At 41.3% G+C, this 72089-nt stretch overlaps 2 protein-coding genes across 2 annotated transcripts; both read right to left on the reverse strand.

Moving 5' to 3' along the window:
• Nucleotides 1–11470: 11470 nt before the first annotated feature.
• On the reverse strand, nucleotides 11471–37513 carry LOC134482649 (sperm motility kinase X-like). Its single transcript, XM_063276853.1, has 3 exons — nucleotides 37166–37513; nucleotides 12881–13994; nucleotides 11471–11496 (listed from the first exon to the last, which is right to left on the reverse strand). Exons 1-3 carry the CDS (start codon nucleotides 37511–37513, stop codon nucleotides 11471–11473), a joined length of 1488 nt encoding a protein of 495 aa, XP_063132923.1.
• A 10520-nt stretch (nucleotides 37514–48033) lies between these two features.
• LOC689258 (similar to Serine/threonine-protein kinase MARK1 (MAP/microtubule affinity-regulating kinase 1)) lies at nucleotides 48034–57932 on the reverse strand. Its single transcript, XM_063276833.1, has 5 exons — nucleotides 57751–57932; nucleotides 54654–54745; nucleotides 51905–53649; nucleotides 51401–51571; nucleotides 48034–48529 (listed from the first exon to the last, which is right to left on the reverse strand). Exons 3-4 carry the CDS (start codon nucleotides 53614–53616, stop codon nucleotides 51535–51537), a joined length of 1749 nt encoding a protein of 582 aa, XP_063132903.1. The 5' UTR covers nucleotides 53617–53649; nucleotides 54654–54745; nucleotides 57751–57932; the 3' UTR covers nucleotides 48034–48529; nucleotides 51401–51534.
• Between the last annotated feature and the right edge of the window lie 14157 nt (nucleotides 57933–72089).

The following is a 72089-nucleotide window of genomic DNA, read 5'->3' on the forward strand; positions in this document are numbered from 1 at the left end:
AGCTGAGAATTCTTTGTTTAGCTCTGTACCCCATTTTTTTCATAGGGTTATCTGACTCACTGGAGTCTAACTTCTTGCGTTCTTTGTATATTTTGGATATTAGCCCTCTATCAGATGTAGGATTGTTAAAGATCTTTTCCCACTCTGTTGGTTAAAGTCACACCATGGCATTATATATTATTTGGGACTAATATGAAGGGTATCATTTCCCTAATTTCTTTCTCAGCCTGTTTATCCTTTGAATAGAGGATGGCTACTGATTTGTTTGAGTTAATTTTATATCGAGCCACTTTGCTCTTTGTCAGGCTTCGTAGTTCTCTGGTTCAACTTCTGTGGTCACTTAAGTATTCTATCATATCATCTGCGAATAGTGATATTTTGACTTCTTCCTTTCCACTTTGTATCTCTTTGACCTTCATTTGTTGTCTGATTACTCTGGCTAAGACTTCAAGAACTATATTCAATAAGCAGCAAGAAATTGGGCAACTTTGTCTACTCCCTGATTTTAATGGGACTGTTTCATTTTTCTATCCATGTAGTTTGATGTTGGCTACTGTTTGCTGTATATTGCTTTTACTATGTTTAGGTACCGACCTTTATACCAGGACTTTTATTATGAAGGGGTGTTGAATTTTGTCCATTGCTTTCTCAGCATCTAATGAAATGATCATGTGGTTTTTATCTTTGAGGTTTTTTTTTTATAAAGTGAATTCTGTTAATGGACTTCCATATATTGAACCATCCCTCTCTTCCTGGGGTGAAGTCTACTTGATCATGACGGTTGTTCATTTTTATGTATTCTTTGATTCTGTTGCGAAAATTTTATTGAGTATTTTTGCATTGATATTCAAAAGGGAATTTGGTCTGTAGTTCTCTTTATTTGTTCGGTCTTTCTGTGGTTTCAGTAAAGTAATTGTGACTTCATAGAAGGCATTTGGTAGTGCTTTCTCCATTTCTATTTTGTAGAATGGTTTGGAGAGCATTGGTATGAGGTCTTCTATTAAGGTCTGATAGAATTCTGCATTAAACCCATCTTGTGGTGGGCTATTTTTGATTCGCAGACTTTTAATAACTGGTTCTAATGCTTTAGGAGTTATGAGGCAATTTCAGTGGTTTATCTGTTCCTTGTTTATCTTTGGTACTTGGTATTTGTCTAGAAAACTGTCCATTTCCTCCAGATTTTTAAGTTTTGTTAAATTTGGCCTTTCTTAATAGGACCTGATGATTTTTTTCATTTCCTCAGATTCTGTTGTTATGTCTCCTCTTTTATTTCTGATTTTGTTTATTTGGACACACTCTCTGTGCCCTCAGGTTAGTGTGTCTAAGGGTTTATCTATCTTATTGATTTTCTCAGAGAACCAGCTCCTGGTTTTGTTGGTTCTTTGTATAGACATTTTTGTTTCTACTTGGTTGATTTCAGCCCTGAGAATGATTATATCCTACCTTCTACTGCTCTTGTTTGCAGTTGCCTTGTTTTGATCTGGAGATTTTAGGTTTGCTGTCAAGCTGCTGATTTGCGCTCTCTCCTGTTGTTTGCTTTTTTCAGGCAGTCACACCGATGAGATTTCCTCTTCACACAGCTTCCATTGTGTCCCATCAGTTTGGGAATGTTGTAACATCATTTTCATTAAACTCTAAGGAGTGTTCTAATTTCTTTCTTTATTCCTTCCTTGACTAAGGTATATGTGTGTAGAACATTGTTCAACTTCCATGTATATGTGGGTGTTCTTTCATTATTGTTGTTATTGAAGATCAGCCTTAGTCTGTGGAATATGATGGATTGCATGCGATTATTTCTATCTTCCTGTATCTGTTGAGGTGTGTTTTATGACCCGTCATATGGTCAGTTTTTGAGAAGATACCATGAGGTGCTGAAAAGAAGGTGACTCCGGAGTCTGACTCCTTGGTCCCTGGTTTCCAACAGGGCTCCTGTCAGGACTGTGGCCCTGTCTGTAGCAGACCTCCTGTGAGGGCCTTCCAACTGGAGGATATTCAAAGGGGCAGAGAAGCTGCTGATATGTTGCCCAGGCTGCAGTAGATCTCCTGGGAGGCCTTCAGACTGTGGCGTCTTCACAGGAACATTCAAACTGTGTCCTGTGTGAAGCTGTTCTGGGGACACAGATAAAGGGGGGTGACAATGGACTGTGGTTTCTCTTTTTTTGAGGGCAGCCACAGAACAGGGAGGCCTTTTATTGATTTTGGCAACTGCCCTGCATGTCACAGAGACCCTGGGAGGCCTCCAGATTGTGGTGTCAATTTCCAAGTTGCCCTGTATAAAGAGGACCTCTTGGAATGCCCTCAACTGTGGTGTCCTGTGTGCATTACATCTCCTGGGATTTCTCAAATTGTGTTGTCAGATGCCCTGGGTGTAGCAGATTTCCTTGGATGCCTCAGCATGCGGTATCAAATGTTCTGAGTGCAGTAATTCTTCTGATACACTTCAGGATATTACGCCTAATGTTCAGAGTGCAGTGGATCCTCTGTTAAGCCTCAAGATATAGTATCTTCCAGGAAGCAGACTAGCTAGCAGTCTGTCCCTGCAGAAAGGTAGAGGCAGAAAGTCTGTCTGACATTTTCTTCAGTGAAAGTCACTGCTGGTTTATCACACTCTGTAGGACTAAATTCCTCATGTGAAAAAGGCTTTATTACAAGGGTGAGGTTACCACTTCCACTGGTGTGGTCAAACCGTGAGAATCTGAAGATTCAAAATTCTCATCTTCAACAGGGTCCTTCCACACACCCCATTTCAAGTGATAGGATCCCATTCTTTGTCAGTTAATGTCTTTACTGTAACTGCTGAAGCTTGAATTTTCACTCTAATTCAGCCAAACTAAAGAGGGCTGAAGTTTGATGTTCTGCAACTCAAGATCTATGACTGCTAGAGAAAACTTCTCTCCAAGGACACACTTAGTAAATTTTACACTGTTTACTTGCATCTGGAGCCATTTAATTTTATCATACAGCTCATTCATTTCCTTCATCCATTTGTCCAGATGTACTAAGAGCATCAAGCCAACAAAATCATTTTCTGATTTTTCCCCCAACTTGTAGAAAATTTTGTATACCTAATCACCAAAGTCATGAAGATAATCAAAGGCATTGGCTTCTTTAAGTTTGAAAGACAGTATCAACCACAGATCTTCAATATTTTCCGACCCCCAGAAGACAGAGTATGTGTGGAGGTTTCAGTAGTTGAAGGAGCTGGTGAATTGTTAAACCAACTCCACATTCTTAAAAGTCTCATATTTACACATCTGCTCCTCTAGAACCATTCCAGGTACCCACTATGTATTGGTTACAGTTCTCTAGACTCACAGAATTTATAGGTAGTCTCTGTATAGTAAGGGAACTTGTTGATGACATACAGTCTGTAGTCCAACTCCCTAACCATGGTCAGCAGCAGCTGTGAATGGTGTCCAAGGATATAGCAGTGTCTTAGTCCCACAAGACAGGCAGGCTAAGAAGAGAGAACCTTTCTTATTCCAAAGTCTTTATGTAGGTCTCCAGCAGAAGGTGTCTGGAACTTGCTTTGTCCCAGATGACCTTGAACTCTGAGATCGCCAAGCCTTAGTCTCCTGGAATTCATAGGCACTATGCCCCAAGATCTCCATGCCAAGATACAGGTCAAATACTTCTATCTCCCAGCCTTAAGATCAGTATCAAAGGTGAACCTTTCAATTCTGAATTGTAGTTCGTTCCGGATATAGTCAAGTTGACAACTAGGAATAGCCACAATAGATATGTATGCACTTATTTGTGTGGATGTGTGCATGTTGTGTGTCCATATAGAGACAAATATTTTGTTGGGCTTCACATTTTTAAGAGTATTAAAAGTTTTGGGGGTTGGGGATTTAGCTCAGTGGTAGAGCGCTTGCCTAGGAAGCGCAAGGCCCTGGGTTCGGTCCCCAGCTCCGGAAAAAAAAAAAAAAAAAAAAAAGAAGAACAAAAAAAAAAGTAGAAAAAAAAGAATGGCTCTTCCCACCTCAATCCAACTCCCTCACGGGCACGCCCGGGGTGGGTGTGTATCTTGGGTTGGGGATTTAGCTCAGTGGTAGAGCGCTTGCCTAGCAAGCGCAAGGCCCTGGGTTCGGTCCCCAGCTCCGGAAAAAAGAAAAGGGGAAATAAAAAAAAAAAAAGAATTTCTTTGGGGTTGGGGATTTAGCTCAGTGGTAGAGCGCTTGCCTAGGAAGCACAAGGCCCTGGGTTCGGTCCCCAGCTCCGAAAAAAAGAACCAAAAAAAAAAAAAAGTTTTGACTGTCCACTTTCATCATATTGAATTTCATTGTCTTCATTGTAATGTGTTGTAGTGTTCCCTGGTCATACTTGCACCTCATCTTGTAAAGCTCTTCAGGGTCTCTCCAATGAGACTCATGGAAACAGTGATCTATGCAGTAGCAAGAGTAATTTAATCTGGCATGCCTGGGTCTTCCCAGTTCAAAGGAGATGACCCTGAGCAGTCTCTGATACGGAGTTATATACCTTGAAAACTATTGGACACAATTCAAACATTGGTAACTAGGCAGGGTATTAATGATGGGGTGAAGTGACATTCAAGCTGACTCGTGATCAGTGGACCATTGTGGACTTTCCAGCGGGCACAGTGGGGAGTCAAGGAGAGGTCTGTGGAGTTACAGGTGGGTTTGTCTGACAGTCTGGCTTATAGATGCTCAGGAAACTAACTACTCCTTGGAAGGGAGGGGTCTGTGTGCATGGAGGTTTGTGGGGAAACTTTCCCACTGGCCTTGGATCGACCCAACTATGACTCTTCATTCCCCCATTGTCTGTTAGTACAGCTTCCTTCTTGAAGCTTACAGTCCTCCAGCTTGTATTTTGCCTCCCTATTTGCAGCTACACCTAGTGTGTCTTAAGATCATTAACTGGACTATATTCACTTAGCAAGGGTCCAGCTAGAGGACCTTCATTACGGGAAATTAAGACACACAGTCCATACAGACATATACTTAGCAGGGACAATAGACTCAGGACTGAGACTGAGTCAACATTGACTTGAGGGGGTTGGTGTACGTTTGAACCTCTATTTTCCTACAGCTAGAGCCAGGTAGTCTTCCTCAGTGGAGGAGCAGATCTGGCATGGTTGTAGTGCACCCATGTGGTGACTGTGTTCAACAGATGATGAAATGTCCTTTTCACCTTGGTTTAGGCTCAGCTTGGTGAAATCTTAACTTGTGAGGTTCTGGAACCAGGCCTGCTTCATAGAGGGTACATTATTTAGGCCAAACATATTCATGAGCCTATTGGGGAGCTCTGACCTTAAATATTAAATTATCATTTTTCAGATCTGTAATAGCTGTCAACTGTAGGCTGGCTACAATGGGGGCTGGAATGCCATCTATATCTAATATAGGGCAGAGGGAAGGAGCATCATGCAGTCCCCACCAGTCTCCAAGGCTAATATAATTAAGGTCTCTTTTAGAATTTTATTAATCTTTTCTAACTTTTCTGAACTCCGGAGACAATATACACAGTGGAGTTTCAAACTAGTCCCAAAGACCTTAGCAAGTCCCTGACTTACCTGAAATACAAAGGCAGTCCCCATTATCTGATCCTATTACCTTAAGTGCTCTAAACCTGGGTCACCTGGCAAGCATTCAAGTTTGTCATGTCCGTGACTCTGGATCTTTCTGGGAACAGTTCTTGTTAAAGAGGTGGGTACTATTACCTTACCTTTAGTCGATCGTCATGAGCCCATTTAATTTCTTTTTCTACATATATCAGCTGTTCTGGGCAGTTTTGCTAGGACAGTGGCCAATCAAGAGATGACTCTGTACTTTAAGGTTGCATCCTAAGCAGCCTTATCAACCCGGCTGTTATCTCTAGCCATTGGATCTTTTGGCAAAGGATTCCATGCACATGAGCCGTTGTAAATGCCTATCTGGCTGTCCCTGAAGATGTTAACAACCAGTCCTCTTCCCATGATGAGGGCCTGTTTTAATGTTCTTAGTTTGACCATTTGAAATGAAGTGCTTGGAGGAAGACACTGAGTCCAGATTCCCTGCATTTGTATTGTCACCACTGCCCCTGCCCTCCTCTCACCCCCATGGATGAAGCTGCTTCTGTCCATAACCCAGGTCTGTTCTGTTTCTGACAAAGGTGTGTTCCTCAAGTCAGGTCAGGTACTGAACACCTGTGCCACAACCTCGTCACATTGATGGAGTGGACAGTCCCAAGTCAGGGTCAGGTGGGAGAGTTGCAAGGTTTAGGAAAACTGGTGGCTAGCAAACATTTCAGCCAGGGAAAACTCTGATAATATAGCATGTAGGCATTACTGAATCATCAGTCAGAATTGTAGGGGTAGTCATGAGCGTCAAAGTAAATTTATTGAAGCTTGGAATTTCTTTTGTCCTAAATCGGGTGGTGTGTTGGCTGGAAGTGGTCTAATTAATTATTTCTGTCGTGATATGTACTCTTCTACAATCTCCCTGCAACTTAACTTTTCTCTAACATTTGGTACGAACTTAATTGATGAAAGTCAGGGCTATCATATGAGAATTTTCTCTTTGCTCTTATTTAATATCATATGTGAGCCTGGGAAAAATTATTATTGAGATATGCTTATAGAGCCTGGTGGCAAATCTGGAGACACTCCCTACCCCTTACTGAATTGAAGCCCTAATCTGGGTGGGTTCCTTTTGGGGCCAGGAGCCATTTGTAAGCTCTGTTGAAAGATACTTTTGCCCACATGGAGCCTCTCAGGGATGCTGGATGCCAGTTTGCACTGTGTCAGCAATGAGCAGAAGAGCAGGGAAAAAGGGGTTAAATCCTTGTGACCTTGTGAGCCATGAAACTCTGAACCTATCCTGAAGAAAAAGAGGATTCAACAAGTGTCTGCTGGCCATTAAACTCAGGAGCTCTGGAAGAGCGCTCAGTTCTCTTCACCTCTGTGCCATGTCTCCAGCCCTAAGGCTGAATCTGTCAATAAGGAAGGAGCTGGCTGCTGGGCTGAAGTAGGCTTTTGTTGTTTCTAGTGAAGAAGAAGTGTTTAGAAGGTAGGGGTTGGGGAGGAGGGGAAATGTCTGAAACATTTTATCCTCTATTGCTGACACCTTGGAGAGTTAAAAGGTCTCTCTCCTGGTGGCCATTTAACATCAAAAGCAGGCCACTCCAAGTTTCATTAAGTGGTCCTTAGTCCTAAATTCTTGAAAATTACTCAGAATAAGATTAAGGTGAGAAAACAATTGGTCCCCTGTCTAAAATTTTCATCAGTTCAAGTCCAAAACATGAAAACAAGAATGCAAAAAAAGAACAACTAACACACAAACCAAGTGTCCCTTTTCAAGGGCAAAGTACACAGACCAACCCCATCCCTGCGTGGATGGGATAACTCAGGCTATCTGCTCCTGCCAGAAGTGAGATGCACACAGGTTCTGGTGACTTCGCTGGCCTCACCCTGGATCAAAGTTCTCTGACATTGCTGGCCTCTGGACAGGTCAAATCCCTGTTACCTAGCCTCTGTGAGCCCTCCTGATGCTTGCAAGAAAGAAAGGAGCAAAAAGCAGAACACAATGAAGCTAGATAGAGAGAGCACAGAGAAGTCAACCTCAGTACCTAGCTGTAACGGCCACTCCTCCCTTTCACCACTCTCCCATGGGTCCCACAGAAGAAGCAAGTTTCCAGTTGAATACACCAATGTGAGGTCCAAACTGAACCGATTCCAGGACCTCTTGATTGAGATTCATGGAGACAGTCATCTATACAATAGCAAGAGGAGTTCATTCTGCCTTAATGAGGCCTTCCCGCTTAAAGGGAGGTGACCCTGAATAGACTCTGACAGGGAGTTATATACCTTGCTAAGAACTGGGGCAGAATTCAAGCAGTTGGTAACTAGGCAGGGTATTATTGATGGGGCAAAGTGACCTCCTACTGACTAGTGATCAGTGAACCATTCCTGCTTTTCCAGAGGGGAAGAGAGGTGAGTTGGAAATCATAGGTAGCTTTGTTTAACAGTTTGGCTTGCAGTTCTCTGGGAACTGACTATTCCCTGGATGGGATGGGTCATTGTGCTTGAAGGTCGGCAGTGGAACTTTCCCATTGGTCTTCAATTGACCCACACCTCTGGCTCTTTCAAGAGTGATTCCTTCCCACAGGCAGTGGTCTTTGCTGTAGTAGAATCAAATATGGGGAGAGTATAGAAAGGAGGCAAAAGAAGGAAATAAATAATTTAGGTTAAATAAAAATCGCAAGAAACCATTAGCCAGAAAAAGAATTTTAAGATGGGGAAGAGAAAATATTAAAAGGTAAAAATACAAAGTACCATGTTGTCAAATACAGAGTAGTCAGTCTGAACAAATATATACACAAGCAACAAATATAGGCTCTGCAGGTATATTTATATTTATTTCTGGATACACAAGATAAGTAAAAATATATAACAAATTTAATCACGTAAAGAAGTCCATCAACTTAAGAGTGAAGGCATGAGAAAAGTTTGATATAGGATAGCTGGGAGAGTTTGGAGAGGAGGTACAAAAGAGGGAGGTGATGTCACTGTTTCAATTAAAACATTAAAATATTAGATAAATACATATGTATGAACAAAATTATATACAAATAAAAGGAATAAAAAGCAAACCTTACAATCTTCAAAAGAAAACACACAGAAAAAAAAATAAGCCCCAAGAAATCTATATCTCGGAGCATCTTCCTTTCACCTGCCCTCCTAGTGGAAGGAGCAGGATGTTGGAGACCCTTTTGTTATACATGGATTTTAGTCCAGGTGAGTCCCAAATGGTCCAACGGTCCACTCATCAGGCCACTCATTGTGTCCAGTCCGTTGTCCAGCAGGATCAAAAGTCCTTGGCTGCCTGGACTGCATAAAGAAAACTGGAGTTAAACAAGAGAAAGAAAATATATTCATCACTAGAAAACCCGAGTAGGATTTTTGCCACGGGACATAGGTTTATGTTCACTGGCCAAGAAATAGACAGACATGACTATAAAATTTAGACAGTCCATAGTTGGAAAAGTCTAGATAGATCTATAAAGAGTTAATGTGTGCATGATACATACATTACCTCAGAGTTACCCCTCTCTCTCTCTCTCTCTCTCTCCCTTTCTCTCTCTGTCTCTCTGTCTCTCTGTCTCTGTCTCTCTCTCCCTTTCTCTCTCTCTCTCTCTCTCTCCCTCCGTTTCTCTCCCTTTCTCTTTCTGTCTCTCTCTGTCTCTCTCTGTCTCTCTCTCTCTCTCTCTCTCTCTCTCTCTCTCTCTCTCTCTCTCTCTCTGTGTGTGTGTGTGTGTGTGTTTGTGTGTTGGTGTCTGTCTGTTTGTCCTCATACCTGAAGGCCAGGAATAATCATCAAATGCTTTTTTACCTCAATATTGAGACAGAGTAATATGTCAGTAATCTCAGCTCATCAATCTGCCACACCTGCCTCTGTTAAGCTCAAGGCCTAAGATGACACCATGATTCTTCCTTGTCTGATTTCCAGAGTCCTTTTGTTGCACTGTGACACTTTACCCAACATCCATCTCCCCAGCTGCAGAGACCAGATCTGCCAGGTAAAAATATTTAGAATGTCCTTTTTCTGACAGGATTGCACTCAGCCTGGTACTTCCTCTTGCCTATACTGGCCTTGAAGTTGTGTTACTTGACAGGGTAGAGTGGCTCAGAACTGAAACTTCTACATTGCAGAATTAGAGACAGGAAGAAGAGGATCGTGCTCAAGGTAATCTTTAGCTACAAGGTGGCCTGTTGGGATTTAAGAGACCTTGATGAAAACAGAAATGTTCGCAGCATAGCATTACACTAAAGGAGGAACAGAGGCAGCAAGATCAAGAGGAAGACAAATGTAGCCTGGGCTTTCATTCTATCCCGAGTGGTATTCTCTCTGAATTTTAGGTTTGACTGTGTGAACACTAAAACCAGCATAGCAACACTATTCCAAAATAGGAAAAAAAACAAAACAAATGTAAGAAGAAAAAAAAATGAAAGTATGCTTAATTTACATAAACATATCAGAAAATAAGAACCAATTTCTTCTGTCTATTGTACATGGAATATGTTCCCTTAGCATACACCTGTGAGTCTGTTAGAATTAAGAGTGATATATTAAGGATTTTTATTGGAGTGGTTAGTGTTTTTCATCTGTTGGTTTTTAATTTTGTGAATCTATTTCCATCAATTGGGATTTTATACTTGATGTTTCTATTTTGTGTTTTCCACTTAAGGCCATCCTGAGGGGTACATGGCTCTCTAGGAGTCCAGTATAAGAAACATCCATTGAGACCCACCTGCATGGAAGTAGTTCATGTAAAAGTAAAGACAGACACACTGACAGAGATATAGACTCACCAGGGCTTCTACATATCAGGGTATGGATGACAAGGAATCATCAGGGTGTGAGGCCAACTCTTAAAACCTAGGCTGGCCAGTGTCTGTGAGAGGCTTTCCTTGGTTTTGTCTGAGTAGCTAACCTGGTTCAGTGCTAGAGGCCAGCAAAGAACCCCTTTAATGAACTTTCCCAAACTTGTGCATTGTGGGTTCAGATACACGAGTTCATATAGTGCTCTTCTTGCTCCAGAGTGGAATATGATATGCTTTCCCACTCAAATTAGAGAGGAAACGATTGTCTGTCGTAAGAGAATTTCCTGTAGCTCAGGGGATAAAGCACATGAGAAATATGTATGTGATCACAATGGTGGAGTAGTATAGGGACATGCTGTTAAACTCAGCACATATCACTGCAGGATTACTATGCCAGGATCCTTGATGTCCTTTGAAGAAATTAAGAGAGACACTGGGTCAGAGGGACCCTCCACGTCAGTCATATGGTATTCTGTACACCTCATGCTGTGGAAGATGTTGATACAGTCTAGTTAAAAAGAACACAGGAGATGATATCTTAACAAATGTAACAGTAGGAGGGATAGGGAAAGCTTCCCAGAAGCTCTCACAAAGGAATTGCAAGGCTGTTTAACTGGGCATAAAAAAGCAGTGTGCAAATTCTCAGGTTAATGGAAGCAGCCTGGGTAGATTTATCCAGTGGAATGCATACTCCAGTGGAGGCCGGAAGCTGTCATGAGCTAGGGCCACACCAATTTGCTGCTCCATCATTAAGTTATTCTTTTGACTCTGCTCATAACACCTGTCCCTCCTCCTTCGAGGAGGCTGTGACACAGGTAGGAATCCAGTTAGACATTTGAAAGTTGGCCTTGAGGGAGCAAACATAGAGAGGTGAGTAATTACAGGGCAGAACTGGTGAGAGAGAGGGCACAGCTGCCTTGGGAGTCACTCCACAGTATGGGTTTTGTAAGCTTTACCCTGAGTTGGGTCTGAGGACTTAAGCAATATAATCTGTGATATCATTTGCAGGGCAGTGGGGATGGGTGAGGGTCTGGTCAAAGTTTGACAGGAGAATTCCCTTCAGAGGAGACATAGAGGTCTCATATTCAACCTGGGAACCCATTTTAGCTCAGGTCTGATGGGCTGACTAGGGAGACTTTTCTGAGAAGTCTACTTCATGATGAAGACCATGTTCTCTGCAAGAAACAGGAAGCAAAGAACAGTACAGTCCCACAGAACAATCTATGATGTTTACCTCTGCTAGAAGAGAGGGCAGAGGGCTACTGATCTACTGACACTTTTAGGGCACTGTTCTACTTCATCCCTCCCTTCTGAGCAAGACACAGTGAAAAGGCAGGCCTTCCTGCCTGGGGCTTTACCTGGAGAGACCTTGCTGTGGTGTGGACAGCTCTTCCTCTGGAGAAGGGGCCTGCAAGCACACAGGCACCTGGACGTCTGGCCTGGCTCCTCTGAGACTGTATAATTTTCAGCCAGGCCAACCCCCACCACTGGCTTAAAAGCCAGGGAGCTGAGGCTGCTGTTCTTCAGGACTTGAAAAGAAAAAGACAGAAAAGAGGCTCTTGGTGTCTGAAAAACAGAGAACTTCCTGTGCTTTCCATAAAGAGTCATAGCACCCCACTGGTTGTCTTAGGACTCTCTGCCCCATTTGGGCATGCCCCCACCTCCCTCTCGTCCTGCTTTAATCAGTGTCTCTGATTCCCCTTATGACTCACAAAGCATCAGATCACCCTTCAGGGGTTTCTATGGACTTAATCTTTCTGAAGTTACAGTTTGTCAAGTTTCTGTGTGCCTCAAGGACCATCCTCATTTGTCACAAAAGACAGGAGGGATTATGGATGAAATGAATGAGGACATGCACCCACCTGGTTCTGTGGGTGACACAATGTTCTCCTCTCTTCCTGAGAGCCAAGTTATTGCAGGAGACTTGATTTTCTGATGGTGGTGGCAGACAGCAGCACAGGTTTCGAAGGCTTCTACTAATTGTCTTTTTAAACCCCTTCCAGTGGTGACGCCATCCCCGACGGGAAGCTGGGCAAGGCACTTGTGGCTGGCCACTAGTGACGGTATCTTCATGAACCATGGCCTCTTCCTTGATGAAGGTGTTTTTGTCCACGAGTGTCTCTCTCTGCCAGGTATCTCCAGAGCAGCCTGCAAGGCTTATCCCCTTAGGTGTCTGCAGTGATGCACAGAAATCATGTGGCGATATGAAGGAGGACACATTCCTGTCTGCTGTAGTGGAATAGGTGTATTGAAGTCGAGGTGACTGGATATGTTCAGTTAGACTACAAGACAACACAGTCTTGGAGTCTGAGAATGTCTTCCTGATTTGCAGCCTGTTATCCCTGAATTCTTCAGCTATAGGACAGTCCAGGAGATCGAGATGGACGGTGTTGGTCCTTGTTTGCTGGTAGCCTACAGCATGCCTTCTGACAACCTTCCTGGAATTCTTCCTATCCTCCTTCTCCCGAATATTGGATGAATGTGAGGACAAGGTGAAGGAGGAGAGAAGAGGTCCCTTTCTCTTAAGAAAACGAGGGAAGGAATGAAGATCTTCTAGACCTGGCTCCACTTGGTGGTGTGTGCAGACTTTCCTGAGTGGCTTGTGCTGTTGAATCAAGTATGTTGCCAGCACCTCGTTGATATTTGGGTCTATCAGAGACTCAGTGCTTTTCTCAGGTGTATGCCTCATGACTCTCATGGCTTTGATGGTGCTAGGGCTTGGTGTTCCTGTGAACGTCTGTATGGATGTCGGTGGTGAGTAGGCCTGGCTGTCTTTGATCATGGGGCGCATCATAATTTGCTGGATGCTGGGCCTCCTGCTGGGATTTATCATCAGCATTTCCACTATAACATTGAAAATATCGTTGGCAACGTGAGGCGGAATGCTGAAATTGGCTGAACTGATTTGTCTCCTCACCTCTGCAAATGACTTGCCTAGGAAAGGCAAGTGCCCAGTCACCATGAAGAAGAGGAGGACACCTACACTCCATACGTCAAATGGGCGGCCCTCATATTCCTCAGCTTCAAAGAATTCTGGCGCACAGTATGGCAGCGTGCCACAGAAATCAATCAGCTTCTGCCCAGGAAGTGTTTTAGCAGCTAGGCCAAAATCACAGAGCTTGGCATTCCACCTTCCGTCTATCAAAATGTTGTTGGCCTTTATGTCTCGGTGGACAATATTATTGTCATGGCAGAATTGTACTGCCTCTAATATCTGTCTAAACATTCTTCGGGCCTCCCACGATTTTAAATATCCACATTCCCGGATTCGGTCCAGTAGGTCTCCCTGAGAGGCATGCTCCATGACCAGGTGGGTGGCCTCTCTTGTCTGGACCACTTCGACCACCTTGATGATATGAGGATGGCCCAGGGACTTTAGAATGTCAACTTCCCTGCTCATCACTGAGGAGCACTTCTTGGTGTTCTTGAGAACTTTTATAGCTACACAGGTGAGGGTTGGGACGTGGTAGGCCATTTTTACGACTGAAAATCGTCCCCTTCCCAGGGTTCTTATGATCTTATAGTCAGTGGTAAAGTTCTTGATAGAGTCTCGGCTCTCTGGGTCCTGCTCCATGATCAGGCCCTCCTTTATATGGCTAGAAGCAAACTTGCAATGAGAAATAAAACAGACATTTAAAAACAGGCCCCAGAACATGTTGATACGCTCAAATTCCTACATTAAAGAGATGAGAAAAAAAGCTCAGAAAAACATCAGACAATCTAGACATGTACTTTACATATTGGGAAGGGAAGGACAAGGACCTACTGCAAAGGAGCAGATGCAAAATATGACATAGAGGCGGTTGTCAGGGACCAACTGCAAACTGAGAGAATCCTAGACACTAAAAGCCACTAAATTGGAAAAGCTCACCACCCTCTCTCCTGATCTCAGCATTCTCTTTGAGTAGAGGCATCTAGAATATCAGCTTCAAGAGAAGGTGTAAAGAGAACAGATCCCCGAAAACCTATACTGTGCAGGATGGCGATCTGCGTCTGGAGTTCCCAAATTTGGCTACTCAGGCAGAGGACCTGTAGGTGGTTCTCAGAACACAGGTGCCCACAGCTACCCTAACTCCAGCTCCAGGGGTTACTACACCTCTAGACTCTAATCACACCTATACAGCACACTCACAGGTGGTATACACCACTTAAAATAGTGATACAAGTCTTTCTATATAATTTTATTAGTATGAGCTGTCAGGTTAGCAAAGGAATCAGATTTCGGGGAAGTGGAACTATAGACAGGAATAGAGAGATTTTATTTTCTTATACAACTGAGTTATGCTATGTGAATATGTTATTGTATCAATCTTAGGGATGTTGTGAGAGACTCACAACCCCTGTAACTCCAGACCCAGAAAACCTGACTCCCTCTTCTGACCTCCACAGAATGCATCTGGGATATGGTACTCAAGGCATATGAGGATGCAAATCTGTCATACATATGAAGTGAAAAAATAGAATACTCTAACATAGCAAACATAATTTAATAAAACGTGAAATAGAAGATAATAAAAAACATGGAAAAGTAAATGCATAACTCAAGCCAGCAAATACAGAAACCAAAGTCAAAAAGAGCAAGTTGAAGTGTCCAAAGTTGGAGAAACTCACTATGTCAGGGTCCAACAGCTCCTGAATGTCCAAGTATAATTTCTGTGTCCTCAAACTCTAATTTCTTTCCAGCCAAGCAACAGCTTCTGTACCTGTAAGGACAGAATGCAGCCTCAATCAGAGCTGTAAGTAGACAGGTGTCTATCCATTGTCACAGGGTTCCTTGGGAGGTTAGAGCAAAGATCAGCCAACACTGTGGCTAGGCACGGTCCATTCCTTCTCCTCTGCTTCTGTCTCCATGGACAGGAAGGCTAGTCTTGGTCATTAGAGCACTAGAGGGCAGGTTTGACTCAAGAGTCTGTCCCCAGTGTTACCCAGTGACCCATTTCTTCCTACTTGTACCCCTGCCCAAGGACCATAATTAACCTCAAATTGCACCACCTAATGGGAACAATGTTCAAACACTTAACACTCCATCTTTAACAAGGACACTTTTGTCATTAATAATCAAACAAGGAATCCTGAGAATGACAATGACGCCAGAGCTTTGGCACTCCATTTTTTAATGGATTCTGATATTCAATGGCAAGTTGATGGACATTGTCTTGCTTTTCACATGGACCCCAGACTTCATAAGTTTGTAATAATTCATGTCCATATTCAATGTATTCTATTTACTTTTTGAACTCCGACAAGTGGTTGCTAAAGGATTGTAAGTCCTGACTACCGTGATTGTTGTGACAAAATGCTATTGCTCATTGCACCCCTGGGCATGAGACTACCATTTTGGGGGCTGAGAGGAATATGACACCATTAATCCCATATTGCCTGCCCTCAGGCTTGAGACTTCTGACCAAAGCTCAAGATCTAGAAACAGTGAGCTGATATGTTCCAAATGATCAAGTAAACACCCCTAAGCCAGGAACCTATAAACAACTGATGTAGTAGATGGTGCCTTGTTCTGGAACTCTGGGTCCTTCTGCTCTCAAACAAAATGCCTTCTGTTTGACCTTCAAAACAACAGAAGTTGATTACTTGTGCATCAGGATGTTAGCAAGGCAAGGACAAGTACCCAACAAATTAATTATGTACCAAGGCTGCTTTCTAATTCTAACTGGCCCTGTGTATGTATTCCCAGAGGGTCAAGAAAAAGTATGAGATCAGTGTATCTTTGGTGAAGGTGACATGTTGTGCCCTGTAGCAGTTTCCTGTGTATCCACATCTTACTGCTGTTGAATTGGGGTTGAAATTTGAAGTAGGAATTGGCACAGAACAGTCCAATAAGAAAAATCTAGACTTGGGTAAGCTACCTGGACCCAGAGTGATGAGAGTTCCTCAGGGTCCTCTGACAGACATAGGACAAAATTAAAGTCAGGATAGTCTCATAGAGATGAGCCCATGTAAATTATAAAATTTGTGAAAGTAGAGGAGGAAGATCATCACTTCAAGTAATCTTTGGCTACTCGGAAATGATGATTCCAGCCTGTGCTCCAGGAGCGTCTGTCTCATGGAACAAAAACAAACATGCGAAATGAAAGAAAGAAGTGGCTGCTATGTATTTTTTGCTTGATCTATGTTCCCAAAGCTATAGAAAGTAACTTTAGACCCATTGGGCTTACACATGAGATTATGACATTAATGACAGAGGTGCAAGGGCTTTTGTGAGCCATTTGCATGTGTTTGAATGTATGCTGCTATCCCCTCTCACCACAACTCATCAGTTTTACACATTAAAGGAATCTGACAGGACTCACTAAGAACCAACTCCATGACAGATGCCAAAGGAAATGGACTGCAGTTTAGCAGAGGTCAAGGAAGGACATTCCCTCTTGAAATGTTCATAGTCATATAGAAACACCACATGTGTACACATTGCACACAAAGCATTTCCTAGCAATGCTAACAAGCTAAACCTTCAAACAATGAAACAGAGGTACAGGTATGGTCCAGCCATGGGCTTCAAAGTCCTACTTGTTAGGTCTCTAATCAGATGTTAGATTTTTGAATGTCCCAGGGAATACAACCCTCCTTCCTCAGCAATGTCATGGAAAGCAAAAAGGATCCTGAAAGGCTCTTTGTTGCTTGACTATGAAGGTTCTGTTCTGCACTCCCATTCCACTAGCAGATAAAAACTATAGGAATGGTGGAAGTAGTTTATTCAAGCCTAGGTTTGGAAATTTGGAGAGACACATTGTCAATATAAAATTCCCTCTCTTTCTCTAAATGTTGTTGGAGTGAGTCCAGTGGAATGCTGGGCAGACCATTCCAGCACTAGGCACTTTTTTTCCTGGACGTGTACTTTAAGCTGTTTTGCCAGCAAGACTCAAAGGCCCATGCTTGTTCCTTTGCTTCAAGTTCATTATTGGCCCGACCTCCTGTGCCTGGTACCACACTAGCTTCAGAGTCACATTTGTTCTCCTGAAGATAGAAGATAGCAATTCAATGGAATGACAGCTGCCAACAGAATGACCCAGGTAAATGAAGGGTCATAGTATCATATCTCCCACTTTGGAAAGTTCTTCTTTGCAGTATAAAACTGGATCTTCTTAGACTTATATCTATTCTGTCCTTGAATTCTATTCATCTACCTACTTTCATAGTTATCGTCAAAAAATTAGGATCTAAGCATCGCCTTGTAGCTTGCATAGGGTCATGAGTTTGCACTGCAAGGAAGATCCCAAGTTAACCCGCTAGGGGGAGTCTTCCTGCTAAATCACAGAGACCTGTTGGTGCCTTTTCTTAATAGACCACCCAATGTAGCCTACCAGTCCTCTGAATAGGAGAACTTGAACAATTGGGCCAGTACTTGGAAAGAAAGGGAACAAACTAAAAGGGAAAAACTGAGGAACCTGAAAGGGACAAACCAGGGAAAGTGTGATCATGGGAATATGGTCAAAGTTCTTTATGTACATGTCTGGAAATGCCATTAGGAGATTGTTCATGCTGTTTTGTTATCATAAACTATTGTTCAAAATTAGTTCATGGAATAAATACATGTAAAATATGACAATGCAAAATCGGGTGATAAATCAAATCAACAAAGAAAAATTCTCCTATTCAATATTCAAACAAAAATATACAGGAACAGAGACTTAGTTTAAATACAGAAAACAAACAAGTCTAAAGTGAGACATAGGAATATAGAGGAAAACTCACTGTGTTCAGATTCAACAATTCATGAATATCCAAGTTCAGTGGCTAACTGAATAAATGCAATTGCTCTCCAACCAACCAACCAACCAACCAACCATCCAATCAACCAGCCAACCAAACCAACCAAACCAACCAACTAACCCAGCCACCAACCAACAGCTAATGCCCTGTACAGACAGGATGTGTTTTCAGTAACTAAGGAAGTAAATGACCTCACAATGGTTCCTTTTGAGGTCAGAGCTGAAATGGACCAATGAGGGTTGGGCACAGTCCACTAGTTTTCTTTATTTTCTGTCCTCCAGACAGGAAAGAATTAAGGTCAGTGAGGCAGTAGAGACTTGAGGAAGATGGTTACACCCAGTTAGCAGTCCCTATATCTCCTATGACCTACTTCTTTCTGCTAGGTTATGTTTTTCAGATTTTCTACAACCTCAGAAAACAGGGTCACATGCCAGAGACCAATGTTCAAGCACAGGATCCTCTCTTGATAGTAGATATCCAAACCCCAATAAAGCCTCTTTCTACTTTAAAAATAATGAGTGGTATCATATGAATTATAATAAGCGATTCACACCTGATATCCAACACTGGTTTATGGACAGTGTATTAGTTTGCTTTATTGTTTGTAATATTATACAGTTACGTACTTATGTGGAGCCATGACCTTATACCCAATGTCATCAATCAATTAAAAGGTTCCATGACCTTACCTAAACTCAATTCAGTTTTTTCTCAAATTACTCCAGCTTGCATTTAATATGACACAAGCTAAAGGGCACACAGAAACATTCATATATTAGTCAATGGATAACATGGTTCATTTTTCACTTAGACCCTAACATTCTGTAACAACTGTTGGTTTGTGGAAGCTATCCCATCTGCACTTGAGAAAAGTAGATCATTTTCTTGGACTCACATAAGAACAAAATGTTAACTTCTCACTGACCCTGGCATACTTTGACCAAACTGCAGTGTGACTACCATCCCTAGGGGTGAGACTTTCCCATGTTTTTCCCATAGAGTCTTCATCCAGTTTCTCACCAGACAGAAAGCTAGGATTGATAGTTTCTAAATGATAGAGAAAATAACTGATCAATAGTCATCTTAGAATCCTCAACCCCGAAGGCAGAGGCACACATGGTTTGTTAAACAGAACAAGATTTTCTTCGCCAAGATTTGATAAATAGAGCAAAAGTTCTCAACCAAACACCAACCAAAACTGTGAAGACATAAATGAAGATTTAGTGAACATTTCCAGGCTAAAGCAACTGCTCATGTCTTCCCTGAGCAGGTTTGGGCCAGTGGAGCTCCCTTGACCCCTTTTGTGATCTTAGCTCTGTATTGTGTTTTGAACACTTCTGGATTTAAAATCCTGGTACAGTTTGTGTCTACCTCATTCCAAGTTCTTACTGGAAATGACAATGGAGATGTTAGTGTATTTGCTTGTATCAAACAAATGAGGAAGGACATTTTCCCTTGTCTTAATGCCTTTAATATTTGAACAAAATATATTATTTTTAAAAATGTTAATATTATCATCATTATTTTAAATAACATGTACATGTCTGTGCTTGTAGTTGTATACAGACATGACTAGAGTTGGTGGTGGAAGCCACAGGTTTTACGTGTTTGTAGATCTGGAGTTAGAGTTGGTTGTGAGACACACAGCATGGCTTCTGGCCACTGAACTCAACTCCTGTGCACAAGCAGTGCCTTCTGTCAACCTGAGCTGTGTTCCAGTCTTAATTTCAATTTTTATGATTGCAGTCATGGTATTCATTGTATATTAATGTTCCCCTTCTTGTCTACCACATATTTCTTTTGTAGAAAATTATTTTATTTCTAATAGCTGGTAAATTTTATGAATAGGAGAAATAAACATCTTTCTGTTTTATTTTACAAATTTAATATTCATCAGAAAGTATATTATATTTTTGTAGGTCTTCAAAGAAAACTTCCAATGAAAAGGACAAAGTATGAAAAAATTTATTCAATCATATTTAATAAGATAGAGTATAAAAGTTAAAGTAATATTGTGATTTTGAAATATAGTAGAAAACAAAAATTAAGAATCTTTTGTTACATTCAAATATTTCTTTTCAAAACATTTTCAAAATTCACCAATATCCTGCTAAGACTGAACCCACAGTGAACGTGATTGTTGGGGGGAGGCGGCAAAGGGGGGAGGATGGGGAGGGGAACAACCATAAAGAAGGGGAGGAGGAAGAGGGGTTAGGGGATTGTTGGCCTGGAAACTGGGAAAGGGAATAACACTCGAAATGTAAATAAGAAATACTCAAGTTAATAAACACAAAAATTGAAAAAAAATGTCACCAATAGTAAAGGTGTCCTTACTTAAAAGTCAGGCTTTTCAGAAGCATCTGCATTGTTATTTATGTAAAACGTGGGGATTTGTCTCTTCTGTATACTTTTGGTTTGGGGTACATATTATAAAGACATCTGATATAACTATAATTCATTTTATTGGTAAAAGAACAAGGAAATCATATGTTTGAGCTTACCAAACTCACATCATCATCTGAGGGAAACTCAGAGGATTGTGAGATGTTCAGTCATAACACTATTTTGCAACTTATTGAACAGCTCAGGAGGTCAACCTAACGTAGGAGTTTTGCATGCAGCCTCTGTGTGTGCTATAGACGAGCATGAATTAGAGTATCACTCATGAAATATCAAAGAACAGAAAACTAGTCTCAGCAGGAGCTGCCAGCAAGCCTGAGCTTCAGTGAGAGAGCCTGACAGTGTGGCTTTGGGGTTGTTGCATGAGACTCATGGGTTACAACAAAATGCCACAGGCCAGTCAGCCAGGACATTAACTTGTGGGCTGTGCCTTTTGTTGCATCCTCATGTGGCTGGAGGATTGCAGCAGCTCTCTGGAGTGAGTTTGGTAAAGGAGGCTGAATCCAGACATGATGTCTTTGCAATGTGATGTGTTGAGGAGACACTCTGAGACTACACCGGGTGTTTTATTGGCTCCTCTCTCTACCTTAGTTATGTTAACATTGTCTTCAATACTCTTCAAAGAATATTTTATGCGTGTGTGTGTGTGTGTTTGTGTGTGTGTGTGTGTGTGTGTGTGTGTGTGTGTGTGTACACCTGGTTGTGAGCATTTGTTCGCATGCACAGTCTAGAGGAGGAGTTCAGGTGTCCTGCTCTATCATTGTCCTGCTTAGTCCTTTGAGATGGTGTCTGAACTTGAAGCTAGGTTGGCATGCCAGCACCAATATTTTGTCTGCTGCTCTCAAGGCTTATTTAGAGGCACATATGTAGTCAGATGTGATTTTTATGGAGATTTAAACTCATGTCTATATTTGCCCAGCAAACACCCATATACACCGAGCTAGTTCCCTTAAGGCTGATTGTATGTAACTGTATTTTTGTAGTTTGCTCTTTTTATATTTTTTTATTTTATTTTATTTTATTTTTACTGGATAATTTTTCTTTATTTTTCTTTTCTTTTCTATTTTTTTAATTGTACTTAGATTTCAAATGTTATTCTCTTTCCTGATATCATATTCATAATCCCCCATCCCATTTGCCCTCCCCCTTCTTCTATAAGCTTGTTCCCCTCCCCAAATATCTACCTTTCCTGTCTCCCTGCCCTGAAATTCCACTGCAGTGGGAGGTCCAGACATGGCAGGACAAAGGGTTTCTCCTCCCATTGGTACCCAACAAGGCCATGCTTGGCTACATATGCAGCTAGAGCCATGGGTCAGTCTATGTGTACTCTGTGGGTAGTGGATTACTCCCTAGGAGCTCTGGTTGGTTGGAATTGTTGTTCTTTTGGGGTTTTTGTTTTATGTTGGAACATCTTTTGGGAATATGGCCAAGAGAAATATAGCAGGAACCTCAGAGAGTCCAATTTTCAATTTTCTGAAGAACCTACCCAGGGATTTCCAGAGAGGTTGTACCAGTTTAAAATCCCACCATCAATGCAGGAGTGTTTCTCTTTCTCCTCATCCTTGCCAGCATCTGCTGTCACCTGAGTTTTTTTTCTTAGTCATTCTGACTGGTGTGAGGTGGAATCTCACGGTTGTTTCAATTTGCATTCCCTGGATGACTACAGATGTATGTTGAACATTTCTTTAGGTGCTTTTCCGACATTCAATATTCCCGAGCTGAGAATTCTTTGTTTAACACTGTACCCCATTTTTTCATGGGTTCTCTGACTCACTGGAGTCTAACTTCTTGAATTCTTTGTATATTTTGGATATTAGCCCTCTTTCAGTTGTAGGATTGGTAAAGATCTTTTCCCAATCTGTTGGTTGCCTTTTTGTCCTAATGATAAAGTCCTTTGCCTTACAGAAGCTTTGTAGTTTTATGAGGTCCCATTTGTAGATTCTTGACCTTAGAGCATAAGCCATTGGTGATCTAGTCAGGAAAATTTCCCCAGTGCCCATGTGTTTCAGACTCTTCCCCACTTTTTTTCTATTGGTTTGAGTGTATCTGGTTTGATGAGGAGGTCCTTGATCCACTTGGACTTAAGCTTTGTACAGGGTGATAAGAATGAATCTTTTGCATTCTTCTACATACTGACATCAAGTTGAAATAGCACCATTTCTTGAAAATGCTATCTTTTTTCCATTGAATGGCTTTAGCTCCTTTGTCAAAGATCAAGTGACCATAGGTGTGTGGGTTCATTTTTGGGTTTTCAATTAAATTCCACAGATCTATAGTCTGTCTCTGTACAACTAACATGCAGTTTTCATAACTACTGCTGTGTAATACTGCTGAAGTCAGGGATGGAGATTCCACCAGAAGGTCTTTTCTTTTATTGTTGAGAATACTTTTAACTACCTTCGTTCCTTTTTGTTTGTTTGTTTGGTTTTGTTTTGTTTGTTGTTGTTGTTATTCCAAACAAATATGCAAATTGCTCATACTGTCTCTATGAAGAATTCAGTTGGTATTTTGGAGAGTATATTGAATCTGTACATTGCGTTTGACAAAATGGCCATTTTTACCATATTAATTCTGCCAATCCATGAGCTTGAGAGGTCTTTCCATCTTCTGAGATCTTCTTCAATTTCTTTCTTCAGAGACTGGAAGTTCTTGTCATACAGATCTTTCCCTGTCTTGGTTAAAGTCACACCATGGTATTATGTATTATTTGGGAGTAATATGAAGGGTATCATTCCCTGATTTCTTTCTCAGCCTCTTTAACCTTTGAGTAGAGGATGGCTACTGATATCTTGGAGTTAATTTTTATATCCAGCCACTTTGCTCATTATCAGGCTTAGTAGTTTTCTGGTGGAACTCTTGTCATCACTTAAGTATACTATGATATCATCTGCAAATAGTGATATTTTGATTTCTTACTTTCCAATTTGTATCTCTTTGACCTTCTTTTGTTTTCTGATTATTCTGGCTTAGACTTCAAAAACTATATTTAGTATTAAATAGCGAGAGAATGGGCAGCTTTTCTATTCCCTAATTTTAGTGGGATTGTTTAACATTTGTCTCCATTTAGTGTGATGTTGGCTCTGGTTTCCTGTATATTGCTTTTACTGTGTTTAGGTATGGGCCTTGAATTCCTCATCTTTCAGGACTTTTATTATGCAAGGGTGTTGAATTTTGTCAATTCCTTTCTCAGCATCTAATGAAATGATCATGTAGTGTTTATCTTTGAGTTTTTTTATAAAGTGGATTATGTCGATGGACTTCCATTTATTGAACCATCCCTCTATTCCTGGGATGAAGTCTACTTCCTCGTGATGGATGATCATTTTGATGTGTTCTTGGATCTGGTTGCTAGAATTTTATTGAGTATTTTTGTGTTGATATTCATTAGGGAATTTGGTCTATAATTCTCTTTCATTTTTGGGTCTTTCTGTGGTATAAGTAATTGTGACTTCATAGAAGACATTTGTTGTGCTTTGTCTGTTTCTAATTTGTGGAATAGTTTGGAGAATATTGGTATGAGGTCTTCTATGAAAGTCTGATAGAATTCTGCATTAAACCCATCTTGTGGTGGGCTCTATTTGATTCACAGACTATTAATCACTGGTTCTACCTCTTTAGGAGTTATGGGGTAATTTAGATGGTTTATCTGTTCATGGTTTAACCTTGGTACCTGATATTTGTCTAGAAAACTGTCCATTTCCTCCAGATTTTTAAGTTTTGTTGAATATAGGCTTTTTTTTAGTAGGACCTGATGACTTTTTTTAATTTTCTCAGATTCTGTTGTTTTGTCTCCTTTTTCATTTCTGATTTTGTTAATTTGGACACACTCTCTGTGCCCTCTGGTTAGTCTGTCTAAGGGTTTATCTATCTTGTTGATTTTCTCAGAGAACCAGCTCTTGGTTTTGTTGATTCTTTGTATAGACCTTTTTCCTTTCTACTTGGTTGATTTCAGCCCTGAGTTTGATTATTTCCTACCTTCTACTGCTCTTGGGTGCATTTGCTTCATTTTGTTTTAGAGCTTTCATGTGTGCTGTCAAGGAACTGGTGTGTGTTCTCCCCTGTCTTTTCTTTTTTGCAGTCAGTCACAGTTATGAGTTTTCTTCTTCACACAGCTTTTGTTGTGTCCCAAAGTTTGGATATGTTTTACCTTCATTTTCATTAAACTCTGAGAAGTCTTTTAATTTCTTCATTTTTTTCCTTGACTAAGTTATAAGTGAGTAGAGCGTTGTTCAACTTCCATGTATATATGGGCGTTCTTTCGTTATTGTTGTTATTGCAGATCAGCCTTAGTCTGTGGGCATATGACGGAATGCATGGGACTATTTCTATCTTCCTGTATCTGTTCAGGCCTGTTCAGTGACTGATTATATCGTTAATTTTGGAAAAGGGTCCAGGAGGTTCTGAGAAGAAGGTATAACCTTTTTTAGGATGGAATGTTCTATAAATATCTGTTAAATCCATTTGTTTCCTAACTTTTTTAGTTTCTCTACATCTCTGTTGAATTTCTGTTTCCATGATCGGTTAAATGGTTCATTTTCGAGAAGATACCATGAGGTGCTGAGAAGTAGGTGTATCCTATTGTTTTAGGATGAAATGTTCTATTAATATCTGTTAAGTACATTTGGGTCATAACTTCTGTTAATTTCTCTATGTCTCTGTTTAATTTCTATTTCTATGGTCTGTCCATTGATGAGAGAGCAGTGTTGAACCCTTCTACTATTATTGTGTGAGGTACAAGGTGTGATTTGACCTTTAGTAAGGTTTCTTTTATGAATGTATATGCCCTTGCATTTGGAGCATAGACATTTAGGTTTGAGAGTTCATCTTGGTGGATTTTTCCTTTGATGAATATGACGTTTTCTTTCTTATCTTTTTTACTGACTTTTGGTTTATTCAACATTAGAATGGCTACTCTCACTGGCTTCCTTGGACCATTTGCTTGGAAAGTCGTTTTCAAGTCTTTTACTCGGGGGTAGGGTCAATATTTGTCTCTTAGATGTGTTTCCTATGGAGCAAAATGCTGGGTACTCTTTACATATTCAATCTGTCAGTCTATATCTTTTTATTGGAGAATTGAGTCCATTGTTGTTGATAGATATTAAGGAATAGTGATTGTTGCTTTCTGGTATTTTTGTATTTAGAGGTGGTATTATGTTTGTGTGTTTCTCTTCTTTATTTTGGTTGCAAAGAGATTAACTTTCTTGCTTTTCCTTGGGTGTGGTTTCCCTCCTTGTGTTGGGCTTTTCCACCTAATATCCTTTGTAGGGCTGTATTTGTAGAAAGAGATTTTATAAATTTGTTTTTGTCATGGAATATCTTGGATTCTTCTTCTATGTTAATTGAGAGTTTTGCTGGATATAATAGCCTGGGCTCACAGTTGTGTTCTCTTAGGTTCTGTATGACTTCTGTCCAGGAACTTCTGGCTCTCATAATCTCTGGTGAGTAGTCCAGAGTAATTCTTATAGGTCTGCCTTCATATGTTACTTGACCTTTTCCCCTTACTTCTTTGAAATTTCTTTCATTGTTTTCTGCATTTGGTATTTTGACTATTATGTGACAGGAGAAATTTCTTTTCTGTTACAGTCTGTTTGGAGTTCTGTATGTTTCTTGTATGTTTATGCGCATCTCTTTCTTTAGGTTAGGGAAGTTTTCTTCTATAATATGTTGAAGATATTTAATGCCCCTTTAAGGTTGGAGTCTTCTCTCTCTTTATACCTATATTCCTTAGGTTTGAGCTTCTCATTCTTCCATGGATTTCCTGTATGTTTTGGGCTGAGAACTTTCTGCTTTTTCCATTGTCTTTGACGGTTCTTCTGATGTTTTCCATGGTATCATCTGCCCCTGAGATTCTATCTTCTCTTCCTTGTATTCTGTTGGTGAATCTCCCATCTACAACTCCTAATCTCTTCCCTAGATCTTCTCTCTCCAGGGTTGTCTCTCTTTTTGCTTTCTTTATTGTTTCTATTTACATTTTTCACTCATGGATGGTTTTGTTTAATTCCTTCTACTGCTTGGTTGTGTTTTCCTGTTATTCTTTAAGGGATTTTTGTGTTTCCTCTTTAAGGGCTTGTACTTGTTTACCGATGTTGTCCTGTATTTCCTTAAGGGAGTTATTTCTGACCTTCTTTAAGTCCCCCATCGTCATGATAAAACGGGATTTAAAATCGAAGTCTTGCCTTTCCAGTGTGTTTGGATATCCAATATTTCCTTTGAAGGGAGAACTGGACTCTGATGATGCCAAGTAGTCTTAGATTCTGTTGTTTGTCTTCCTGTGCTTACTTCTCATCATCAGTTTGTCTCTGATGTTAGCTTGTCTTGCTGTTTCTGGCTGTGGCTTGATTCTCCTGTAGGCCCGTGTGTCTGCACTCCTGTGGACCTCTTTTCCTGTTCACTTTCAGCCAGTTCCAAGAACAGAGTGTTCTGTTCTCAGGGTTGTAGTTGCTCCTGGCAGCTGATTTTCAGCTCTCAGGGAGGGCAGGAACTAGAAGGGTCGTGCCCCTGAATGCTCCTAGGTCCCTGTGTTCAGAGGGCACAGATGACACTAGGCATTTTCAAGTGGGGTCTGGAATGTTGCCAGAGAGTATTCTCCTCAATTTCTCCCATTAGAAACTTTGTAACTAATTGCTAGATTGGTCAAGGAAGTTTAAGGCTGTTTAAAAATTAGGATAATACACAGGTTAAATTAAAAATGATAAAAAAGAGATATAAAATTGTGGGAACACATTTGATATTTGGAGTCTAATTATTTATTTATTTATATATGTGTGTATGTATTTATGAATATTTACTTCTATATATGAACAGAGTAATTTGAAAACTAATATTTTTATTAATGCTTTCACAATTTTAGATGACCCAACTGAGTCCACCCGTAGAAGCAGCTTGACCCTCAAGAAGTTCTGATGTATCCAGGATCACAGAATCACAGGCTCACAGGTCAACAGGCTTGCAGTAGGGACAGGCTCCAGTGAGAGACAGCTAGATCAATCAAACCCAGAGATTTACAGATGGCAGCACTCAAGCACAAGGACATAAGCAACAGAAACTGTTAATACTTGGCAACATCAGAACCCAGTTCTCCCATCACAGCAAGCCCAGCACACCCCACACACCTACAGGATCCAGATCTACATGCTCATCTTTTTCTACTCCACACACCATTTTTGAGTAAACTGCATACTTTTCAACCCGATTGTTCACCCTTTTTCCTCTTGATTAATATTGTACGTACAGCTAAAGCGAAGAGCATTAACAATGTGATAGTCCAAACAGTAATGAAAACAAAGAAAGAATATTAAATGGAGTAAGGGGAAAAAAGAATAAAAATAGAAACAAGTCTGGTAGCTGGGAATATTTAACCATCTACTCTTTGTATTACAAAGTTCCATTGTCCAAATTCAGTGCTTCAAAACCAAATGCATAAATGCTTCATGTTGTTAGGGTATCACTATGTGTATTTGGTTTTTTCAACTGTATTTTTTCTTGGATATTTTATGTATTTACATTTTAAATGTTACTCCCTTTCCCAGCCTCGGCCATCCCCTCCCACTCCCTCTGATTCTATGAAGACGCTCCAACTCCCACCCACCCATTCCAAACTCAACACCGGCATTTCCCTACATTGAGGAAACAAGCCTTCACAGGACCAAGGGCTTCCCTTCCTATTGATGGGGACAATGCCATCCTCTGCTACATATGTGGCTGGAGTCATGGGTCCTCCCATGTGTACTCATTGGTTGCTGGTTTAGTCCTTGGAAGCTCATCTGTGAGGTCTCATTGGATGATATTTTTGTTCTTCCTAAGGTGTTGCAAGCCGCTTCACCTACTTCTGTCTTTTCTCTAACTCCATAATTGGGGTCCTATTGTTCAACCCAAAGGTTAGCCCATCTGTATCAGTCAGGCTCTGGCAGAGCGTCTCAAAGACACCCATATCTGTCTCTTGTCAGCAAGCACATCTTGGCATCAGCAATAGTGACTGGATTTAGAGGCTGAATATGGGAAGGATTCCCAGGAGGGGCAGTCTCTGGATGACCTTTTCTTCAGTTCCTGATACACTCTATGTCCCTGTATGTCCTCCCATGAGTTTTTTGTTCTCACTTTTGTGTAGGAATGAAGATCACCATTTTGATCTTCCCACTTCTTGAGCTTCATATGGTTTGTGACTCGTTTCTAACATATTCTGAGCTTATGAGCTAATATCTATTTATCAGTGAGTGGTACCATGTGTGTTCTTTTGTGACTGGGTTACCTCACTCAGGATGATATTTTCTAGTTCCATTAATTTTCATAAGCATTTCATGTAGTCATTGTTTTTAAGAGCTGAGTAGTGTTCCATTGTGTAAATGTACCAGATTATCTGTATCCATTTCTCTGATGAAGGACATCTGGCTTCTTTCCAGCTTCTGGGTATTATATAAATAAGACTGGTATGAACATAGTGGGGCATGTGTCCTTCTTATATGTTGGAACATCTTTTGGGTATATGCTCAGGAATGGTATGGCAGGGTCCTCAGGTAGTACTACGTCCATTTTTCTGAGGAATCTCCAGACTGATTTTTAGATTGGTTGTACCAGCTTGCAATCTCACCAACAATGGAGGAGTGTTTCTCTTTTTCAGCATCCTCAACGGGTACTTTTGCCACCTGAGTTTTTGATCTTAGCCATTCTAACTGGTATGAGGTGGAATCTCAGGATTGTTTTGATTAGCATTTCCCTGTTGACTAAGGCTGTTGAACATTTCCTTAGGTATTTCTCAGCCATTCAATATGCCTCAGGTGAGAATTCTTTTTTGAGCTCTGCACCCCATTTTTAATAGGGTTATTTGACTCTCTGGAGTCTAACTTCTTTAGTTCTTTGTATATGTTCAATATTTGCCCTCTATTGGATAGGATTGGTAAAGAACTTTTCCAAACATGTTGTTTGCTGTTTTGTCCTAATGACAGTGTCCTTTGCCTTACAGAAGCCTTGCAATTTTATGAGGTCCCATTTCTCATTTCCCGATCTTAGAGCAGAAGCCATTGGTATTCTGATCAGGAAACTTTTCCCAGTGCCCATGTGTTTGAGGCTCTTCCCCACTTTTTCTTTTATTAATTTGAGTGTATCTGGTTTTATGTGGAGGTCCTTGATCCCCCTGTATTTGAGCTTGGTACAGGGTGATATGAATGGATCGATTTGCACTCTTCTACATGGTGATCCCCAGTTGAACCAGTGCCATTTTTTGAAAGTGCAATATTGTTTCGTGTTTGATCATAGCAATAGAAACCAAAGTAGTGCACGGTTCATTCAGGGTTAGAGGGTTATCCTAATGTTTACATTAGGATAGTCTATGAAATTTTTATTAACTCTAATGTGAAGTCTATGTAGTAATAGACATATGGCATGCTTCCTTAATCTGGTTCTAGCACCAGAGTTCTAAGTCTATTACCAAATATAAATGCTTGATATCTCTGGGCATTTCATTTTTTTCTATCCCAACTTAATTTAGGTATTACCCTTCTTATTCAAGTAATTTAAGAAATTCCTAGTGGATTCATTCTTGTAGTATATGGGTGTGAGTTAAAATATTACAGCTCCAAGAATTTCTTTCGTAGTATATATTGGTCACAAATATATAATGCCCAGGGGTTTTATTGATCCTCATACATAAATAATAGTTCTCCATAGTATTCATTGGAGGTTGGTTTCAGGCATCCCATGAATACCAAAAGCTATGAATATTAAAAATCCCTTCTAGAAAATGACGTATTTACATATAACATACATATAGCCTCTTATGTAAGTTAAACTATATTTAAGTTACTTGTAATATGTCAAAGAAATGCCTTATAAATAGTTGTTATGCTCTATTTTTTGAGAATAATCAGAAGGCAAGGCATAAATGTTCATCCTAGATGCAATTCTCACATATTTTCATTCTGATGTTGGCTGAATCCTCAACAGCAGAATTCATGGACAATTTTCAAGTCATGTCTATAGAAGAACTCGCTGGAGTCTTATGCCTTCAACATGAAAGCAACTGTTGAGGATGAGAAACTTCAAGGCAAGATAAATGATGAAGACAAACAGAAGATTCTTGACAAGTGCAATGAAATCATCAGCTGGCTGGATAAGAACCAGACTGCGTAGAAGGAAGAATTTGAGCATCAGCAGAAAGAACTGGAGAAGGTCTGCAACCCTCTCATCACCAAGTTGTACCAGAGTGCTGGTGGCAAGCCTGGAGGAATGCCTGGTGGCTTCCCTGGTGGAGGAGCTCCTCCATCTGGTGGTGGTTCTTCAGGCCCCACCATTGAAGAGGTGGATTAAGTCAAAGTAGAGGGTATAGCATTGTTCCACAGGGACCCAAAACAAGCAACATGGAATAATAAAACTATTTAAATTGGCACCAAAAAATCTTTCCTTATTCATTAGAAAAACATACAGGATTAGAGAATCATACAGGAGATGAAGATGTAGACAGATTCAAAAGGCTAGCAGTGAGGAGTACAGATGCCATCCCTGTGGAAGCAAGACTTTCAGAAGCTTTGCCTTCCTGGGCTGAAATGTCTTCTGTACGTTCCCAGGGGGTGCTGCAGAGAACAGTGGTCATGGATGGTCACACAAAGGGGAAGATCCTTCTTAACCTCCAAGAGAGCTGGGAAACTCGATCATCTCATTTCCAGTTGCATCACTGGCCACTCCAGGCCCTTCAGTACATGTGATCACCCAGAGATTCCCCTGCCAGACATAACTCTCAGGGACATATCCCTCTACAGCTACAGGAGGGAAGGAAGCAGGCCCTACTCCACCAAGGTCCTTCAAGTCTTGGGAACCCACATGTGCTCCCCCCACTGATGATGAGGCTTCAGTAGCCCCAGCACTCAGCCCAGCATCTTGGCTTTGATTCTCTGTAAACACAGTAAAGGCAAGACTCACCCTTCCTTGCCCATTCATAACCAAGTGCCCATGAGTCCCAGGGTGGGGTTCAAGTCCCAGGCAGGTGATGGGACAGCACACAAATCTCTCAGTGTGCCTCCAGCTTTGGTCTAGAGCAGAGAGTGGTTTGGCATTGCTAGGTCCATGGCATTGTTGTTTCTTTGTGTGCACATGACAACATGAAGCAGAGGTTTGCTGCCATCTCAGAGAGGGCAATACTGTTTGCTGGTGGAGAAAGATGATTTGATATGTGCATAGAGCCTGCTCTGAACAAGTGCCACAGACAGCAATACTGTGGCTTCAAAGGGGAGGGAAATTATAAAGCAGGGACAATAGGGTTGATTTTTTAAAATAAGACTTGTTTGAAATCTTCGTTCAAACCAAATGAGATCTGCTTAGCTGCACACACGGAAGAGGCCAGAAGGAAAATAACTGTTCAGCCTCGGTTACTAATCCTGTCTTTAGAAGCATGCATTTTTGTAATGTACATGATTGGAAGGCAGGTGAGGCTAAGACTGCTTCATCAGGGCATCCTTGCCTGCTGAACTGGGAAAAGAAGAGACCTAGTAGACAGGACAGTACCCTCAGTCCCCGGGGAGGAGGCAAGTCCATCAGTGGTGACAGATGAGTCCCCGGTCACTGTGCTGGCCACATCCTGGTGACAGTAGACTCAGTCTCAGCCATGCCAGTGTTATAGTGCCTTTGTCTGCCAAGTCACAGAGAAAATTCATGCTTTTTCTTTCTGTCTTAGTTGGGTCCGCTTGGAAGGCTTGGAAGGCACCCAACCAAGCCAGACTCTGTGTCCTCCAGCAGGGGGCAGCACTACATAAGATTATTGTTTGAGATGGCCAGAATTCCACTATTATTACTAAGTATTATTACAGATTACAGTATTTCCAGTAGGTGGCTGCTTTGTACAGAGGTTATTTGTTTATTTGTTCTTAGAGGCACAGGTTGGACATCCCAGCAGAGCCCCGAGCCCTAACTAGTTAAAAGCTCATGGTGCTAATATTGCATGTTGTGTTTTTGTCTGCCCCTCTGGTGTGGGTCCCCAGGACGGTGTAATCTGTCTCTGTGTATATGGCTGTCCAGTGTGGCTTTGTGCCCTTCCCTTTCATTTGACTCTTCTCTACTGCACAGAAATAAAATGTATATTATATATGACCTCATTATAGACCTTTACAGAGGGAAACTTTGCTTAAAGAAAAATGCCTTTGGAAACATATTTAAGCAGATCTTGACACTTTACTAGGAAAACAACATCATTCCCAAGCAGCTCACTTAATACGGGTGTCCAGGACCAAAAGTTCTTAAGCGTGAATATGATATGTTGGAGAAATGGCTCATTGGTTAAGATCTCATACTACTTTTGTTGAGGACATGTTCAGTTCCCAACACCCATGTCTACCAATTCCACCTACAGGAGTTCAAATACCTAAGGTCTCTACAAACACCTATACTCATGGGCACACATCACGCAGAGATATGTAACTAAAAATGATCAGATATTTAAAACATGATGACCAAGCTTTCTTAATTATTTAATCAGTTTAACATACAGTAACCTCCTTCTCCCTCATCTCACCTTTGTGACGTTCCAGGGTATTTATGCTTCTGTAGACATCACTGACTATAAGCTACCTTTCAATACACTGATTTTGTACTGTAGCTGAGAATAATCCTTGGCTTTCTTTGGGCAACCCAGATCCAAGCCATCTTACATTTACAGTCAGAGTTAACTTGAAGAAATCTTTCAGTTCATCTCTCTGATGATTCTGTGCTCCTGTTAGTTAAAAATTCTCACAAAGTAAAATGCTGGGGCCACATGAATTGGGATGAGCACACATGGCTTGCATGACATTTTGTTTTCTTCTTGAGGCAGGGGCTCATATATCGAAGGCTGACCTCACACTCACTTTATTGCTAATGATAACTTTGAATTTCTGATCATCTACTTCTGCCCAAAAGTGCTTGAATTATAGACATGTAACATCACATTGGTACATGCTGGGAACAAACTCAGGCCTTTTGTCATGCTAGGCAAGGACTCTACCAACTGGGCTACATTCCAGACCATGCTTGATGTTATCTCTTAGAGACTTACTCTGTGTGTGTGTGTGTGTGTGTGTGTGTGTGTGTGTGTGTGTGTGTGTGTGTGTGTGTGTGTAGCTAGTGTTACATGCAGTCGTGACTCACCCCATGTGAGGACTTGGAACTTAGCTTAAAAGGAGCAAGAGTTCTTAAGTGCTGAACCATCCCTCTAGCCCTGCTAGACAGTTTCAATCCAAGGCTAGAAATGCAAGTTCAGTGAACACTTACAAGCACAGCTGTGTTCTGGAGATGCATCGTGACCAGTTCAGATTCAAGACTGAAGGGCTGTGACAGTGATGGCTGAGATGATCAGCTGCCCCAGGCCAGTCATGAACAGTACTCACTCTGGAAATTTCTGGTGTATGTAAATTGTGTTTGGCTCGGTATGGTAGCACATCCCCCCACCCCCTACTCAAGAGGTGAATTCAGGAGGATCATGAGTTGAAGAGCAGCCTCAGCTACATACCAAGTTTGAGGAGACTCTGGGCTATGTGAAACCTTATATACCTAATCTCCATTAATCAGTTGTTTCTATCAGAGTATTTTTCATCTTAGTTCCTGGTGTAAAATCAGTAGCATTAGGAAGTTTTTTAGTTTTTGGGTTTTTTTTTTCTACTGTGTTCGACTGGAGAGCATTGGAAGCCATCATTTTAGCTGCTGTGTCCAAACCATAGAGTCTGTCCCAATGTTTTAAGTAGAGCAGAGTTTCTACTGAACTGTGGACATAGGTAGAGAGGCAGGAGCTAACTCATGCCCTTCTACCTCGACCTTCTGCTGTGCCTCTCCCCTTGCCCCTTCCAGGAAGACGAGTGTTTAGGAACAAGGGTATCTTTCTATCTTCTTACCAGAGACAAAAAGTTGGAGTTCCTCCTCTCCCTTCTTTTCTCTGTGTGGGGAAATGGCAGGCCTAGAGGTAGAAGGAACAGGATAGAGGTTCCCCTAGTCCAGTGCCTCTGGTGTGGCCACAAATTGGGCTGAAGTGACAAGTCTGCTTTGGTAGAGATGGAAATGAAGGGGCTTATCAAAAACATCTGGCTAGACAGTGTCAACAAGATATAGGTCAGCCTGGAAGATGTTCCTTTCATCCTCTGGGAGTTATGGGGTACATTGGAATGCTAGGGCTGGCATTTCCTAAGGCTCCATCATCCCTCTTTCTCTGAGCCTCACCTCCTGAGTTCCTTCGTACACAGTGATTTCCAGCACATTTCCCTGCATTTGTTTCTGCTCTAAGAAATAAGAGCTAAGCCAGATATGGTGGTCCAGCACTTGGAAGGCAGAGGCAGTCGATCAGGAATTCAGGGTCATCCTCTGCTACAGAGTGAGTGTGAAAGCATCTTGAGCTACAAGACCCTGTGAAAACAGCCAGATCATTCCATGGACAGCTTAATGAGAAAGTAGGCAACCAGTCAATTCTCTGAAATGTTTAGAGCCCGCCCCCTCTTTCTGCTGGGAGCCTAGATCATTGATGCTCTCAACATCTGACTTTCCTACGAAGCTATTTATAAAAATATCTGTGTTTAGCGGCTGAAGAGATGGGCTCTGCTGTTAAGCACACCGGCTCCTCTTGCAGAGCAAGAGTTTCCAGGGTCCACATCGAGATTGATAAGCAAACTCTGTAACTCCAGTTCTAGGGTACCTGTCACCCTCTTCTGACCACTGCAGGCACCATGCATTCATACCAATAAATCTGAAAAAAATCATTGAAACGACTGCATTTGGTCATCAGCTGCCACTTTAAATATATCTGGCAATAAAATAAGTTAGACATCGATTTACTAACAGTGAAACAGACGTGATAGGCAAGTCTCACTGTAGACGAGGTTGATTGGAGTTCACACTGGGTGTGTGTCTGTGTGTGTGTGTGTATGTGTGTGTGTGTGTGTTTTCACACAGTGTGAACACAGTGTGCACACATGTTGTTGATAAATTGTGGGGTTTGGAGTTACCACTGAAATTTCCAGGCTTTTGTCACTAAGAGCAAGGCATTGGACCAGGGACACATAGGATATTGGTAGAAAGTAAGGAATGTTTTCTTCTCTTATTAAGGAAGAAAAGTTAGAGCCAATCTTGGAGTCAGATCAAAGGCTCAAAGTATGGGTCATGGGGGTTGTGCATCTTTATAAATCATTTACACAGATCCTACCTTTCCTCACATGCCTATGGTATGGGATTTTCTCAGACATGTTCTAATTGTTATATGTATCCTTTGGTTGAGAAAATGGGGGTTCCACGATTTTTCTGTCCTTGATTGTAATCTCTCCACATTACGCTTCTGCTCCTTGATCCTGAGTCCATAGACTATTTAACTTTTGATTGTATTATTTGGGAAGACGTTTAAAACTGCCAAAGTATACCAAATATGTCAGTGTAGATTTGACTTTCCCCCATGCTTCTGTTATCTCACAGCTGTGACTGGAAGATTAGGAAGGATGGCCACTAATGTGTCAAATTCCTAGAGCAGGATCGTCCTGTCACTCTTGGGTTTAGTTAGACTGTCTGTAGTGAGGCTCAGATATCCTACTATTTAATTTGTAGTTCCCACACTCAGAAGAGATTGGCATATTAAAGTACATAACCTTAACAGTCCTCAGAGAAAGCCAAAGCTGTGCACAAGTTAAAGTGACAAAGTCCAATTTTATTCAGGGTAGTATAACTAAAGAGACCCAGGTACTGAGCTGGCCTGTGTTCTAAACACACGAGAGATACATGGGGATGTATAGTCAAGAAACATGGAGCTCATGGTTGATACCAACATGGGTGAATTTTAGTAACCCCTACCTTGAAAGCTTCCTACTGAAGGCAGGCAAGCATGCACAGATATCAAGGATGTGGATAGAAACATTTCTGTAAGATAGGGAGGGGGTGAGTGTGTATATGTGGGTTCTTGCTAAACTGCCTTGGCGACTGCTAAATCTTGAGTGAACAAAGATGTACACACAAAGCACACAGGCCAAGGAGAAGGTTCAAAGTCTAACTAAAGTTTGATTTGTGTAAGAATCTGTGTCAGATACCCGACTGTATGCAATGTAATTGGACAGGGCTACAAAGGGTATTGTAGCGGACCCAGAATTTTTCAAGAATCTCTCTTTCTCTAAAGAAATATAAGGTTGGGCCCCAAAGATATCTGAGGATAGCCCTGCTGTCATCTCGGTGAAACTTTACTCATCCTGTTTAATCCTATGACCTCCAGCAGATGATAGGACAACAGTTCATTGTACATACTGACCGTGAACAAAATAAAACCAAAACCAAAAACAAGGAGAAGTATATTCTGAGGCAACTCTGAGTGAATACTGCATAGGAGTACAGATTCGGTTTTCCAGAATTAAAGACTCTATTGGGGAAGAGGTTGGCATGAGGTCTTATAGCCATAGAACAAAAGATAATAAATCAATACACAAATACAGGGGAAAGAACATTTGGTGGGCAGCCTACAGCACAGCAGGAAAATGTCCCGCTGATGATATTCTTCTTTTCCACATTACTGAAAAGCCAGTCGTTGGCTGAGTTCAACAATACATTTCAAATGTTTTATATAACAGGCACAAAGATCCTAGGTCAGCTACAAAGGTTGGTAATAAGTTTAGAGACCCCAAAGATAGTACAAGATAATTTTGGCTTCCGATGATTCATCCCCTGTGTAGTGGTCAAGTACTCCTCAGTCACTTTGAGCTGTCTTCAACGCAGATGTCGTTTTTTCAGTGAACCTGCACTTACATTAGAAACAAGAGACTTGGTGCTTTTAGAAGCAGAGTCACTGGGAGAAGCTGCACAGGGCCCGCCCCTCTGCACTGGTCCCGCCTTCTTCCTCTCATTGGCTGAGATTCTCAGCGCGTCACTCCGGCGACCAGGTTGTGCCCGCCCTCCCAGCAGAGAGGGAATCAAAGCGCAGGAAAAGGCGCGTGTGTGCAGGTATAGAGATCTAGTCTGGGTCAGGGCTATGGAAGGTGTGGAAACCCTGTTTCCTTGGTTACCTGAGAGGGCGGAGTAACAGCTCTGGTTGACCAGGCAGGTTAGGCAGGTCGGGATTCCCTTGCCAGGGTGATAATCCACCTCGGACCACATAGCTGAGGTAAAGAAGGGAGCAGGCTGCTTTAGAGGATCAGGATCTCGACCTCAGCAGGTCATGGGGGGAAGGTGGAGGGCTACTCTGCGGGGTTGTACCGCGCCAGGGGAAAGGTTGGTGGCCAGTGCTTGTCCTGCCGGGTTCACTGAACTTGAGCCGTGCTTGGTTGCTTACTGAGGCGGTCCCTTGCCCCAAGGGCTCTGGCAGTGGGGCGGACCCCATGCAAACTTTACTAAGCACGGCGCTGGTGCGGCAGGCCAGGGCCCTCAGGGGTCTCTTCACCCGAGGTAGTAGTGCTCAACTGGAGTTCCCTACCCTCAGCTTGCCTGGTCCTAACCAGCAGGTGATTGAGGGAACTGACAGGTTGAGGGTGTCTCACTTTAAGCCTTGGGCCCATCTCATTCTCACTCAGGTGCTCCAAGTTCCTGCTCTCCTTTCCCTGCCTGTGACACCAGCTGCTGCACTCCACACACCACCCTTCCTGGTTCATGCTCATCTCTGGAGAGGTGGCTGAGATGCTAATATTATAGGGAAATGAACCAGGGAGATTTCCTCTGCCACCTGAAGCCAACATTCATGAAGGGTTGGAGCTCAGGCAGTCAAGAAAAGTGTCTTTTTCCAATCCTGAGAGAGACAAACAAAACAGCAAATCATTCTTCTCTCTGGCTCTGTCTCTATCTGTCTCTCTGTCTCTCTCTCTCTCTCTGCTCTCTCTCTCTCTCTCTCTCTCTCTCTCTCTCACACACACACACACACACACACACACACACACACACACACACACACACACACACACCACAACACAGACAGACAGAGATCTGCTCTTGCTTGATAGATGTGTGAGAAAAAAATTGTTGGTTCGTGTTGAATGCCATTTATGTTGAATTCTGGCCAGTATTTCTTTAAGCATCAAATTCATTTTCCATTTACTCCAGGGTTTGTTTAACAGACTGGTAAGGCACAGTGATTTGTGTCTTTTCTTCCTGAAGGCCCTTGAATGTTCTACCCTTATGTTAACTTCCACATCTAGTAACCTTATACTAATCCACACCTAGTAATCTTATAGTAATAAAGATGTTGTTATGTAGTTAATTGGTAGGCGGTGTCTGTATGTAAAGAGCTTTGTAGGTAACTTTTCTGTTGCTCTTTGCTGTCATCCACATTTTTACTAATACATACAGACATTGAGAGACTTTGTGAGAGGACATGAGGGAGATGGGTTTCTCTGATTTAGTTTCCATTAAGATACTTCCCAAACAATAACTTTCATATACAGCATATGTATTTAATAAAGATCTGTTAAGTATCTATTGTGCAAGAGACGCTTTTCAAAAGCAGGTGAATATCACCTCATGGGACAGCCGTCATCTAGAAGAAATTCAGATCATAAATAAATAGAATATGCCCTTGTCAGATGATGTTAAAGAACTTAAGAGAAAATGCAGGGAGAAGGCAGAGCCAGAAATGGGTTTCAATATGACTAGATGTCTTCTATACTTTTCAAATATATTTTATGCATGCGAGTGTGTGTGTGTGTTTGTGTGTGTGTGTGTGTGTGTGTGTGTGTGTGTGTGTGTGTGTGTGTATACCTGGTTGTGAGCATTGTTCGCATGCACAGTCTAGAGGAGGAGTTCGGGTGTCCTGCTCTATCATTATCCTGCTTAGTGCTTTGAGATGGTGTCTGAACTTGAAGCTAGGTTGGCATGCCAGCACCAATATTTCTTCTGCAGCTCTCAAGGCTTTGGTTTAGACGCACATATGTAGTCAGATGTGCTTTTTATGGAGATTTAAACTCCGGTTTCTGTTTGCCCAGCAAACACCCATATACACTGACCTAGTTCCCTTAAGGCTGATTGTATATGACTTCTTTTTTTCTGAATTTGCTCCTTTTTTATTTATTTTTATTATTCATTTTAATTTTTTTGGGTATTTTTATTTACATTTCTCTTTTTCTTTTCTTTTCTATTTTTTTAAAATGTATTTACTTTCAAATGTTATTCCCTTTCGTGGTTTCCTATCCATAACCCCCATCCCATTCACCCTCCCAGTTCTTTTATAATTTTTTTTCCTCCCCCAACATCTCCCTTTCCTGCCTCCCTGCCCTGAAATTCCACTACAGTTAGAGGTACAGACTTGGCAGGACAAAGGGTTTCTCCTCCCATTGGTACCCAACAAGGCCATGTTCTGCTACATGAAGCTGGAGCCATGGGTCTGTTCATGTGTACTCTGTGGGTAGTGGATTCGTCCCTAGGAGCTCTGGTTGATTAGAATTGTTGTTCTTTTGGGCTTTTTGTTTTATGATGGAACATCTTTTGGGTATATGGCCAGGACAGGTATAGCAGGGTCCTCAGACAGTCCAATTTTCAATTTTCTGAAGAACCTCCAGAGGGATTTCCAGAGAGGTTGTACCAGTTTGCAATCCACCAAACAATGGAGGAGTGTTCCTCTTTCCCCACATCCTCGCGACCATCTTCTGTCACCTGAGTTTTTATCTTAGTCATTCTGACTGGTATGAGATGGATTCTCAGGGTTGTTTCAATTTGCATTCTCTGAATGACTCCAGATGTATGCTCAACATTTCTTTAGGTGTTTCTCCGACATTCGATATACCTCAGCTGAGAATTCTTTGTTTAGCTCTGTACCCCGTTTTTTTCATAGGTTTATCTGACTCACTGGAGTCTAACTTCTTCAATTCTTTGTATATTTTGGATATTAGCCCTCTATCAGATGTAGGATTGTTAAAGATCTTTTCCCAATCTGTTGGTTAAAGTCACACCATGGCATTATATATTATTTGGGACTAATATGAAGGGTATCATTTCCCTAATTTCTTTCTCAGCCTGTTTATCCTTTGAATAGAGGATGGCTACTGATTTGTTTGAGTTAATTTTATATCGAGCCACTTTGCTCTTTGTCAGGCTTAGTAGTTCTCTGGTTCAACTTCTGTGGTCACTTAAGTATTCTATCATATCATCTGCGAATAGTGATATTTTGACTTCTTCCTTTCCACTTTGTATCTCTTTGACCTTCATTTGTTGTCTGATTACTCTGGCTAAGACTTCAAGAACTATATTCAATAAGCAGCAAGAAATTGGGCAACTTTGTCTACTCCCTGATTTTAATGGGACTGTTTCATTTTTCTATCCATGTAGTTTGATGTTGGCTACTGTTTGCTGTATATTGCTTTTACTATGTTTAGGTACCGACCTTTATACCAGGACTTTTATTATGAAGGGGTGTTGAATTTTGTCCATTGCTTTCTCAGCATCTAATGAAATGATCATGTGGTTTTTATCTTTGAGGTTTTTTTTTTATAAAGTGAATTCTGTTAATGGACTTCCATATATTGAACCATCCCTCTCTTCCTGGGGTGAAGTCTACTTGATCATGACGGTTGTTCATTTTTATGTATTCTTTGATCCTGTTGCGAAAATTTTATTGAGTATTTTTGCATTGATATTCAAAAGGGAATTTGTTGGGTCTTTCTGTGGTTTCAGTATAAGTAATTGTGACTTCATAGAAGGCATTTGGTAGTGCTTTCTCCATTTCTATTTTGTAGAATGGTTTGGAGAGCATTGGTATGAGGTCTTCTATTAAGGTCTGATAGAATTCTGCATTAAACCCATCTTGTGGTGGGCTATTTTTGATTCGCAGACTTTTAATAACTGGTTCTAATTCTTTAGGAGTTATGAGGCAATTTCAGTGGTTTATCTGTTCCTTGTTTATCTTTGGTACTTGGTATTTGTCTAGAAAACTGTCCATTTCCTCCAGATTTTTAAGTTTTGTTAAATTTGGCCTTTCTTAATAGGACCTGATGATTTTTTTCATTTCCTCAGATTCTGTTGTTATGTCTCCTCTTTTATTTCTGATTTTGTTTATTTGGACACACTCTCTGTGCCCTCAGGTTAGTCTGTCTAAGGGTTTATCTATCTTATTGATTTTCTCAGAGAACCAGCTCTTGGTTTTGTTGGTTCTTTGTATAGACATTTTTGTTTCTACTTGGTTGATTTCAGCCCTGAGAATGATTATATCCTACCTTCTACTGCTCTTGTTTGCAGTTGCCTTGTTTTGATCTGGAGATTTTAGGTTTGCTGTCAAGCTGCTGATTTGCGCTCTCTCCTGTTGTTTGCTTTTTTCAGGCAGTCACACCGATGAGATTTCCTCTTCACACAGCTTCCATTGTGTCCCATCAGTTTGGGAATGTTGTAACATCATTTTCATTAAACTCTAAGGAGTGTTCTAATTTCTTTCTTTATTCCTTCCTTGTCTAAGGTATATGTGTGTAGAACATTGTTCAACTTCCATGTATATGTGGGTGTTCTTTCATTATTGTTGTTATTGAAGATCAGCCTTAGTCTGTGGAATATGATGGATTGCATGCGATTATTTCTATCTTCCTGTATCTGTTGAGGTGTGTTTTATGACCCGTCATATGGTCAGTTTTTGAGAAGATACCATGAGGTGCTGAAAAGAAGGTGACTCTGGAGTCTGACTCCTTGGTCCCTGGTTTCCAACAGGGCTCCTGTCAGGACTGTGGCCCTGTCTGTAGCAGACCTCCTGTGAGGGCCTTCCAACTGGAGGATATTCAAAGGGGCAGAGAAGCTGCTGATATGTTGCCCAGGCTGCAGTAGATCTCCTGGGAGGCCTTCAGACTGTGGCATCTTCAGAGGAACATTCAAAATGTGTCCTCTGTGAAGCTGTTCTGGGGACACAGATGGAGGGGGGTGACAATGGACTGTGGTTTCTCTTTCCTTGAGGGCAGCCACAGGACAGGGAGGCCTTTTATTGTTTTTGGCAACTGCCCTGCATGTCACAGAGACCCTGGGAGGCCTCCAGATTGTGGTGTCAATTTCCCAGTTGCCCTGTATAAAGAGGACCTCTTGGAATGCCCTCAACTGTGGTGTCCTGTGTGCATTACATCTCCTGGGATGTCTCAAATTGTGTTGTCAGATGCCCTGGGTGTAGCAGATTTCCTGGGATGCCTCAGCATGCGGTATCAAATGTTCTGAGTGCAGTACTTCTTCCGATACACTTCAGGATATTATGCCTAATGTTCAGAGTGCAGTGGATCCTCTGTTAAGCCTCAAGATATAGTATCTTCCAGGAAGCAGACTAGCTAGCAGTCTGTCCCTGCAGAAAGGTAGAGGCAGAAAGTCTGTCTGACATTTTCTTCAGTGAAAGTCACTGCTGGTTTATCACACTCTGTAGGACTAAATTCCTCATGTGAAAAAGGCTTTATTTCAAGGGTGAGGTTACCACTTCCACTGGTGTGGTCAAACCGTGAGAATCTGAAGATTCAAAATTCTCATCTTCAACAGGGTCCTTCCACACACCCCATTTCAAGTGATAGGATCCCATTCTTTGTCAGTTAATGTCTTTACTGTAACTGCTGAAGCTTGAATTTTCACTCTAATTCAGCCAAACTAAAGAGGGCTGAAGTTTGATGTTCTGCAACTCAAGATCTATGACTGCTAGAGAAAACTTCTCTCCAAGGACACACTTAGTAAATTTTACACTGTTTACTTGCATCTGGAGCCATTTAATTTTATCATACACCTCATTCGTTTCCTTCATCCATTTGTCCAGAGGTACTAAGAGCATCAAGCCAGCAAAATCATTTCATGATTTTTCCCCAACTTGTAGAAAATTTTGTATACCTAATCACCAAAGTCATGAAGATAATCAAAGGCATTGGCTTCTTTAAGTTTGAAAGACAGTATCAACCACAGATCTTCAATATTTTCCGACCCCCAGAAGACAGAGTATGTGTGGAGGTTTCAGTAGTTGAAGGAGCTGGTGAATTGTTAAACCAACTCCACATTCTTAAAAGTCTCATATTTACACTTCTGCTCCTCTAGAACCATTCCAGGTACCAACTTATGTATTGGTCAGAGTTCTCTAGACTCACAGAATTTATACGGAGTGTCTGTATAGTAAGGGAACTTGTTGATGACATACAGTCTGTAGTCCAACTCCCCAACCATGGTCAGCAGCAGCTGTGAATGTTGTCCAAGGATATAGCAGTGTCTTAGTCCCACAAGACAGGCAGGCTAAGAAGAGAGAACCTTCCTTATTCCAAAGTCCTTATGTAGGTCTCCAGCAGAAGGTGTCTGGAACTTGCTTTGTCCCAGATGACCTTGAACTCTGAGATTGCCTCGCCTTAGTCTCCTGGAATTCATAGGCACTTTGCCCCAAGATCTTCATGCCAAGATACACGTCAAATACTTCTATCTCCCAGCCTTAAGATCAGTATCAAAGGTGAACCTTTCAATTCTGAATTGTAGTTCATTCCGGATATAGTCAAGTTGACAACTAGGAATAGCCACAATAGATATGTATGCACTTATTTGTGTGGATGTGTGCATGTTGAGTGTCCATGTAGAGACTATTTTGTTGGGCTTCACATTTTTAAGAGTATTAAAAGTTTTGACTGTCCACTTTCATCATATTGAATTTCATTGTCTTCATTGTAATGTGTTGTAGTGTTCCCTGGTCATACATGCACCTCATCTTGTGAGGTCCAAAATGAAGCTCTTCAGGGTCTCTCCAGTGAGACTCATGGAAACAGTGATCTATGCAGTAGCAAGAGTAATTTAATCTGGCATGCCTGGGTCTTCCCAGTTCAAAGGAGATGACCCTGAGCAGTCTCTGATACGGAGTTATATACCTTGAAAACTATTGGGACAGAATTCAAACATTGGTAACTAGGCAGGGCATTAATGATGGGGTGAAGTGACATTCAAGCTGACTCGTGATCAGTGGACCATTGTGGACTTTCCAGCGGGCACAGTTGGGAGTCAAGGAGGTCTGTGGAGTTACAGGTGGGTTTGTCTGACAGTCTGGCTTATAGATGCTCAGGAAACTAACTACTCCTTGGAAGGGAGGGGTCTGTGTGCATGGAGGTTTGAGGGGAAACTTTCCCACTGGCCTTAGATGGACCCCAACTATGACATTTTCATTCCCCCATTGTCTTTTAGCACAGCTACCATCTTGAAGCTTACAGTCCTCTAGCTTGTATTTTGCCTCCCTATTTGCAGCTACACCTAGTGTTGTCTTAAGATCATTAACTAGACTATATTCACTTAGCAAGGGTCCAGCTAGAGTACCTTCATAACAGGGGAAATTAATACACACAGTCCATACAGACATATAGTTAGCAGGGACAATAGACTGAGGACTGAGACTGAGTCAACATTGACTTGAGGGGGTTGGTGTGCGTTTGAACCTCTATTTTCCTACAGATAGAGCCAGGTAGTCTTCCTCAGTGGAGGAGCAGGTCTGGCATGGTTGTAGTGCACCCAGGTGGTGACTGTGTTCAACAGGATGATGAAATGTCCTTTTCACCTCAGTTTAGGCTCATCTTGGTGAAATCTTAACTTGTGAGGTTCTGGAACCAGGCCTGCTTCATAGAGGGTACATAATTTAGGCCAAACATATTCATGAGTGTATTGGGTAGCTCTGACCTTAAATATTAAATTATAATTTTTCAGATCTGTAATAGCTGTCAACTGTAGGTTGGACACAATGGAGCTAGAATGCCATCTATATCTAATATAGGGCATAGGGAAGGAGCATAATGCAGTCCCCACCAGTCTCCAAGGCTAATTTAATTAAGGTATCTTTTAGAATTTTATTAATCTTTTCTAACTTTTCTGAACTCCGGGGACGATATACACAGTGGAGTTTCAAACTAGTCCCAAAGACCTTAGCAAGTCCCTGACTTACCTGAAATACAAAGGCAGTCCCCATTATCTGATCCTATTACCTTAAGTGCTCTAAACCTCGGTCAACTGGCAAGCATTCTATTTTGTCATGTTAGTTACTCTGGATCTTTCTGGGAACAGTTCTTGTTAAAGAGGCGGGTACTATAACCTTACCTTTAGTCGATCGTCATGAGCCCATTTAATTTCTTTTTCTACATATATCAGCTGTTCTGGGCAGTTTTGCTAGGACAGTGGACAATCTAGAGATGACTCTTTACTTTAAGGTTGCATCCTAAGCAGCCTTATCAGCCCGGCTGTTATCTCTAGCCATTGGATCTTTTGGCAAAGGTTTCCATGCATATGAGCCGTTGTAAATGCCTATCTGGCTGTCCCTGAAGATGTTAACAACCAGTCCTCTTCCCATGATGAGGGCCTGTTTTAATGTTCTTAGTTTGACCATTTGAAATGAAGTGCTTGTAGGAAGACACTGAGTCCAGATTACCTCCATTTGTATTGTCACCACTGCCCCTGCCCTCCTCTCACCCCCATGGATGAAGCTGCTTCTGTCCATAACCCAGGTCTGTTCTGTTTCTGACAAAGGAGTGTTCCTCAAGTCAGGTCAGGTACTGAACACCTGTGCCACAACCTCGTCACATTGATGGAGTGGACAGTCCCAAGTCAGGGTCAGGTGGGAGAGTTGCAAGGTTTAGGAAAACAGGTGGTAGAAAATGTCTCAGCCAGGGAAAACTCTGATAATGAAGCATGTAGGCATTACTGAATCATCAGTCAGAATTGTAGGGGTAGTCATGAGTGTCAATGTAAATTTATTGAAGCTTGTAATCTTTTGTCCTGGATCAGTGGTTTGTTGGCTGGAAGTGGTCTAATTAATTCTTTCTGTCATGATCTGCACTCTTCTACAATCTCCCTGCAACTTAACTTTTCTCTAACATTTGGTACGAACTTAATTGATGAAAGTCGGGGCTATCATATGAGAATTTTGTTTGCTCTTATTTAATATCATATGTGAACCTGGGACAAATTATTATTGAGATATGCTTATAGAGCCTAGTGGCAAATCTGGAGACACTCCCTACCCCTTACTGAATTGAAGCCCTAATCTGGGTGGGTTCCTTGTGGGGCCAGGAGCAATTTGTAAGCTCTGTTGAAAGATACTTTTGCCCACATGGAGCCTCTCAGGGATGCTGGATGCCAGTTTGCACTGTGTCAGCAATGAGCAGAAGAGCAGGGAAAAAAGGCTTAAATCCTTATGACCTTGTGAGCCATGAAACTCTGAACCAATCCTGAAGAAAAAGAGGATTCAACAAGTGTCTGCTGGGCATTAAACTCAGGAGCTCTGGAAGAGCGCTCAGTTCTCTTCACCTCTGTGCCATGTCTCCAGCCCTAAGGCTGAATCTGTCAATAAGGAAGGAGCTGGCTGCTGGGCTGAAGTAGGCTTTTGTTGTTTCTAGTGAAGAAGAAGTGTTTAGAAGGTAGGGGTTGGGGAGGAGGGGAAATGTCTGAAACATTTTATCCTCTATTGCTGACACCTTGGAGAGTTAAAAGGTCTCTCTCCTGGTGGCCATTTAACATCAAAAGCAGGCCACTCCAAGTTTCATTAAGTGGTCCTTAGTCCTAAATTCTTGAAAATTACTCAGAATAAGATTAAGGTGAGAAAACAATTGGTCCCCTGTCTAAAATTTTCATCAGTTCAAGTCCAAAACATGAAAACAAGAATGCAAAAAAAGAACAACTAACACACAAACCAAGTGTCCCTTTTCAAGGGCAAAGTACACAGACCAACCCCATCCCTGCCGTGGATGGGATAACTCAGGCTATCTGCTCCTGCCAGAAGTGAGATGCACACAGGTTCTGGTGACTTTGCTGGCCTCACCCTGGATCAAAGTTCTCTGACATTGCTGGCCTCTGGACAGGTCAAATCCCTGTTACCTAGCCTCTGTGAGCCCTCCTGATGCTTGCAAGAAAGAAAGGAGCAAAAAGCAGAACACAATGAAGCTAGATAGAGAGAGCACAGAGAAGTCAACCTCAGTACCTAGCTGTAACGGCCACTCCTCCCTTTCACCACTCTCCCATGGGTCCCACAGAAGAAGCAAGTTTCCAGTTGAATACACCAATGTGAGGTCCAAACTGAACCGATTCCAGGACCTCTTGATTGAGATTCATGGAGACAGTCATCTATACAATATCAAGAGGAGTTCATTCTGCCTTATTGAGGCCTTCCCGCTTAAAGGGAGGTGACCCTGAATAGACTCTGACAGGGAGTTATATACCTTGCTAAGAACTGGGGCAGAATTCAAGCAGTTGGTAAGTAGGCAGGATATTATTGATGGGGCGAAGTGACCTCCTACTGACTAGTGATCAGTGAACCATTCCTGCTTTTCCAGAGGGGAAGGAGAGGTGAGTTGGAAATCACAGGTAGCTTTGTTTAACAGTTTGGATTGCAGTTCTCTGGGAACTGACTATTCCCTGGATGGGATGGGTCATTGTGCTTGAAGGTCGGCAGTGGAACTTTCCCACTGGTCTTCAATTGACCCACACCTCTGGCTCTTTCAAGAGTGATTCCTTCCCACAGGCAGTGGTCTTTGCTGTAGTAGAATCAAATATGGGGAGAGTATAGAAAGGAGGCAAAAGAAGGAAATAAATAATTTAGGTTAAATAAAAATCGCAAGAAACCATTAGCCAGAAAAAGAATTTTAAGATGGGGAAGAGAAAATATCAAAAGGTAAAAATACAAAGTACCATGTTGTCAAATACAGAGTAGTCAGTCTGAACAAATATATACACAAGCAACAAATATAGGCTCTGCAGGTATATTTATATTTATTTCTAGATACACAAGATAAGTAAAAATATATAACAAATTTAATCACGTAAAGAAGTCCATCAACTTAAGAGTGAAGGCATGAGAAAAGTTTGATATAGGATAGCTGGGAGAGTTTGGAGAGGAGGTACAAAAGAGGGAGGTGATGTCACTGTTTCAATTAAAACATTAAAATATTAGATAAATACATATGTATGAACAAAATTATATACAAATTAGAGGAATAAAAGGCAAACCTTACAATCTTCAAAAGAAAACACACAGAAAAAAAAATAAGCCCCAAGAAATCTATATCTCGGAGCATCTTCCTTTCACCTGCCCTCCTAGTGGAAGGAGCAGGATGTTGGAGACCCTTTTGTTATACATGGATTTTAGTCCAGGTGAGTCCCAAATGGTCCAACGGTCCACTCATCAGGCCACTCATTGTGTCCAGTCCGTTGTCCAGCAGGATCAAAAGTCCTTGGCTGCCTGGACTGCATAAAGAAAACTGGAGTTAAACAAGAGAAAGAAAAAATATTCACTAGAAAACCCGAGTAGGTTTTTTGCCACGGGACATAGGTTCATGTTCACTGGCCAAGAAATAGACAGACATGACTATAAAATTTAGACAGTCCATAGTTGGAAAAGTCTAGATAGATCTATAAAGAGTTAATGTGTGCATGAGACATACATTACCTCAGAGTTACCCCTCTCTCTCTCTCTCTCTCTCCCTTTCTCTCTCTGTCTCTCTCTGTCTCTCTGTCTCTCCCTCTCTGTCTCTCTCTCTCCCTTTCTCTCTCTCTCTCTCTCTCTCTCCGTTTCTCTCCCTTTCTCTTTCTTTCTCTCTCTGTCTCTCTCTGTCTCTCTGTCTCTCCCTCTCTGTCTCTCTCTCTCTCTCTCTCTATCTCTCTCTCTCTCTCTCTGTGTGTGTGTGTGTGTGTGTGTGTGTGTGTGTTTGTGTGTTGGTGTCTGTCTGTTTGTCCTCATACCTGAAGGCCAGGAATAATCATCAAATGCTTTTTTACCTCAATATTGAGACAGAGTAATATGTCAGTAATCTCAGCTCATCAATCTGCCACACCTGCCTCTGTTAAGCTCAAGGCCTAAGATGACACCATGATTCTTCCTTGTCTGATTTCCAGAGTCCTTTTGTTGCACTGTGACACTTTACCCAACATCCATCTCCCCAGCTGCAGAGACCAGATCTGCCAGGTAAAAATATTTAGAATGTCCTTTTTCTGACAGGATTGCACTCAGCCTGGTACTTCCTCTTGCCTATACTGGCCTTGAAGTTGTGTTACTTGACAGGGTAGAGTGGCTCAGAACTGAAACTACTACATTGCAGAATTAGAGACAGGAAGAAGAGGATCGTGCTCAAGGTAATCTTTAGCTACAAGGTGGCCTGTTGGGATTTAAGAGACCTTGATGAAAACAGAAATGTTCACAGCATAGCATTACACTAAAGGAGGAACAGAGGCAGCAAGATCAAGAGGAAGACAAAGGTAGCCTGGGCTTTCATTCTATCGCGAGTGGTATTCTCTCTGAATTTTAGGTTTGACTGTGTGAACACTAAACCCAGCATAGCAACACTATTCCAAAATAGAAAAAAAAACAAATGTCAGAAAAAAATGAGTGTATGCTTAATTTACATAAACATATCAGAAAATAAGAACCAATTTCTTCTGTCTATTGTACATGGAATATGTTCCCTTAGCATACACCTGTGAGTCTGTTAGAATTAAGAGTGATATATTAAGGATTTTTATTGGAGTGGTTAGTGTTTTTCATCTGTTGGTTTTTAATTTTGTGAATCTATTTCCATCAATTGGGATTTTATACTTGATGTTTCTATTTTGTGTTTTCCACTTAAGACCATCCTGAGGGGTACATGGCTCTCTAGGAGTCCAGTATAAGAAACATCCATTGAGACCCACCTGCATGGAAGTAGTTCATGTAAAAGTAAAGACAGACACACTGACAGAGATATAGACTCACCAGGGCTTCTACATATCAGGGTATGGATGACAAGGAATCATCAGGGTGTGAGGCCAACTCTTAAAACCTAGGCTGGCCAGGGTCTGTGAGAGGCTTTCCTTGGTTTTGTCTGAGTAGCTAACCTGGTTCAGTGCTAGAGGCCAGCAAAGAACCCCTTTAATGTACTTTCCCAAACTTGTGCATTGTGGGTTCAGATACACGAGTTCATATAGTGCTCTTCTTGCTCCAGAGTGGAATATGATATGCTTTCCCACTCAAATTAGACAGGAAACGATTGTCTGTCGTAAGAGAATTTCCTGTAGCTCAGGGGATAAAGCACATGAGAAATATGTATGTGATCACAATGGTGGAGTAGTATAGGGACATGCTGTTAAACTCAGCACATATCACTGCAGGATTACTATGCCAGGATCCTTGATGTCCTTTGAACAAATTAAGAGAGACACTGCGTCAGAGGGACCCTCCATGTCAGTCATATGGTATTCTGTACACCTCATGCTGTGGAAGATGTTGATACAGTCTAGTTAAAAAGAACACAGGAGATGATATCTTAACAAATGTAACAGTAGGAGGGACAGGGAAAGCTTCCCAGAAGCTCTCACAAAGGAATTGCAAGGCTGTTTAACTGGGCATAAAAAAGCAGTGTGCAAATTCTCAGGTTAATGGAAGCAGCCTGGGTAGATTTATCCAGTGGAATGCATACTCCAGTGGAGGCCGGAAGCTGTCATGAGCTAGGGCCACACCAATTTGCTGCTCCATCATTAAGTTATTCTTTTGACTCTGCTCATAACACCTGTCCCTCCTCCTTCGAGGAGGCTGTGACACAGGTAGGAATCCAGTTAGACATTTGAAAGTTGGCCTTGAGGGAGCAAACATAGAGAGGTGAGTAATTACAGGGCAGAACTGGTGAGAGAGAGGGCACAGCTGCCTTGGGAGTCACTCCACAGTATGGGTTTTGTAAGCTTTACCCTGAGTTGGGTCTGAGGACTTAAGCAATATAAACTGTGATATCATTTGCAGGGCAGTGGGGATGGGTGAGGGTCTGGTCAAAGTTTGACAGGAGAATTCCCTTCAGAGGAGACATAGAGGTCTCATATTCCACCTGGGAACCCATTTTAGCTCAGGTCTGATGGGCTGACTAGGGAGACTTTTCTGAGAAGTCTAATTCATGAAGAAGACCATGTTCTCTGCAAGAAACAGGAAGCAAAGAACAGTACAGTCCCACAGATCAATCTCTGATGTTTACCTCTGCTAGAAGAGAGGGCAGAGGGCTACTGATCCACTGACACTTTTAGGGCACTGTTCTACTTCATCCCTCCCTTCTGAGCAAGACACAGTGAAAAGGCAGGCCTTCCTGCCTGGGGTTTTACCTGGAGAGACCTTGCTGTGGTGTGGACAGCTCTTCCTCTGGAGAAGGGGCCTGCAAGCACACAGGCACCTGGACATCTGGCCTGGCTCCTCTGAGACTGTATAATTTTCAGCCAGGCCAACCCCCACCACTGGCTTAAAAGCCAGGGAGCTGAGGCTGCTGTTCTTCAGGACTTGAAAAGAAAAAGACAGAAAAGAGGCTCTTGGTGTCTGAAAAACAGAGAACTTCCTGTGCTTTCCATAAAGAGTCATAGCACCCCACTGGTTGTCTTAGGACTCTCTGCCCCATTTGGGCATGCCCCCACCTCCCTCTCGTCCTGCTTTAATCAGTGTCTCTGATTCCCCTTATGACTCACAAAGCATCAGATCACCCTTCAGGGGTTTCTATGGACTTAATCTTTCTGAAGTTACAGTTTGTCAAGTTTCTGTGTGCCTCAAGGACCATCCTCATTTGTCACAAAGGACAGGAGGGAATATGGATGAAATGAATGAGGACATGCACCCACCTGGTTCTGTGGGTGACACAATGTTCTCCTCTCTTCCTGAGAGTCAAGTTATTGCAGGAGACTTGATTTTCTGATGGTGGTGGCAGACAGCAGCACAGGTTTCGAAGGCTTCTACTAATTGTCTTTTTAAACCCCTTCCAGTGGTGACGCCATCCCCGACGGGAAGCTGGGCAAGGAACTTGTGGCTGGCCACTAGTGACGGTATCTTCATGAACCATGGCCTCTTCCTTGATGAAGGTGTTTTTGTCCACGAGTGTCTCTCTCTGCCAGGTATCTCCAGAGCAGCCTGCAAGGCTTATCCCCTTACGTGTCTGCAGTGATGCACAGAAATCATGTGGCGGTATGAAGGAGGACACATTCCGGTCTGCTGTAGTGGAATAGGTGTATTGAAGTCGAGGTGACTGGATATGTTCAGTTAGACTACAAGACAACACAGTCTTGGAGTCTGAGAATGTCTTCCTGATTTGCAGCCTGTTATCCCTGAATTCTTCAGCTATAGGACAGTCCAGGAGATCGAGCTGGACGGTGTTGGTCCTTGTTTGCTGGTAGCCTACAGCATGCCTTCTGACAACCTTCCTGGAATTCTTCCTATCCTCCTTCTCCCGAATATTGGATGAATGTGAGGACAAGGTGAAGGAGGAGAGAAGAGGTCCCTTTCTCTTAAGAAAACGAGGGAAGGAGTGAAGATCTTCTAGACCTGGCTCCACTTGGTGGTGTGTGCAGACTTTCCTGAGTGGCTTGTGCTGTTGAATCAAGTATGTTGCCAGCACCTCGTTGATATTTGGGTCTATCAGAGACTCAGTGCTTTTCTCAGGTGTATGCCTCATGACTCTCATGGCTTTGATGGTGCTAGGGCTTGGTGTTCCTGTGAACGTCTGTATGGATGTCGGTGGTGAGTAGGCCTGGCTGTCTTTGATCATGGGGCGCATCATAATTTGCTGGATGCTGGGCCTCCTGCTGGGATTTATCATCAGCATTTCCACTATAACATTGAAAATATCGTTGGCAACGTGAGGCGGAATGCTGAAATTGGCTGAACTGATTTGTCTCCTCACCTCTGCAAATGACTTGCCTAGGAAAGGCAAGTGCCCAGTCACCATGAAGAAGAGGAGGACACCTACACTCCATACGTCAAATGGGCGGCCCTCATATTCCTCAGCTTCAAAGAATTCTGGCGCACAGTATGGCAGCGTGCCACAGAAATCAATCAGCTTCTGCCCAGGAAGTGTTTTAGCAGCTAGGCCAAAATCACAGAGCTTGGCATTCCACCTTCCGTCTATCAAAATGTTGTTGGCCTTTATGTCTCGGTGGACAATATTATTGTCATGGCAGAATTGTACTGCCTCTAATATCTGTCTAAACATTCTTCGGGCCTCCCACGATTTTAAATATCCACATTCCCGGATTCGGTCCAGTAGGTCTCCCTGAGAGGCATGCTCCATGACCAGGTGGGTGGCCTCTCTTGTCTGGACCACTTCGACCACCTTGATGATATGAGGATGGCCCAGGGACTTTAGAATGTCAACTTCCCTGCTCATCACTGAGGAGCACTTCTCGGTGTTCTTGAGAACTTTTATAGCTACACAGGTGAGGGTTGGGACGTGATAGGCCATTTTTACCACTGAAAATCGTCCCCTTCCCAGGGTTCTTATGATCTTATAGTCAGTGGTAAAGTTCTCGATAGAGTCTCGGCTCTCTGGGTCCTGCTCCATGATCAGGCCCTCCTTTATATGGCTAGAAGCAAACTTGCAATGAGAAATAAAACAGACATTTAAAAACAGGCCCCAGAACATGTTGATACGCTCAAATTCCTACATTAAAGAGATGAGAAAAAAAGCTCAGAAAAACATCAGACAATCTAGACATGTACTTTACATATTGGGAAAGGAAGGACAAGGACCTACTGCAAAGGAGCAGATGCAAAATGTGACATAGAGGCGGTTGTCAGGGACCAACTGCAAACTGAGAGATTCCTAGACACTAAAAGCCACTAAATTGGAAAAGCTCACCATCCTCTCTCCTGATCTCAGCATTCTCTTTGAGTAGAGGCATCTAGAATATCAGCTTCAAGAGAAGGTGTAAAGAGAACAGATCCCCGAAAACCTATACTGTGCAGGATGGCGATCTGCGTCTGGAGTTCCCAAATTTGGCTTCTCAGGCAGAGGACCTGTAGGTGGTTCTCAGTACACAGGTGCCCACAGCTACCCTAACTCCAGCTCCAGGGGTTACTACACCTCTCGACTCTAATCACACCTATACAGCACACTCACAGGTGGTATACACCACTTAAAATAGTGATACAAGTCTTTCTATATAATTTTATTAGTATGAGCTGTCAGGTTAGCAAAGGAATCAGATTTCGGGGAAGTGGAACTATAGACAGGTATAGAGAGATTGTATTTTCTTACACAACTGAGTTATGCTATGTAAATATGTTATTGTATCAATCTTAGGGATGGTGTGAGAGACTCACAACCCCTGTAACTCCAGACCCAGAAAACCTGACTCCCTCTTCTGACCTCCACAGAATGCATCTGGGATATGGTACTCAAGGCATATGAGGATGCAAATCTGTCATACATATGAAGTGAAAAAATAGAATACTCTAACATAGCAAACATAATTTAATAAAACGTGAAATAGAAGATAATAAAAAACATGGAAATGTAAATGCATAACTCAAGCCAGCAAATACAGAAACCAAAGTCAAAAAGAGCAAGTTGAAGTGTCCAAAGTTGGAGAAACTCACTATGTCAGGGTCCAACAGCTCCTGAATGTCCAAGTCTAATTTCTGTGTCTTCAAACTGTAATTTCTTTCCAGCCAAGCAACAGCTTCTGTACCTGTAAGGACAGAATGCAGCCTCAATCAGAGCTGTAAGTAGACAGGTGTCTATCCATTGTCACAGGGTTCCTTGGGAGGTTAGAGCAAAGAGCAGCCAACACTGTGGCTAGGCACGGTCCATTCCTTCTCCTCTGCTTCTGTCTCCATGGACAGGAAGGCTAGTCTTGGTCATTGGAGCACTAGAGGGCAGGTTTGACTCAAGAGTCTGTCCCCAGTGTTACCCAGTGACCCATTTCTTCCTACTTGTACCCCTGCCCAAGGACCATAATTAACCCCAAATTGCAACACCTAATGGGAACAATGTTCAAACACTTAACACTCCATCTTTAACAAGGACACTTTTGTCATTAATAATCAAACAAGGAATCCTGAGAATGACAATGGACGCCAGAGCTTTGGCACTCCAGTTTTTAATGGATTCTGATATTCAATGGCAAGTTGATGGACATTGTCTTGCTTTTCACATGGACCCCAGACTTCATAAGTTTGTAATAATTCATGTCCATATTCAATGTATTCTATTTACTTTTTGAACTCCGACAAGTGGTTGCTAAAGGATTGTAAGTCCTGACTACCTTGATTGTTATGACAAAATGCTATTACTCATTGCACCCCTGGGCATGAGACTACCATTTTGGGGGCTGAGAGGAATATGACACCATTAATCCCATATTGCCTGCCCTCAGGCTTGAGACTTCTGACCAAAGCTCAAGATCTAGAAACAGTGAGCTGATATGTTCCAAATGATCAAGTAAACACCCCTAAGCCAGGAACCTATAAACAACTGATGTAGTAGATGGTGCCTTATTCTGGAACTCTGGGTCCTTATGCTCTAAAACAAAATGCCTTCTGTTTGACCTTCAAAACAACAGAAGTTGATTACTTGTGCATCAGGATGTTAGCAAGGCAAGGACAAGTACCCAACAAATTAATTATGTACCAAGGCTGCTTTCTAATTCTAACTGGCCCTGTGAATGTATTCCCAGAGGGTCAAGAAAAACTATGAGATCAGTGTACCTTTGGTGCAGGTGACATGTTGTGCCCTGTAGCAGTTTCCTGTGTATCCACATCTTACTGCTGTTGAATTGGGGTTGAAAGTTGAAGTAGGAATTGGCACAAAACAGTCCGATAAGAAAAATCTAGACTTGGGTAAGCTACCTGGACCCAGAGTGATGAGAGTTCCTCAGGGTCCTCTGACAGACATAGGACAAAATTAAAGTCAGGATAGTCTCATAAAGATGAGCCCATGTTAATTATAAAATTTGTGAAAGTGGAGGAGGAAGATCATCACTTCAAGTAATCTTTGGCTACTCGGAAATGATGATTCCAGCCTGTGGTCCAGGAGCGTCTGTCTCATGGAACAAAAACAAACATGCGAAATGAAAGAAAGAAGTGGCTGCTATGTATTTTTGCTTAATCTATGTTCCCAAAGCTCTAGAAAGTAACTTTAGACCCATTGGGCTTACACATGAGATTATGACATTAATGACAGAGGTGCAAGGGCTTTTGTGAGCCATTTGCATGTGTTTGAATGTATGCTGCTATCCCCTCTCACCACAACTCATCAGTTTTACACATTAAAGGAATCTGACAGGACTCACTAAGAACCAACTCCATGACAGATGCCAAAGGAAATGGACTGCAGTTTAGCAGAGGTCAAGGAAGGACATTCCCTCTTGAAATGTTCATAGTCATATAGAAACACCACATGTGTACACATTGCACACAAAGCATTTCCTAGCAATGCTAACAAGCTAAACCTTCAAACAATGAAACAGAGGTACAGGTATGGTCCAGCCATGGGCTTCAAAGTCCTACTTGTTAGGTCTCTAATCAGATGTTAGATTTTTGAATGTCCCAGGGAATACAACCCTCCTTCCTCAGCAATGTCATGGAAAGCAAAAAGGATCCTGAAAGGCTCTTTGTTGCTTGACTATGAAGGTTCTGTTCTGCACTCCCATTCCACTAGCAGATAAAAACTATAGGAATGGTGGAAGTAGTTTTATTCAAGCCTAGGTTTGGAAATTTGGAGAGGCACATTGTCAATATAAAATTCCCTCTCTTTCTCTAAATGTTGTTTGAGTGAGTCCAGTGGAATGCTGGGCAGACCATTCCAGCACTAGGCACTTTTTTTCCTGGACGTGTACTTTAAGCTGTTTTGCCAGCAAGACTCAAAGGCCCATGCTTGTTCCTTTGCTTCAAGTTCATTATTGGCCCGACCTCCTGTGCCTGGTACCACACTAGCTTCAGAGTCACATTTGTTCTCCTGAAGATAGAAGATAGCAATTCAATGGAATGACAGCTGCCAACAGAATGACCCAGGTAAATGAAGGGTCATAGTATCATATGTCTCACTTTGGAAAGTTCTTCTTGGCAGTATAAAACTGGATCTTCTTAGACTTATATCTATTCTGTCCTTGAATTCTATTCATCTACCTACTTTCATAGTTATCGTCAAAAAATTAGGATCTAAGCATTGCCTTGTAGCTTGCATAGGGTCATGAGTTTGCACTGCAAGGAAGATCCCAAGTTAACCCGCTAGGGGGAGGCTTCCTGCTAAATCACAGAGACCTGTTGGTGCCTTTTCTTAATAGACCACCCAATGTAGCCTACCAGTCCTCTGAATAGGAGAACTTGAACAATTGGGCCAGTACTTGGAAAGAAAGGGAACAAACTAAAAGGGAAAAACTGAGGAACCTGAAAGGGACAAGCCAGGGAAAGTGTGATCATGGGAATATGGTCAAAGTTCTTTATGTACATGTCTGGAAATGCCATTAGGAGATTGTTCGTGCTGTTTTGTTATCATAAACTATTGTTCAAAATTAGTTCATGGAATAAATACATGTAAAATATGACAATGCAAAATCGGGTGATAAATCAAATCAACAAAGAAAAATTCTCCTATTCAATATTCAAACAAAAATATACAGGAACAGAGACTTAGTTTAAATACAGAAAACAAACAAGTCTAAAGTGAGACATAGGAATATAGAGGAAAACTCACTGTGTTCAGATTCAACAATTCATGAATATCCAAGTTCAGTGGCTAACTGAATAAATGCAATTGCTGTCCAACCAACCAACCAACCAACCAACCAACCAACCAACCAACCATCCAATCAACCAGCCAACCAAACCAACCAAACCAACCAACTAACCCAGCCACCAACCAACAGCTAATGCCCTGTACAGACAGGATGTGTTTTCAGTAACTAAGGAAGTAAATGACCTCACAATGGTTCCTTTTGAGGTCAGAGCTGAAATGGACCAATGAGGGTTGGGCACAGTCCACTTGTTTTCTTTATTTTCTGTCCTCCAGACAGGAAAGAATTAAGGTCAGTGAGGCAGTAGAGACTTGAGGAAGATGGTTACACCCAGTTAGCAGTCCCTATATCTCCTATGACCTACTTCTTTCTGCTAGGTTATGTTTTTCAGATTTTCTACAACCTCAGAAAACAGGGTCACATGCCAGAGACCAATGTTCAAGCACAGGATCCTCTCTTGATAGTAGATATCCAAACCCCAATAAAGCCTCTTTCTACTTTAAAAATAATGAGTGGTATCATATGAATTATAATAAGCCATTCACAACTGATATCCAACACTGGTTTATGGACAGTGTATTAGTTTGCTTTATTGTTTGTAATATTATACAGTTACGTACTTATGTGGAGCCATGACCTTATACCCAATGTCATCAATCAATTAAAAGGTTCCATGACCTTACCTAAACTCAATTCAGTTTTTTCTCAAATTACTCCAGCTTGCATTTAATATGACACAAGCTAAAGGGCACACAGAAACATTCATATATTAGTCAATGGATAACATGGTTCATTTTTCACTTAGACCCTAACATTCTGTAACAACTATTGGTGTGTGGAAGCTATCCCATCTGCACTTGAGAAAAGTAGATCATTTTCTTGGACTCACATAAGAACAAAATGTTAACTTCTCACTGACCCTGGCATACTTTGACCAAACTGCAGTGTGACTACCATCCCTAGGGGTGAGACTTTCCCATGTTTTTCCCATAGAGTCTTCATCCAGTTTCTCACCAGACAGAAAGCTAGGATTGATAGTTTCTAAATGATAGAGAAAATAACTGATCAATAGTCATCTTAGAATCCTCAACCCCGAAGGCAGAGGCACACATGGTTTGTTAAACAAAACAAGATTTTCTTCGCCAAGATTTGATAAATAGAGCAAAAGTTCTCAACCAAACACCAACCAAAACTGTGAAGACATAAATGAAGATTTAGTGAACATTTCCAGGCTAAAGCAACTGCTCATGTCTTCTCTGAGCAGGTTTGGGCCAGTGGAGCTCCCTTGACCCCTTTTGTGATCTTAGCTCTGTATTGTGTTTTGAACACTTCTGGATTTAAAATCCTGGTACAGTTTGTGTCTACCTCATTCCAAGTTCTTACTGGAAATGACAATGGAGATGTTAGTGTATTTGCTTGTATCAAACAAATGAGGAAGGACATTTTCCCTTGTCTTAATGCCTTTAATATTTGAACAAAATATATTATTTTTAAAAATGTTAATATTATCATCATTATTTTAAATAACATGTACATGTCTGTGCTTGTAGTTGTATGCAGACATGACTAGAGTTGGTGGTGGAAGCCACAGGTTTTACGTGTTTGTAGATCTGGAGATAGAGTTGGTTGTGAGACACACAGTATGGCTTCTGGCCACTGAACTCAACTCCTGTGCACAAGCAGTGCCTTCTGTCAACCTGAGCTGTGTTCCAGTCTTAATTTCAATCTTTTTATGATTGCAGTCATGGTATTCATTGTATATTAATGTTCCCCTTCTTGTCTACCGCATATTTCTTTTGTAGAAAATTATTTTATTTCTAATATCTGGTAAATTTTATGAATAGGAGAAATAAACATTTTTCTGTTTTATTTTACAAATTTAATATTCATCAGAAAGTATATTATATTTTTGTAGGTCTTCAAAGAAAACTTCCAATGAAAAGGACAAAGTATGAAAAAATTTATTCAATCATATTTAATAAGATAGAGTATAAAAGTTAAAGTAATACGGTGATTTTGAAATATAGTAGAAAACAAAAATTAAGAATCTTTTGTTATATTCAAATATTTCTTTTCAAAACATTTTCAAAATTCACCAATATCCTGCTAAGACTGAACCCACAGTGAACGTGATTGTTGGGGGGAGGCGGCAAAGGGGGGAGGATGGGGAGGGGAACAACCATAAAGAAGGGGAGGAGGAAGAGGGGTTAGGGGATTGTTGGCCTGGAAACTGGGAAAGGGAATAACACTCGAAATGTAAATAAGAAATACTCAAGTTAATAAACACAAAAATTGAAAAAAAATGTCACCAATAGTAAAGGTGTCCTTACTTAAAAGTCAGGCTTTTCAGAAGCATCTGCATTGTTATTTATGTAAAACGTGGGTATTTGTCTCTTCTGTATACTTTTGGTTTGGGGTACATATTATAAAGACATCTGATATAACTATAATTCATTTTATTGGTAAAAGAACAAGGATATCATATGTTTGAGCTTACCAAACTCACATCATCATCTGAGGGAAACTCAGAGGATTGTGAGATGTTCAGTCATAACACTATTTTGCAACTTATTGAACAGCTCAGGAGGTCAACCTAACGTAGGAGTTTTGCATGCAGCCTCTGTGTGTGCTATAGACGAGCATGAATTAGAGTATCACTCATGAAATATCAAAGAACAGAAAACTAGTCTCAGCAGGAGCTGCCAGCAAGCCTGAGCTTCAGTGAGAGAGCCTGACAGTGTGGCTTTGGGGTTGTTGCATGAGACTCATGGGTTACAACAAAATGCCACAGGCCAGTCAGCCAGGACATTAACTTGTGGGCTGTGCCTTTTGTTGCATCCTCATGTGGCTGGAGGATTGCAGCAGCTCTCTAGAGTGAGTTTGGTAAAGGAGGCTGAATCCAGACATGATGTCTTTGCAATGTGATGTGTTGAGGAGACACTCTGAGACTACACCGGGTGTTTTATTGGCTCCTCTCTTTACCTTAGTTATGTTAACATTGTCTTCAATACTCTTCAAAGAATATTTTATGCGTGTGTGTGTGTGTGTGTGTGTGTGTGTGTGTGTGTGTGTACACCTGGTTGTGAGCATTTGTTCGCATGCACAGTCTAGAGGAGGAGTTCAGGTGTCCTGCTCTATCATTGTCCTGCTTAGTCCTTTGAGATGGTGTCTGAACTTGAAGCTAGGTTGGCATGCCAGCACCAATATTTTGTCTGCTGCTCTCAAGGCTTAGTTTAGAGGCACATATGTAGTCAGATGTGATTTTTATGGAGATTTAAACTCATGTCTATATTTGCCCAGCAAACACCCATATACACCGAGCTAGTTCCCTTAAGGCTGATTGTATGTAACTGTATTTTTGTAGTTTGCTCTTTTTATATTTTTTTATTTTATTTTATTTTATTTTTACTGGATAATTTTTCTTCATTTTTCTTTTCTTTCCTATTTTTTAATTGTACTTAGATTTCAAATGTTATTCTCTTTCCTGATATCATATTCATAATCCCCCATCCCATTTGCCCTCCCCCTTCTTCTATAAGCTTGTTCCCCTCCCCAAATATCTACCTTTCCTGTCTCCCTGCCCTGAAATTCCACTGCAGTGGGAGGTCCAGACATGGCAGGACAAAGGGTTTCTCCTCCCATTGGTACCCAACAAGGCCATGCTTGGCTACATATGCAGCTAGAGCCATGGGTCAGTCTATGTGTACTCTGTGGGTAGTGGATTACTCCCTAGGAGCTCTGGTTGGTTGGAATTGTTGTTCTTTTGGGGTTTTTGTTTTATGTTGGAACATCTTTTGGGAATATGGCCAAGAGAAATATAGCAGGAACCTCAGAGAGTCCAATTTTCAATTTTCTGAAGAACCTACCCAGGGATTTCCAGAGAGGTTGTACCAGTTTAAAATCCCACCATCAATGCAGGAGTGTTCGTCTTTCTCCTCATCCTTGCCAGCATCTGCTGTCACCTGAGTTTTTTTTTCTTAGTCATTCTGACTGGTGTGAGGTGGAATCTCACGGTTGTTTCAATTTGCATTCCCTGGATGACTACAGATGTATGTTGAACATTTCTTTAGGTGCTTTTCCGACATTCAATATTCCCGAGCTGAGAATTCTTTGTTTAACACTGTACCCCATTTTTTCATGGGTTCTCTGACTCACTGGAGTCTAACTTCTTGAATTCTTTGTATATTTTGGATATTAGCCCTCTTTCAGTTGTAGGATTGGTAAAGATCTTTTCCCAATCTGTTGGTTCCTTTTTGTCCTAATGATAAAGTCCTTTGCCTTACAGAAGCTTTGTAGTTTTATGAGGTCCCATTTGTAGATTCTTGATCTTAGAGCATAAGCCATTGGTGATCTAGTCAGGAAAATTTCCCCAGTGCCCATGTGTTTCAGACTCTTCCCCACTTTTTTTCTATTGGTTTGAGTGTATCTGGTTTGATGAGGAGGTCCTTGATCCACTTGGACTTAAGCTTTGTACAGGGTGATAAGAATGAATCTATTTGCATTCTTCTACATACTGACATCAAGTTGAAATAGCACCATTTCTTGAAAATGCTATCTTTTTTCCATTGAATGGCTTTAGCTCCTTTGTCAAAGATCAAGTGACCATAGGTGTGTGGGTTCATTTTTGGGTTTTCAATTAAATTCCACTGATCTATCTGTCTGTCTCTGTACAACTAACATGCAGTTTTCATAACTACTGCTGTGTAATACTGCTGAAGTCAGGGATGGAGATTCCACCAGAAGGTCTTTTCTTTTATTGTTGAGAGTCCTTTTAACTACCTTCGTTCCTTTTTGTTTCTTTGTTTTGTTTTGTTTTGTTTTGTTTGTTGTTGTTGTTATTCCAAACAAAAATGCAAATTGCTCATACTGTCTCTATGAAGAATTCAGTTGGTATTTTGGAGAGTATATTGAATCTGTACATTGCGTTTGACAAAATGGCCATTTTTACCATATTAATTCTGCCAATCCATGAGCATGATAGGTCTTTCCATCTTCTGACATCTTCTTCAATTTCTTTCTTCAGAGACTGGAAGTTCTTGTCATACAGATCTTTCACTGTCTTGGTTAAAGTCATACCATGGTATTATGTATTATTTGGGAGTAATATGAAGGGTATCATTCCCTAATTTTTTTCTCAGCCTGTTTAACCTTTGAGTAGAAAATGGCTACTGATATCTTTGAGTAAATTTTATACACAGCCACTTTGCTCATTATCAGGCTTAGTAGTTTTCTGGTGGAACTCTTGTCATCCCTTAAGTATAATATGACATCATCTGCAAATAGTGATATTTTGATTTCTTACTTTCCACTTTGTATCTCTTTGACATTCTTTTGTTGTCTGATTATTCTGGCTTAGACTTTGAAAACTATATTTATTATTAAATAGCGAAAGAATGCGCAGCTTTGTCTATTCCCTGATTTTAGTGGGACTGTTTAATATTTGTCTCCATTTAGTTTGATGTTCGCTGTGGTTTCCTGTACATTGCTTTCACTGTGTTTAGGTATGGGTCTTGAATTCCTGATTTTTCAGGACTTTTATTATGCAAGGGTGTTGAATTTTGTCAATTCCTTTCTCAGCATCTAATGAAATGATCATGTAGTGTTTATCTTTGAGTATTTTTATAAAGTGGATTATGTCGTTGGATTTCCATTTATTGAACCATCCCTCTATTCCTGGGATGAAGTCTACTTCCTCGTGATGGATGATCATTTTGATGTGTTCTTGGATCTGGTTGCTAGAATTTTATTGAGTATTTTTGTGTTGATATTCATTAGGGAATTTGGTCTATAATTCTCTTTCATTGTTGGGTCTTTCTGTGGTATAAGTAATTGTGGCTTCATAGAAGACATTTGTTGTGTTTTGTCTGTTTCTAATTTGTGGAATAGTTTGGGGAATATTGGTATGAGGTCTTCTATGAAGGTCTGATAGAATTCTGCATTAAACCCATCTTGTGGTGGGCTCTTTTTGATTTGCAGACAATTAATCACTGGTTCTACTTCTTTAGGAGTTATGGGGTAATTTAGATGGTTTACCTGTTCATGGTTTAACTTTGGTACGTGATATTTGTCTAGAAAACTATTCATTTCCTCCAGATTTTTAATTTTGTTGAATATAGGCTTTTTTTAGTAGGACCTGATGATCCTTTTAATTTCCTCAGATTCTGTTGTTATGTCTCCCTTTTCATTTCTGATTTTGTTAATTTGGACACACTCTCTGTGCCCTCTGGTTAGTCTGTCTACGAGTTTATCTATCTTATTGATTTTCTCAGAGAACCAGCTCTTGGTTTTGTTGATTCTTTGTATAGACATTTTTCCTTTCTACTTGGTTGATTTCAGCCCTGAGTTTGATTATTTCCTATCTTCTACTCCTCTTGGATGCACTTGCTTCATTTTGTTTTAGAGCTTTCATGTGTGCTGTCAAGGAACTGATGTATGCTCTCCCCTGTCTTTTTCTTTTTTGCAGTCACTCACAGTTATGAGTTTTCTTCTTCACACAGCTTTTGTTGTGTCCCAAAGTTTGGATATGTTTTACCTTCATTTTCATTAAACTCTAAGAAGTCTTTTAATTTCTTCATTTTTTCCTTGACTAAGTTATAAGTGAGTAGAGCGTTGTTCAACTTCCATGTATATATGGGCGTTCTTTCGTTATTGTTGTTATTGCAGATAAGCCTTAGTCTGTGGGAATATGATGGAATGCATGGGACTATTTCTATCTTCCTGTATCTGTTCAGGCCTGTTCAGTGACTGATTATATGGTTAATTTTGGGAAAGGGTCCAGGAAATTCTGAGAAGAAGGTATAACCTTTTTTTTAGGATGGAATATTCTATAAATATCTGTTAAATCCATTTGTCTCATAACTTCTGTTAGTTTCTCTACATCTCTGTTGAAATTCTGTTTCCATGATCGGTTATATGGTTCATTTTTGAGAAGATACCATGAGGTGCTGAGAAGTAGGTGTATCCTTTTGTTTTAGGATGAAGTGTTCTATTAATATCTGTTAAGTACATTTGGGTCATAACTTCTGTTAATTTCTCTATGTCTGTTTAATTTCTATTTCCATGGTCTGTCCATTGATGAGAGAGCGGTGTTGAAACCTTGCTCTATTATTGTGTGAGGTACAAGGTGTGATTTGACCTTTAGTAAGGTTTCTTTTATGAATGTATATGCCCTTGCATTTGGAGCATAGACATTTAGGATTGAGAGTCCATCTTGGTGGATTTTTCCTTTGATGAATATGACGTTTTCTTTCTTATCTTTTTTACTGACTTTTGGTTTATTCAACATTAGAATGGCTACTCTCACTGGCTTCCTTTGACCATTTGCTTGGAAAGTCCTTTTCCAGTCTTTTACTCTGGGGTAGGGTCAATATTTGTCTCTTAGATGTGTTTCCTATGGAGCAAAATGCTGGGTACTCTTTATGTATCCAATCTGTCAGTCTGTATCTTTTTATTGGAGAATTGAGTCCATTGTTGTTGAGAGATATTAAGGAATAGTGATTGTTGCTTTCTGGTATTTTTGTATTTAGAGGTGGTATTATGTTTGTGTGTTTCTCTTCTTTATTTTGGTTGCAAAGAGATTAACTTTCTTGCTTTTCCTTGGGTGTGGTGTCCCTCCTTGTGTTGGGCTTTTCCACATAATATCCTTTGTAGGGCTGTATTTGTAGAAAGAGATTTTGTAAATTTGGATTTGTCATGGAATATCTTGGATTCTTTGTCTATGTTAATTGAGAGTTTTGCTGGATATAATAGCCTGGGCTCACAGTTGTGATCTCTTAGGTTCTGTATGACGTCTCTCCAGGACCTTCTGGCTCTCATAATCTCTGGTGAGTAGACCAGTGTAATTCTTATAGGTCTGCCTTCATGTGTTATTTGACCTTACCCCCTTACTTCTTTGAAATTTCTTTCATTTTTTTCTGCATTTGGTGTTTTGACTTTTATGTGACAGGAGAAATTTCTTTTCTGTTCCAGTCTGTTTGGAGTTCTGTATGTTTCTTGTATGTTTATGCGCATCTCTTTCTTTAGGTTAGGGAAGTTTTCTTCTATAATATGTTGAAGATATTTACTGGCCCTTTAAGTTTGGAGTCTTCTCTCTCTTATATACCTATATTCCTAAGGTTTGAGCTTCTCATTCTTCCATGGATTTCCTGTATGTTTTGGGCTGAGAACTTTCTGCTTTTTCCATTGTCTTTGACGGTTCTTCTGATGTTTTCCATGGTATCTTCTGCCCCTGAGATTCTATCTTCTCTTTCTTGTATTCTGTTGGTGAATCTCACATCTACGACTCCTAATCTCTTCCCCAGATCTTCTCTCTCCAGGGTTGTCTCTCTTTGTGCTTTCTTTATTGTTTCTATTTACGTTTTTCACTCATGGATGGTTTTGTTTAATTCCATCTACTGCTTGGTTGTGTTTTCCTGTAATTCTTTAAGGAATTTTTGTGTTTCCTCTTTAAGGGCTTGTACTTGTTTACCGGTGTTGTCCTGTATTTCCTTAAGGGAGTCATTTCTGACCTTCTTTAAGTCCCCCATCGTCATGATAAAAACGGGATTTAAAATCGAAGTCTTGCCTTTCCAGTGTGTTTGTATATCCAATATTTCCTTTGAAGGGAGAACTGGACTCTGATGATGCCAAGTAGTCTTAGAATCTGTTGTTTGTCTTCCTGTGCTTTCTTCTCATCATCAGTTTGTCTCTGATGTTAGCTTGTCTTGCTGTTTCTGGCTGTGGCTTGATTCTCCTAATATTTTTATTAATGCTTTGACAATTTGAGATGACCCCACTGAGTCCACACGTAGAAGCAGCTTGACCCTCAAGAAGTTCTGATGTATCCAGGATCACAGAATCACAGGCTCACAGGTCAACAGGCTTGCAGTAGGGACAGGCTCCAGTAAGAGACAGCTAGACCAATTAAACCCAGAGATAACCAGATGGCAGCACTCAAGCACAAGGACATAAGCAACAGAAACTGTTAATACTTGGCAACATCAGAACCCAGTTCTCCCATCACAGCAAGCCCTGCACACCCCATACACCTACAGGATCCAGATCTACATGCTCATCTTTGTCTACTCCACACACCATTTGTGAGTAAACTGCATACTTTTCAACCCGATTGTTCACCCTTTTTCCTCTTGAATAATATTGTACGCACAGCTAAAGCGAAGAGGATTAACAATGTGATAGTCCAAACAGTAATGAAAACAAAGAAAGAATATTAAATGGAGTAAGGGGATAAAAGAATAAAAATAGAAACAAGTCTGGTAGGTGGGAATATTTAACCATCTACTCTTTGTATGACAAAGTTCCATTGTCCAAATTCAGTGCTTCAGAACCAAACACATAAATGCTTCATGTTGTTATGTGTATTTGGTATTTTCAACTGTATATTTTCTTGGATATTTTATGTATTTACATTTTAAATGTTACTCCCTTTCCCAGCCTCGGCCATCCCCTCCCCCTCCCTCTGATTCTATGAAGACACTCCAACTCCCACCCAACCATTCCAAACTCAACACCGGCATTTCCCTACATTGAGGAAACAAGCCTTCACAGGACCAAGGGCTTCCCTTCCTATTGATGGGGACAATGCCATCCTCTGCTACATATGTGGCTGGAGTCATGGGTCCTCCCATGTGTACTCATTGGTTGCTGGTTTAGTCCTTGGAAGCTCATCTGTGAGGTCTCATTGGATGATATTGTTGTTCTTCCTAAGGTGTTGCAAGCCGCTTCACCTACTTCTGTCTTTTCTCTAACTCCGTAATTGGGGTCCTATTGTTCAACCCAAAGGTTAGCCCATCTGTATCAGTCAGGCTCTGGCAGAGCGTCTCAAAGACACCCATATCTGTCTCTTGTCAGCAAGCACATCTTGTCATCTGCAATAGTGACTGGATTTAGAGGCTGAATATGGGAAGGATTCCCAGGTGTGGCAGTCTCTGGATGACCTTTTCTTCAGTTCCCGGTACACTCTATGTCCCTGTATATCCTCCCATGAGTATTTTGCTCTCACTTTTATGAAGGAATTAAGATCACCATTTTGATCTTCCCACTTCTTGAGCTTCATATGGTTTGTGACTCGTTTGTAACATATCCTGAGTTTATGAGCTAATATCTATTTATCAGTGAGTGGTACCATGTGTGTTCTTTTGTGACTGGTTTAACTCACTCAGGATGATATTTTCTAGTTCCATCAATTTTCCTAAGCATTTCATGTAGTCATTGTTTTTAAGAGCTGAGTAGTATTCCATTGCGTAAATGTACCAGATTATCTGTATCCATTTCTCTGATGAAGGACATCTGGCTTCTTTCCAGCTTCTGGGTATTATATAAATAAGACTGGTATGAATATAGTGGAGCATGTGTCCTTCTTATATGTTGGAACATCTTTTGGGTATATGTCGAGGAATGGTATGGCAGGGTCCTCAGGTAGTACAATATCCATTTTTCTGAGGAATCTCCAGACTGATTTTTAGATTGGTTGTACCAGCTTGCAATCTCACCAACAATGGAGGAGTCTTTCTCTTTTTCAGCATCCTCAATGGGTACTTTTGCCACCTGAGTTTTTGATCTTAGCCATTCTAACTGGTATGAGGTGGAATCTCAGGGTTGTTTTAATTAGCATTTCCCTGTTGACTAAGGCTGTTGAACATTTCCTTAGGTACTTCACAGCCATTCAATATGCCTCAGGTGAGAATTCTTTTTTAAGCTCTGTACCCCATTTTTAATAGGGTTATTTGAATCTCTGGAGTCTAAGTTCTTTAGTTCTTTGTATATATTCGATATTAGCCCTCTATTGGATAGGATTGGTAAAGAACATTTGCAAACAAGTTGTTTGCTGTTTTGTCCTAATGACAGTGTCCTTTCCCTTACAGAAGCCTTGCAATTTCATGAGGCTCTTCCCCACTTTTTCTTTTATTAATTTGAGTGTATCTGGTTTTATGTGGAGGTCCTTGATCCCTCTGTACTTGAGCTTGGTACAGGGTGATAAGAATGGGTCGATTTGCACTCTTCTACGTGGTGATCCCCAGTTGAACCAGTGCCGTTTTTTGAAAATGCTGTATTGTTTCGTGTTTGATCATAACAATAGAAACCAAACTAGGGCACAGTTCATTCAGGGTTACAGGGTTATCCTAATGTTTATATTAGGATAGTCTATGGAATCTTTATTAACTCTAATGTGATGTCTATGTAGTAAAAGACACATGGCATGCTACCTTAATCTGGTTCTAGCACCAGAGTTCTAAGTCTGTTACCAGATATAAATGCTTGATATCTCTAGGCATTTAATTTCTTTCTATCACAACTGGATCTGGAAGCAGGAGAGAGACCACACCCCTATTTCAAACCCGAGCATGTATGGTGTGAAAGTACCTTCTAAGGTTCTTGTGCAGGGAGAGGCTGGCCCATTAGCCCTGAGATAGGGGAAAAGGTGAACAAATAAACAGCACAAGAATAACAACATTTTGCCCATAAAGGCACAAGCAGAATATCGTATGAGGAAAAACAGTCTGCCCATGAGAACAGCTAATAACAGAAACGCTGTCCAACAGAGGTTACTATCCTTATTGCATGGCATAAAAATGGTGGTAATGGTATAGAGAACTGGAAGCTCATCCATGGACACACTCTTCTATCTGCCTACAAGCCATGTAACCAAGAATGCCAGTATGACTGTGTTCAGGAAGACTTCTCCAGTCATTTCTTCTGGATGCTAGGCTCCTGATTTGGTATGTTTTCCTATCTGTGTACTGCTAGAGAATCCACATGCTGTTTGATAACAGTTCTTTTAAATTTTTCTATAATGATCTTTAGTAACAGACTATTCTTATGAACATTATTGAATAATTTCTTACATAAATTATTTAAATTTATGATATATTTTCTGAGAGTTAAGACGAATCACTACTGAAAGATAAATTGCCACTGTGGGGGAGCAGTCCATACTTGGGTCATCAATGCTTTGGATCCCAATGAAATCAAGTGAATACAGACATCTTCTATGAGTCTGTCTCCAGGAGTGATGGATTCTGTAACTTCTAGTCTATCACCTTCTGTGTGAAAATTGTTAGAATCATCAATAAAGTAGTTCATAAAAACTGTATGGAAAAGTAAAGCTAAAATGATGCAATGTGTGGGTCCACCGTACGGTGTAATCTGTCTCTGTGTATATGGCTGTCCAGTGTGGCTTTGGGACCTTCCCTTTCATTTGACTCTTCTCTACTGCACTCAAATAAAATGTATATTATATAAGACCTCATTATAGACCTTTACAGGGGGAAACTTTGCTTAACGAAAAATGCCTTTGGAAACATAGTTAAGCAGATCTTGACATTTTAATAGGAAAACAATCTCATTCCCAAGCAGTTCACCTTAATACGGGTGTCCAGGACCAAAAGTTCTTAAGGATTAATGATGATGGGGTGGAGAAATGGCTCATTGGTTAAGATCTCATACTCCTTTGTTGAGGACATGTTCAGTTTCCAACACCCGTGTCTACCAACTCCACCTACAGGGGTTCCAACACCTAAGGTCTCTACAAACACCTATACTCATGGGCACACATCACGCAGAGATATGTAACTAAAAATGATCAGATATTTAAAACATGATGACCAAGCTTTCAATAATTATTTAATCAGTTTATCATAAAGTAACCTCCTTCTCCCTTGTCTCACCTTTGTGACGTTCCAGGGTATTTATGTTTCTGTAGACATCACTGACTGTAAGCTACCTTTCAATAAACTGATTTTGTACTGTAGCTGAGAATAATCCTTGGCTTTCTTTGGGCAACCCAGATCGAAGCCATCTTACATTTACAGTCAGAGTTAACTTGAAGAAACCTTTCAGTTCATCTCTCTGATGATTCTGTGCCCCTGTTAGTTAAAAATTCTCACGGAGTAAAATGCTGGGGCCACATGAATTGGGATGAGCACACATGGCTTGCATGACATTTTGTTTTCTTCTTGAGGCAGGGGCTCATATATCGAAGGCTGACCTCACACTCACTTTATTGCTAATGATAACTTTGAATTTCTGATCATCTACTTCTGCCCGCAAGTGCTTGAATTATAGACATGTAACATCACATTGGTACATGCTGGGAACAAACTCAGGCCTTTTGGCATGCTAGGCAAGGACGCTACCAACTGTGCGAAATTCTAAACCAACCTTGACATTATCTCTTAGAGAATTACTCTCTCTCTCTCTCTCTCTCTCTCTCTCTCTCTCTCTCTCTCTCTCTCTCTGGGTGTGTGTGTGTGTGTGTGTGTGTGTGTGGGTGGGTGTGTGGGTGTGTGGGTGTGTGTGGGTGTGTGTTTGTGTGTGTAGCTAGTGCTACAGGCAGTCATGACACACCCCATGTGAGGACTTGGAACTAGCTTAAAAGCAGCGAGAGTTCTTTTTTATTTTATTAACTTGAGTATTTCTTATATACATTTCGAGTTTTATTCTCTTTCCCGGTTTCCGGGCAAACATCCCCCTCCCCGCTCCCCTTCTTTATGGGTATTCCCCTTCTCATCCTCCCCCCTTGTCCCCCTCCCCCCAACAATCTAGTTCACTGGGGGTTCAGTCTTAGCAGGACCCAGAGCTTCCCCTTCCACTGGTGTTCTTACTAGGATATTCATTGCTACCTATGAGGCCTCTGGTGTGGTCACAAATTGGGCTGAAGTGACAAGTCTGCTTTGGTAGAGATGGAAATGAAGGGGCTTTCTAGAAACATCTGGCTAGACAGTGTCAACAAGATATAGGTCAACCTGGAAGATGTTCCTTTCATCCTCTGGGAGTTATGGGGTACACTGGAATGCTAGGGCTGGCATTTCCTAAGTTCCATCATCCCTCTATCTCTGAGCCTCATCTCCTGAGTTCCTTTGTACACAGTGATTTCCAGCACCCCTCTCATTTCCCTGCATTTGTTTCTGCTCTAAGAAGTAAGAGCTAAACCAGATATGGTGGTCCAGCACTTGGAAGGCAGAGGCAGTCGATCAGAAATTCCAGGTCATCCTCTGCTACAGAGTGAGTGTGAGAGCATCTTGAGCTAGGAGACCCTGTGAAAACAGCCAGATCATGCATGGACAGCTTAATGAGAAAGTAGGCAACCAATCACATCTCTGAAATGTTTAGAGCCTGACCCCATGTTCTGCAGGGAGCCTAGATCTTTGATGCTCACAACATCTGACTTTCCTATGAAGTTATTTATAAAAATATCTGTGTTTAGCGGCTGGAGAGATGGGCTCTGCAGTTTAGCACACCGGTTCCTCTTGCAGAGCAAGAGTTTCCAGGGTCCACCAGGAGATTGATAAGCAAACTCTAT

This window comes from Rattus norvegicus, chromosome 17, assembly GCF_036323735.1.
Source record: "Rattus norvegicus strain BN/NHsdMcwi chromosome 17, GRCr8, whole genome shotgun sequence".
Lineage (NCBI taxonomy): Eukaryota > Metazoa > Chordata > Mammalia > Rodentia > Muridae > Rattus > Rattus norvegicus.

What these genes read in the sequence shown, in the direction of transcription:
- LOC689258 (XM_063276833.1), bottom strand. Translation starts at nt 53,616, where the DNA reads ATGGAGCAGGACCCAGAGAGCCGAGACTCTATCGAGAACTTTACCACT. An exon ending in TGTGTCACCCACAGAACCAG is followed by an intron (nt 51,572 to 51,904) that starts GTGGGTGCATGT and finishes TTTCTTTTCAAG; the next exon opens with TCCTGAAGAACAGCAGCCTC.
- LOC134482649 (XM_063276853.1), bottom strand. Translation starts at nt 37,513, where the DNA reads ATGTGGTCCGAGGTGGATTATCACCCTGGCAAGGGAATCCCGACCTGC. An exon ending in CCAAGTCTCTTGTTTCTAAT is followed by an intron (nt 13,995 to 37,165) that starts GTAAGTGCAGGT and finishes TCTTTAATGTAG; the next exon opens with GAATTTGAGCGTATCAACAT. An exon ending in ACACCACCAAGTGGAGCCAG is followed by an intron (nt 11,497 to 12,880) that starts GTCTAGAAGATC and finishes TGTTTCTTGCAG; the next exon opens with AGAACATGGTCTTCATCATG.